The 72,089-nt window shown below is 44.2% G+C and overlaps 1 protein-coding gene across 3 annotated transcripts; it reads left to right on the forward strand.

Annotated features, from left to right (window-relative positions):
• The first annotated feature begins 25,197 nt into the window (after nt 1-25,197).
• On the forward strand, nt 25,198-41,388 carry chrna6 (cholinergic receptor, nicotinic, alpha 6). 3 transcript variants are annotated; one of them, XM_056279532.1, is made up of 7 exons: nt 25,198-25,332; nt 26,786-26,830; nt 35,818-35,927; nt 36,529-36,736; nt 36,982-37,593; nt 38,245-38,514; nt 41,263-41,388. In XM_056279532.1, exons 2-7 carry the CDS (start codon nt 26,804-26,806, stop codon nt 41,386-41,388), a joined length of 1,353 nt encoding a protein of 450 aa, XP_056135507.1. In that variant the 5' UTR covers nt 25,198-25,332; nt 26,786-26,803. The 3 variants fall into 3 exon arrangements, with proteins under 3 accessions (XP_056135507.1, XP_056135506.1, XP_056135508.1); XM_056279531.1 differs by having other exon boundaries at nt 25,201-25,332; nt 36,982-37,632; XM_056279533.1 differs by having other exon boundaries at nt 25,201-25,332; nt 36,982-37,600; nt 38,252-38,514.
• The last annotated feature ends 30,701 nt before the right edge of the window (nt 41,389-72,089 follow it).

Consider the following 72,089-nt stretch of genomic DNA (forward strand, 5'->3'; position numbering starts at 1 on the left):
GCAATCCCTGTTTTGGTAGCAACGGAATAGACAACCACACCACCTGGATGCCCTATGTACCCTACAATTTTAAGGAATGCATACATTAAGAATGGATGGCCTGAAGGCAACTGAACAGGCCAACTAACCCTATTTCTGTTCGTGAAATACTCTACTCTTCACTGAGCTATACAAGTCTGCATCTATCTACTGTGTTGTTTGAGTGAAGGTTAGATCCAATCAGGTCCTCCTCTCAGCTCACTAATCACCATTTAACCCTTGTGTTGTCCACACATTCTGTACACTGCCATAGTCTTAAGGGCTATTTATGACCCGTCTTCATTAAACCTCTAAATTAAAGCAACTTAATTCAATTTTAAACCCAAAATCTATTTTGCATGAAGAAACAAGCTGTCATTCATCACAAGCTTTGTGACTATCTGGGTTTTCCCGCTTGACAGTGCAGAAAGACTGCATTTAATGAGTGGAAACCACTCTTTTTTATAGGGTCAAACATGACCCTAAGACAATCTTAGTACCCTAGTGGTGTACAGCTTTCATGGAAATATGAACAAAATCAATGTTTCACTTTTTCTAATGTTGGAGTCACTCTAGGAAAAGTCATAAAATTTCAGATTGAAAAAAAATCATTTAGAGTATTTTCTCTGCTGTTAAAACACTGTTATGGGCCTTTTGACCCATAAGACAGCAGACGGGTTAACCAAGAGAGCCATTGTTGCTAGCTTTGATTCATTGATATTTTAGATTTTACAATTTCTAATCTTCTTATCAGAAGAATCTTTTCTCAGATATCCTCGCAGTGCTCTGTTTTCATGGCAACAGGCCTATAACATTATCTAAACAAGTAGATGCCTGAAACTAGGGAGGCAAAAAGAGAAGTTTCTCAGACACCAAGGAAATGACTCGTCTCCAAAGAGGCGGCAGGGAGGAAGTGTGCCGGAAGATTGTCCTGTCATCCAGGGTGAGAGTGGCAGACATAAGGTGAGGGGAGGGAGGTGAAGCAGAGGGGAATGAACATGCTGTTCCTTTATGTTTGAGGATGGAAATGCTTTTCCCCCCACTCCACAGCCCTGTCGACACTCATGAGACTCCCCATGACAGGATGCGTGTTTGTTACATGTGTTTTTGAGCATGCAGACATGCATATCATTCGGTGATAGGAGAAAGTGAAAGCGGGTCAGTGAGAGGTTATGACTGGAAGAAACCAGCGGAAATGCTGGTTGCTTAGGGAAGAAAGCGGGAGAAAAAGAACAGATGCAAGGGCGTAACTTTGAATTGAACATTGTAAACATTGAACATTGTGTGTGTGTGTGGGGGGGGGGTTGATGTCAGGGTCCTTCTAAAGAGGTTAGGGGTGTTGTTTTATTGCAAAAAAGACTATGACATGGCTGTTTTATACCGTAGGTTAAGGGGAATAGTGTCCAAAGATATGATGGTCCATGTCCGGACCTAAAAAGACTATTTAAATCTGCAATACTTAGTTCAAATGTAAAAAAAAGGGTTACTCTAACACAGGATTGGAACCTGCTATCTCTCCAAATTGATTTACAGGTCTCTTGATACAAGGATTAACATGAAACAACAACTAAATCCGCATTTTTAAAGTTTTCTGATGCTGTGAAAGGTTTGTTCACACCAGTCAGGTCTGTAAACATGAATAAAGCAAGCCTGTATTTTCAATTATGATCAGATGAAAAAAACAAAATGCTTCTTTTCTTTTCTTTTTTTTTCTTTCTTGTTTGTATCATTTTTTCGAATTTTTGTAGCAGACTCTATGGAAATAATTCACCACAATCGGTTCTGGTCGCTTTAAGAAAGTGTTTCCGGGTTGACAGGGTGAGCTACGACGATGATTGGTTGGGGCAGCGCCATGTGGCTCTGTAGAGGCTAGTTCCCATCGATGCAGAGAACGGAAATGGAGTAGAGAACGGTCAAATGAGCATGCGCGAAATACCTCTACCATGCCTTCACACGCCCCGCATAGCATCCAGGCACTAGGATTCTAGGAAGACCCACCCCTACTCTGCGTCTGATTAGCTAACTTTAACCCTAACCCCGCCCTAACCCTAACCTTAACCTACCCAAACAACGGAGGCAACGAGTACTTGCGCATGCGCAGTTGACCGTTCTCTGCATCGATGGGAACTAGCTTCTACCCATGTGGCTCGGGTTGTTGGTTTTGTTGGAGAATAAAAGACTCACGCATTCGTGTAGTCAGTGCGAGAAGTTGTCCGTCTCTACGTTCCTACATTGGTGACCCCGGCGTTTGTCTGCTGGGCGTTTCCAGAGACAACCCTTCGTGAACATGACGATTAATGCAGTTTCCCTCAAGCTGCTGGAGTCCTGGGGGTCGTCAGCCTCGGCTTGGTTCGCCCAGACAGAAGCGCAGTTCGCATTGCGGGAAATCACCGCGGACGCCACAAAATACCATTACAGGTGCATCTCAGAAAATTAGAATATTGTGGAAAAGTTCATTATTTTCCGTAATTTAATTCAAAAAGTGAAACTTGCATTTATTCTAGATTCATTACACATAAAGGGAAATATGCCAAGCCTTTTTTGTTTTAATCTCGATAATTACGGTTTACAGCTAATGAAAATCAAAAATCCAGCATCTCAAAATATTAGAATAGTACATAAGGCCAATCAAAAAAGGATTTATAATACAGAAATGTCGACCTTCAGAAAAGTATGTTCATTTATGCACTCAATACTTGGTCGGGGCTCCTTTTGCACAAATTACCGCATCAAAGCAGCATGGCATGGAGACAATCAGCCTGTGGCACTGCTGAGGTGTTATGGAAGCCCAGGCTGCTTTGATAGCAGCCTTCAGCTGTTGGGCGGATGTCTCTCATGTTCCTCTTGACAATACCCCATAGAGGGTTCAGGTCAGGTGAATTGGCTGGCCAATCAAGCACAGTAATACCATGGTAGTTTTGGCACTGTGGGCAGGTGCCAAGTCCTGCTGGAAAATGAAATCAGCATCTCCATAAAGCTTGTCAGCAGACGGAAGCATGAAGTGCTCTAAAATCTCCTGGTAGATGGCTGAATTGACTCTGGGCTTGAGGAAACACAGTGGACCAACACCAGCAGATGACATGGTACCCCAAATCATCACTGACTGTGGAAACTTCACACTGGACTTGAAGAAACTTGGATTCTGTGCCTCTCCACTCTTCCTCCAGACTCTGGGACCTTGATTTCCAAATGAAATGCAACATTTACTTTCATCTGAAAAGAGTACTTTGGACCACTGACCAACGGTCCAGTTCTTTTTCTCCTTAGCCCAGTTAAGAGGCTTCTGACATTGTCTCTGGTTCAGGAGTTGCTTGATGCTAGGAATGTGACACTTGTAGCCCAGTCCCTGGGCACATCTGTGCATGGTGGCTCTTGATGCACTGACTCCAGCCTCAGTCCACTCCTTGTGAAGCTCCCCCAAGTTCTTCAATCGGCCTTGCTTGACAATCCTCTCAAGGCTGCGGTCATCCCTGTTGCTTGTGCACCTTCTCCTACCACACTTTTCCCTTCCAGTCAACTTTCCATGGATATGCTTTGATACAGCACTCTGCGAACAGCCAGCCCTTTCAGAAATGACCTTCTGTGGCTTATGGGGTATTGTCAAGAGGAAGATGAGAGGCACCAGACCCAACAATGCAGATGAGCTGAAGGCCGCTATCAAAGCAGCCTTGGCTTCCATAACAGCTCAGCAGTGCCACAGGATGATTGCCTCCATGCCACGCCGCATTGATGCAGTAATTTGTGCAAAAGGAGCCCCGACCAAGTGTTGCGTGCATAAATTAACATTTAAGAAGGTCGACATTTCTGTATTATAAATCCGTTTTTGATTAGTCTTATGTAATATTCTAATATTTTGAGAAACTGGATTTTTGATTTTCATGAGCTGTGAGCCGTAATCATCAAGATTAAAACAAAAAAAGGCTTAACATATTTCACTTTATGTGCAATGAATCTGGAATATATGAAAGTTTCACTTTTGAATTAAATTACAGAAAATAAGGATATTTTCCACAATATTCCCATTTTTTGAGATGCACCTGTATGTGGTGTCGGCTCTTGGCAGTTCAACAGCAACCAGAGTGGTGAGCCTCCTCAAAAATCCTCTGCAACAGGATAAATACGAGACACTCAAGGCTCACCTGTTGAAAACCTTTGAACTTTCTGACGCTGAGTGGGCCAGCCGGCTTTTCTCTCTACAGGGCCTCGGTGACAGTAAGCCGTCTGAACTTATGGACAGGATGCTGGATCTCCTGGGAGAGCACAAGCCCGGCTTCCTCTTCATCCAGCTGTTTCTGCGACAGACACTGTAATGAATGAAAGGTCACGGGTTTAACTTGACCTAATCACGGGTGTACGTGCAGTGCGTGTGACGTATACAGGAAGTTAGAAGCGCATGTTATGAAGGTTGTATGTCGGATGAACGCTAGTAAAAGCTACACAGAGTTAAGAACCTACGAAGTCGGCTCTTTCTTGAATTATTCTTATGTCAGTAAGACAAGGCGTCTACGGACATTACATGGTGTCAGAATAGTCTGTGTATCTGAACACGAGTGGTCATGCCGAAGTTTAATCCGCCGAGTGAATTCAAGTTTGACTGCCCCGTTGAATGGCCGCAGTGGAAACAACGGTTCTCGCGATTCAGGCTCGCGACAATGCTGGATAAAGACGACGGGGAGATTCAAGTGAGTTCGCTGATTTATGCAATGGGCGGCGAGGCTGAAAAGACATTCAGCTCGTTTGACTTCGCGGCGGAGGGTGATAAAGTGGACTATGATATCGTACTGAAAAAGTTCGACGGCTACTTTATTCCCCGCCGTAACATCATACATGAGAGGGCGTGCTTCTATCAACGTAGCCAGCAGCCAGGAGAGACAGCGGAGATGTACATCCGGACATTGTATGAGCTGTCTGAACACTGAGTTTGGGGACAAGAGGGATGAACATATCAGAGATCGTCTGGTAGTGGGCATAAAAGATAAGGTGCTCTCCCGTCAGTTCCAGCTCACAGCGGACCTTACTCTGGTGAAAGTCATTGAACAAGTGCGCCAGGCGGAGGCAATAACAAAGCAGCTCAGCCTCCAAGCTAACCAACCAGAGGCCCTGCTGGCTAACGTCAATGTTGTCCGATGGCGGGACGAACGCCAAAACAAAAAGGGCGGACAGCGTCATGGTGGCGGCAGTCCGGCAACCAACAAAGTAGATGAATGCGGGAGGTGCGGCAAGACGCAGCACACCGATGAGCGGAAGTGTCCTGCAACGAACAGTAAGTGCAACAAGTGTCATAAAAAGGGACATTGGGAGCGTGTATGTCACTCTAAAGCGGTGAGAGAAGTCACTGAAGAGGTTAAACAGCTGTACTTTCTGGGAGAAGTTGGCAAAGAGAGCAGTCAGGAAGATTGGACTGTTAGTTTAACAATAAGTGATGTACCAATAACCTTTAAAATTGACACGGGGGCTGACGCTACTGTTATCAACCAAGGGACATTTAAAAAGCTGAAGCCAAACATAAAACTGGGACCTCCTGACACATGCTTCATAAGCCCAGGTGGAAACATCAGCTGCATAGGACAGTTTCAAGCCACAACCAACTACAAGGAGAAACAATACTCCTTTCCAGTGTATGTGATCAAGGGGAGAGGCAGCTGTCTGCTGAGTCGTCTAGAGGCAGTGGAGATGGGTCTAGTGAAGCGGATGAATGAGGTCAGTGGAGTTTTCGGTTCAAGTGGACTGCTGAAAACAGACCCAGTGAAAATAGCTCTGGTGGAGGGTGCCCAGCCATACGCGGTGCATACAGCCAGACGGATACCGCTGCCACTTGTACCACTGGTTAAGAAAGAACTGCAGCGCATGGAAAATGAGGGCATTATTGAAAAAGTGACTCAGCCCACAGAATGGTGCGCCGCTATGGTGCCGGTGCTGAAACCGAACAAGAAAGAGGTTCGCTGCTGCGCTGACCTCAGGAGGCTGAATCGAGCGGTGAAACGTGAGAAATACGTGCTGCCCACTATGGAGTAAATAATGCCAAGGCTCGCAGGGTCAAAGTTCTTCACAACGTTGGATGCAGCAAGTGGGTTTTACCAGATCCCCTTGCATGAAGACAGCAGGGGGCTCACCACTTTCATCACCCCATTTGGGAGGTATGCTTTCTGCCGCCTTCCATTTGGTATAACGAGTGCTCCAGAGATTTTCCAGAGAAAGATGGCGGAAACTCTGACCGGGCTAGAGGGCACAGAGGTGTACATGGATGACATCCTTATACATGGAGAGACTGAGGAAATCCATGACCGGCGCCTAGCAGAGGCGCTGGGGGTCATTGAAACAGCAGGTCTCAAACTGAACCAAGCGAAATGCAAGTTCAAACAGAAACAAGTCCGCTTCCTTGGTCATATCATCAACGAGGCAGGCATCAGACCTGACCCGGACAAAGTGGCCGGAATAGAGAACTTTCCTCAGCCCCAGAACGTGACGGAACTCAAGAGGTTCCTCGGGATGGTGAACTATTTGGCAAAATACGTCCCAGAGCTGTCCACTGTAGGTCAGCCGCTTTATGGACTGCTTAAAGCAACGACAGAGTGGCTGTGGGGACCTGCACAGAACACAGCATTCCAAGACCTTAAAGCAGCACTCGCCACCGCCCCGGTACTCACCTTTTATGACGTCACTAAGGCTACGGTGGTGTCAGCAGATGCCAGCAGCTACGGGCTGGGGGGCGTTCTGCTCCAGCAGCACGGGGAACACTGGAAGCCCGTGGCCTACTGCTCCCGACGGCTGAGTGACGCAGAGACAAGGTACGCACAGATCGAGAAAGAGTGCTTAGCCAGCGTCTGGGCATGTGAAAGGTTCGAGAAGTACCTGTTTGGGCTTGACAATTTCAGACTTGTCACCGATCATAAACCACTAGTGCCTCTCATGAACAGCAAAGACTTGGATAATGTGCCCATTAGGTGCCAGAGACTGTTAATGAGGCTGATGCGTTTCAATGCAGTGGCTGAATACGCACCAGGCAAAACTTTAGCTGTGGCTGATGCACTCTCCAGAGGCCCAGAGCAGTGCTACGGAGATGGTGCTTCTCATGATGATGTTGCAGCGCACATTGATGCCATCGTGTGCCAGGTGCCTGCCACACCTCAAAGGATGCAGGAGATAAAACAGAGCACGGATGGAGATCTGCAGCTCCAGACAGTGTTGGGCTTCATCAGACACGGCTGGCCTGAGTATGTCGATAAAGTGCCGGAGACAGTCAGAGACTTTTATCAGGTGAGAGGGGAGTTATCTGCGGTAGATGGTTTAGTCATCAGAGGCAGTCGTATCGTCATTCCCACAGAGATGAGGGAGGTGATCTTAGACAGAATACACGACGGGCACCAGGGGATAGTTAAGTGCAGAGAGAGAGCTAGCCAGTCAGTGTGGTGGCCCAAAATGACAGAGCACATTACAACAAAGATACAGCAATGTCAATTCTGCAGAGAACACAAGAACACACAGAGAAAAGAGCCTTTAATGTCAAGTGAGCTCCCATCCAGACCATGGCAGAAAGTTGGCATAGACCTGTGTGAGTACAAAAAGCAAAACTACTTGATAGTGTCTGACTATTATTCCAGGTTTTTGGAGATCCTAAATCTACCAACAACTACTAGCAGTCAGGTTGTAGCTAGGCTGAAGGCTACATTTGCACGTTTTGGTATCCCTGAAATTGTAGTTAGTGATAATGGGCCACAGCTAGTTTCAGAAGAGATGAGGAGGTTCAGTGAGGATTATGATTTCATCCATGTGACTTCAAGCCCACACTACCCCCAGAGTAATGGACAGGCAGAGAGGGCTGTTCAGATAGCCAAAAGCATATTAAGGCAGGAAGACCCTCTCCTCACCCTGTTGACATACAGAGCTACACCCTCTTCTTCCACTGGAGCCAGTCCAGCGGAATTGCTCATGGGTAGGAGACTCAGAACCACCTTACCCACATTGCAGCATAACCTGAAACTGGCCTGGCCTAAAGAGGAACTGATCAAAACCGCTGACGCCGCAGCCAAATCGAGGCAGGCTTTCTACTACAACCGCAGGAACGGCGTGCGGACACTGCGCCCACTGAACTCGGGTGACGCAGTACTCACCAAACTTGATGGACAGAAAACATGGACAATGCCAGCAGTTGTTCACAGTCAGAGCTCCACTCCCAGATCCTACATAGTGGAGACAGCTCAAGGTGAACATTACAGAAGGAACAGGCGCCACCTGTTGGCCACACCTAAAACACTCACCTTTGTCAGCAGGGATCCTGACCATGTCACTCCAGGGGAGAGTGGAAACACGGATGAGTCCCGAGCAGCAGAAATGCCAACTTCCACACCATATGTTACTCGCTCTGGCAGGGTGAGCAAGCCAGCAATCCGGCTGGATTTGTGAGGCGTATGGACTTGTGTACTGTGGGAGATTTTTTATTTTTTTGTGAAAAGGGGGGTGATATACAGGTTAAAATTGTTGGCAGTAAATGTTCAGAGAAATGTTTAGAAAATAATCTTAGAGGGGGAGATGTAATGAATGAAAGGTCACGGGTTTAACTTGACCTAATCACGGGTGTACGTGCAGTGCGTGTGACGTATACAGGAAGTTAGAAGCGCATGTTATGAAGGTTGTATGTCGGATGAACGCTAGTAAAAGCTACACAGAGTTAAGAACCTACGAAGTCGGCTCTTTCTTGAATTATTCTTATGTCAGTAAGACAAGGCGTCTACGGACATTACAGACACGTTCTCAGGTACGAGCTGCTTTAGTCAACATTGCCATCACTGACTGTCGTGCTCTGGCCGAGGAGGCTGATTTTTCCTGGCTTGTCAACAGCACTGCGCGGCCGCATTTTTTCCTGCCCAAACATTTTCACCACTGCCTGGAGACACAACAGTCGCCGCCACCGCAACAGCTCAATGGTGGCAGGACCACGGCTGGTGTTTTTACCATGCAAAGTTTGGAAACGCCGGCGCCAGCGCTCAGTAGTGGCCATGTGCATTGGCCAAACTGGCAGGCTGCTTTTTACCAAAGACTCCATTTCTGGACGGCGGTTCCTGTGCGACATGGGCGCGCAGAGGAGCGTCCTGCTCGCATTGAGAGTAGACATCCTATCCTGCCACCCCCATGGAAGCCGCTAACTAATGGCAGCCCCATCCATACCTATGGCACTAGGTACGTGGCGCTGTGTGTGTGTATATATTGTAGGGAATTCAGGGGGCAACCGCAGGAACTGCCGCAGCCGGGACGTGAACCCGTATCTCCCGTACCACGGGAGACATCACTAATCGCTCGACTAAAGGGTCCAACCCGTTAGCTAACGGCTAATGTGTCTACTTATCCATGCAAGTTACTATATATATATCTATATATATATATATACAGTGCATCCGGAAAGTATTCACACCCCTTCACTTTCCCCACATTTTGTTATGTTACAGCCTTATTCCAAATGGATTAAATTCCTTTTTTTCCCTCATCAATCTACACACAATACCCCATATTGACAAAGCAAAAAAGGTTTTGTAGAAATTTTTGCAAATTTATTAAAAATAAAAAACTGAAATATTGCATGTACATAAGTATTCACACCCTTTGCTATGACACTCAAAATTGAGCTCAGGTTCATCCTGTTTCCACTGATCATCCTTGAGATGTTTCTACATCTTAATTGGAGTCCACCCGTAGTAAATTCAATTGATTGGACATGATATGGAGAGGCACACACCTGTCTATATAAGGTCCCACTGTTGACAGTGCATGTCAGAGCAGAAACCAAGCCATGAAGTCAAAGGAATTGTCTCTGGATCTCCGAGACAGGATTGTATCGAGGCACAGATCTGGGGAAGGGTACAAAAAATTTCTACAGCTTTGAAGGTCCCGAAGAGCACAGTGGTCTCCATCATTCCTAAATGGAATAAGTTTGGATCCACCAGGACTCTTCCTAGAGCTGGCCACCCAGCCAAACTGAGCAATCAGGGGAGAAGGGCCTTGGTCAGGGAGATGACCAAGAACCCGATGGTCACTCTGACAGAGCTCCAGCATTCCTCTGTGGAGATGGGAGAACCTTCCAGAAGGACAACCATCTCTGCAGCACTCCACCAATCAGGCCTTTATAGTAGAGTGGCCAGAGGGAAGCCTCTGCTCAGTAAAAGGCAAATGACAGCCCGCTTGGAGTTTGCCAGAAAGCACCTAAAGTGCTCTCAGACCATGAGAAACAAGATTCTCTGGTCTGATGAAACCAAGATTGAACTCTTTGGCATGAATGCCAAACGTCACGTCTAGAGGAAACCATGCACCTCTCATCACCTTGCTAATACCATCCCTACAGTGAAGCATGGTGGTGGCAGCATCATGCTGTGGGGATGTTTTTCAGTGGCAGGAACTGGGAGACTAGTCAGGGTCGTGGGAAAGATGAATGGAGTAAAGTACAGAGAGATCCTTGATGAAAACCTGCTCCACAGCGCTCAGGACCTCAGACTGGGGCGAAGGTTTACCTTTCAACATGACAACGACCCTGGCTTCGGGACAAGTCAGTGAATGTCCTTGAGTGGCCCAGCCAGAGCCCAGACTTGAACCCCATTGAACATCTCTAGAAAGACCTGAAAATAGCTGTGCAGCGACGCTCCCCATCTAACCTTACAGAGCTCGAGAGGATCTGCAGAGAAGAATGGGAGAAATACCCCAAATATAGATGTGCCAAGCTTGTAGCTTCATACCCAAGAAGACTTGAGGCTGTAATCGCTGCCAAGGGTGCCTCAACCAAGTACTGAGTAAAGGGTGTGAACACTTATGTACATGCAATATTTCAGTTTTTTATTTTTAATACATTTGCAAAAATTTCTACAAAACCCTTTTTGCTTTGTCATTATGGGGTATTGTATGTAGATTGATGAGAAAAAAAAGGAATTTAATCCATTTTGGAATAAGGCTGTAACATAACAAAATGTGGGGAAAGTGAAGGTGTGTGAATACTTTCCGGATGCACTGTATATATAAATCCAGTGAGTCAAGTAAATTTTTTTATGAGATATTACAAGCCTGTTTCATGCCATAGCATCTCATAAAGAATTTACTTGACTCCCTGGATTATTTTGCTCCTTATTTGTTGAGCACTTTCCCTACCATTGATTGTTTCTTTTAACAAAGTTATATAATAGCGTTTTTTTCTGGAAACCATCAATGGTATAGACAAAAGTGCTCAAAAAGTGAGTAGCGGAATATTTAGATAGATGTAGGGGAGAAAAAAAAATCTTTAATGCATTTCTGTACAAGCTTGTTTCATGCATCGTGCACTCACCAGCTGCCAGTGTGATCCATCCATTATCCAAGCTGCATATCCTGCTCTCAGGGTCGCGGGGATGCTGGAGCCTATCCCAGCAGTCATTGGGTGGCAGGTGGGGAGACACCCTGCACAGGCCGCCAGGCCATCACAGGGCCATATATATATATATATATATATATAAAGATAGATGTAGGAAAAAAACTTTAATGCATTTCAGTACAAACTTGTTTCGTGCGTAGCACACGCATCAGCTGCCAATGTGATAAACAACAAGAAAAACACAGTAAATAAATATTACGTTGCCCTGTGTCACGCCCCTAATTTCGGTGGACAGCAACCAATGAGAGGTTAGAAAACAGTTGAACTATTACAACCAATGGGGTAGGTAGTTACGATGCACAGCAACCAATGGTGGGGTAGAAAACATTACAACCAATGGGGTAGGGGTTGGTGTTTTTTTTTTAAAAAAAAAGCAAGGATTTAAAGGGCCAGGGCACTGTTAAAATAGCATACATTTAGACTATAACAAGATAACGTCACATGGGGTAATTTATGTATATCATATATTGGGGTGGTGTTGGGGCACACTTGGAGGGGCAGACAGTTAAAATACAAAAATATAACATCTAATAAATGTCCATGTATCATCTAATAGGGGGGATAATAAAGATATTGTTTTGCTTGTAATTACAAAGCAGTATTTTTTCGGTGTCTGCAGCTGGTGACCAATTCATTTCTACTGTTCAAGGTGGGCATATCAGGCTTGTAAATAATGAAATATTTCTCTGCCAAGCATAGGTTCCATCTTTTGCTGTTAATTGAATATGCATTGCTCCAGCTCCAGCTGCATGCCAAATGTTCAACAGGTTATTTCACCTACAACACGAGGATTATAACCAAGGCACAGACCCCCTCAATGCAGCCAAACGCCTGCAACTGCCGTGCTAAGGCATCATGCCCTCTTGAAGGGAAATGCCAGACAGGGAGTCATCTACCAAGCATCATTGACAAGAGAAGACAACTGCAAAGTCAACACTTACATTGGACTACCAGAGGGCCCTTTTAAAATGAGGTTTAATGCCCATATGAGTAGCTTCAGGAATGAGCATGTAAGAAATGCAGCGGCCTTAAGCCGCCACATTTGATTATTGGAAGACAAGAATATTAGTTACTCTATTTCATGGAAAATCCTTATGAAGAACAATGCATACTCAATTAACAGCAAAAGATGTAACCTATGCTTGGCAGAAAAATATTTTATTATTTGCTAGCCTGATATGTCCACCTTGAACAGTAGAAATGAATTGGCCACCAGCTGTAGACACAAAAAAAAGAAATCTCTGCTTTGCAATTACAAGTAAAACAATGTCTTTATTATCTCCCCCATTAGATGATACACGTGATATTTATTAGATGTTATATTTTTATATTTTAACTGCCTGCCCTTCCAATTGTGCCCCAACACCACTCCACCATATGATATATATAAATTACCCCATTTGACCTTATCTTGTTATATTTTAAATGTATGCTATTTCAACAGTGCTCTGGCCCTTTAAATCCTTGCTTTTTTAAAACAAGCCCCAACCATTGGTTGTAATGTTTTCTGTCCCACCATTGGTTGCTCTGCATCATAACTACCTATCCCATTGGTTGTAATATTTCAGATGTTTTCTATCCTCTCAGTGGTTGCTGTCCACCGAAATTAGGGGTGTGACGTGGGGCAACGTAATATTTATTGACTGTGTTTTTCTTTGTTGTTTAATCACATTGGCAGCTGCTGAGTGTGCTACGCACGAAAAAAGTTTGTGCTGAAATGCATTAAAGTGTTTTTTCCTACATCTAAAATCCAGATCGGATTATTTTGCTCCTTATTATATTACATTACATTACAGTCATTTAGCCGATGCTTTTATCCAAAGTGACTTACAATAAGTGCATTTATTGTAGGAAATCAGGAGAACTACTAGTCATCAGAGGTCATTGGTGCATCTTCTCTCTAAACAAGCATCTAAGAGCAAAACCAGTACTAAAGTAAAAGCGCAAGAAATAGTTTTTTTTTAAATGAGTGAATACAGTAAGTGCTAAGAGCAAGTAACAGGGTAGTAGTTCTTAAAGAGGTGAGTTTTCAACCTGCACTGAAAGATGGGCTGCGACTCTGCTGTCCTGACATCAGTGGGGAGTTCATTCCACCACTGTGGGGCCAGGACAGAAAAGAGCCGTGACTGGGTCGATCGGCAGCAGGGGCCTCTGAGCGACGGGGCAACCAGGCATCCCGAGGCAGCACAGCTAAGTGATCAGGCGGGAGTGTAGGGCTTGACCATGGCCTGGAGATTGGAAGGAGCTGTTCCTTTCACTGCCCTGTAGGCTAGCACCAGAGTCTTAACCTTTGCAAGCAATGGAAAATATTAGACAACACTAAAAAATGAATGAAAAAGTGTTTGTAGATGGTCAACAGCTGTAAAGTGGAAAGCATATCTATTTCAGAGAATGTTTGAGGAGTCAGGCCTCATGATGTGTACGAGCTGGTAAATGAGTGGATGCGGTGTTTGAAGATGTATTATTTTGGATAGCGACCCTACAGGCCCTGCAGCTCTGCCTATCTCAACCCTTCAATTAACCCTATTTGTTGAGCACTTTCCCCACCGTTGAGTGTTTCTTTTAACGAAGTTTTGATGGCCTGACGGCCTGTCCAGGGTGTCTTCCTGCCTGCCGCCCAATGACTGCTGGGATAGGCTCCTGCAACCCTGAGAGCAGGATAAGCGGCTCAGATAATAGATGGATGGATATATATATATATTTTTTTTGGGGGGGGTCTAGTTATAATCATCGGGGAGGGGGTGTTATAACCCCTATATCCCCCTTGGAAATTCTGTGCATGATATATGTGTGACATGCCAGGACACTAAAAAAGCTACTCACTTTTCCACATGGTTGCTGGAAGGATAGGTAGGGCACGTAATGTTGAAAATTCATGCTTTGGTGAATTTATAATGTCCATTGCCTCGACTCCAGTTTTAATCTGCAGAGTTCCCTGAAGGAACAGGCTGAAAGCACTGGCGCCCTCCCACTCACATCACAGTCTTGTTTAAAGAAGACTTTCAGCAGAGTGTCAGTGCTCTAAAGTGTTGTTTTCCTTTGCTTCATTCTTACTGTCTAGAGGATACACTGGATATCCAACAAGAACTTTAGTTGTGAAGCACCTTCCGTGAATTAGTTTAAAATTCTACATTTCCAATGGGCTTCACAAAATCCCAGAAACCCAGAAACAAGGTTGCGCAAGAAAAGTTGCCTCCAAAGGAGTTAGTATTTAGCATGGGTGTTACGGCCCTAGTGCCGTGTGTCTGTAGTTTTCCCTCTCCAGGTGATGCCCCGCCTCCTGTGGAGCTGCTGATTGAGCCCAGGTGACCCCAATTCCTCATCAGCTGGGTATATAACTTGGAGAGAGACACCCAACAGTGCCAGTGGGCCATTGTTGGTAGCAGTGTGTGGAGAGAGACGGCCAGTGGGCCATTGTTGCCAACCAGAGAGCAAGCTCTTGTGTCTAGACTCCTTGAGAAGGAGGGTGAAACTTATTAGTGTTCTTGTTTCGGTTTGGTTAGTTCATTTTGTTAATAAATCTGTTTTTACACCTGGTTCCGCCTCCCACCTTTCTTATTCCCCCGGGATACTTTTATTTTCTTTGTTACTTCCCCTCATCCCCTGGACCTTTAACGGGGAATGTAACAATTGGGGGCTCATCCGGGATTCGAACCCGGGACCTCTCGCACCCGAAGCGAGAATCATTCCACTAGACTAATGTAGCGAATTCGGGGGGCAGTCTGGGAGAGCGTCGCCACAGCCGGGACGCAAACCCGTGTCTCCCACTCCGCAAGCGACAACGTTAACCAGTCGACTAAAGGGTCCGACCCGTTAGTCAAGGACCAACGTGTCTACTCCTGGTTCTAAGCTGGCTGCGCAGTTAAAAGTCCGTCTTGCTCGCCTCCAGTTGGAAAAGGATGAAAGGGAAAGGGAGAGAGAACTCCAGCTTCGCAGGGAGTTGGAGGCAGAGACGGCTATTAAAATGCGACAGCTAGAGGTGCAGTATGAGCATAAAGTGTCCACGCAGCAGGCTGCGGTGTTGGCGGACGAATTCGCGCTCCCACATAAAAACATCTTTGTACCGTGTAATATTTCCTTCCCCTGCAGCGACGACTCACGAAATGCTAACTTGCCAGTTACTCAAGCTTCATGTGTTGGTACCCCTCCAAAACCTAAAGTGGAGAAACTGTGTTTTTTCTGCCATATGCCTGGACATTTGGTTGCCCATTGTGAGGCCTTAAAATGTAAGCGGCAGAACCGCAGTCGGCGGGCGGCCGTGTCCCAGGTGAGAGGGAATGGGGAGGACCTAAACCAGCCCAGGAAACAGGAGGTGAGAATTGCACACCTCGAGTCTGCCGTCGCTGACCTCACACGCCAGTGCCATGCAATGTGGGTTGAGGCAGAGGAGCTTCGTTTGGAGCTGGCGAATCAGAAGAGGAAGGATATGGAGCTGCTGAGGTTTGTCCGTGTAGAACTCGAAGAAGCCCAGAAGTCTCAGCGGGAGATGAAGCTGCTCCTTGATATGTACCGCTCAGCACCCAAGGAGCAGAGGGACAAAGTCCAGCTCATTGTGGCTGAGAAGACCGAGGCAGAGGAGCTGAGGCTGGGGGACCTGGAAGAGAGGGAGCAAAGAGAAGGCAAGAAGATGGCTGACGAAGAGGCCCTGAGGAAGATTAGCTCTGTAAAGGAGCAGGTCGACATCCTCAACAAGAAGCTTTCAATAGCGAAACAGGAGGATGCCTTGCTCAGGGAGATGGATGTGACAGGCCAGGCATTTGAGGACATGCAGGAGAAAAACATCAGACTGATGCAGCAGCTCGGGGAGAAGAATGAAGCCAACTTCCAAGGGAGTGAAGAGGATTACCCTCTTGAATGCCAACCTAGGGTTTGTATTTATGGGAGGGGGTGTTACGGCCCCAGTACCGTGTGTTGCAGTTACCCTCTTGTAGACAAACCTAGGGTTTGTATTTATGAGAGGGTGTGTTACGGCCCCAATGCCGTGTGGTGTGTATGTGATTACCCTCTTATATATATACAAACCTAGGGTTTGTACTTTTGGGAGGGGGTGTTACGGCCCTAGTGCCGTGTGTCTGTAGTTTTCCCTCTCCAGGTGATGCCCCGCCTCCTTTGGAGCTGCTGATTGAGCCCAGGTGACCCCAATTCCTCATCAGCTGGGTATATAACTTGGAGAGGGACACCCAACAGTGCCAGTGGGCCATTGTTGGTAGCAGTGTGTGGAGAGAGACGGCCAGTGGGCCATTGTTGCCAACCAGAGAGCAAGCTCTTGTGTATAGACTCCTTGAGAAGGAGGATGAAACTTATTAGTGTTCTTGTTTCGGTTTGGTTTGATCTGAGTTTTTGTTAAAGCCTGGTTAGTTAAGAGCCAGCATCTTTAGTTGCCTGTTTATTCTGTAGTTTGACTAAAAGTTCATTTTGTTAATAAATCTGTTTTTACACCTGGTTCCGCCTCCCACCTTTCTTATTCCCCCGGGATACTTTTATTTTCTTTGTTACTTCCCCTCATCCCCTGGACCTTTAATGGGGAACGTAACAATGGGATACAGGTTTTAATTTGGGTCAAGATCTGGCGGGAATTGGTTTGATGGAACTATTATTTCTCTATCAATAGCTAAAGTGCAACGAAACATTAGTGAATAAAAATATGCAGGGGTTGGAGGCGTCCGGGTAGCATAGCGGTTTATTCCGTTGCCAACCAACACGGGGATCTCCGTTTGGCGTTACCGCCGGCTTGGTCGGGTGTCCCTACAGACACAATTGGCTGTGTCTGCGGGCGGGAAGCCGGATGTGGGTATGTGTCCTGGTTGCTGCACTAGCACCTGTTCTAGTCTGTTGGGGCGCCTGTTCAGGGGAGAGGGGGAGCTGGGGGGAATAGCGTGATCCTCCCACACGCTACGTCCCCCTGGTGAAACTCCTTACTGTCAGGTGAAAAGAAGCGGCTGGTGACTCCACATGTATTGGAGGAGGCATGCGGTAGTCTGCAGCCCTCCCCGGATCAGCAGAGGGGGTGGAGCAGTGACCGGGATGGCTCAGAAGACTGGGGTAATTGGCCAGATACAATTGGGGAGAAAAAGAGGGAAAATATATTTTTAAAAAAAAATAAAATATATATATATATATATATATATATATATATATATATATGGGCCATGAAAAAAGGCCTGTACTGCAATGTATTAAACTTTTTTTTCCTGTATCTGTTGATATTCCGCTCCTCATTAGTTGAGCTCTACACCATTGACGGTTTTGGAAAAAAAACCCTATATAGTATATAAAATATAGTTTTTTTTCAGGAACAGTCAATGGTGTAGATAAAAGTGCTCAACAAATGAGGAGCAGAATATTAAGATAGATGTAGCGGATAAAACCTTTAATTCATAGCAGTACAAGCTTGTTTTGTGCGTCGTGCACTCGTCAGCTGCCAATGTGATTCAACAAAGACGAACACATAGTCAATAAATACTACTTTGCCCCACGTCATGCCCCTAATTTCGGTGGACAGCAACCAATGAGAGGATAGAAAAGGTGAAATAATATTACAAACAATGTGGTAGGTAGTTACGATGCACAGCAACCAATGGTGGGGTAGAAAACATTACAACCAATGGGGTAGGGGTTGGGGCTTGTTTTGAAAAAGCATTTAAAAAAGCATGCTATTTCAACAGTACCCTGGCCCTTTAAATGCTTGCTTTTTCAAAACAAGCCCCAACCACTACCCCATTGGTTGTGATGTTTACTTTCCCATATATATAGACAGGGGTTGGGCTATAATTAATCATGGTCCATCACTGATGGATGGGGTTGTAAAATTTTAGTCAATTTATTTTTACCCACCATATTTATTTTCATATTTACTGATATTAAATTTTGATTTGCATTTGTTTATATATATGGATTAGGCTATGATGCTGAATGCCAATGCAACAATAGGCCTCACTAGGGCTGTATTTGATAAAAAATATTGTAGCGAATTCGGGGGATAACGCAACCACAGAAACTGCCGCGGCCAGGAAGCGAACCCGTATCACCCGCACCGCAGGAGACATCGCCAACTGCTCGACTAAAGGGTCAGACCCGCCAGCCAGCAGCCAACGTGTCTTCTTATCCATGCACGTTACAATATTAAGTTATGCATAGGTTTAAAAAAAGGCAATTCATTCATACTGACACCTCATGCGAGCATTATCAAAGTACTGATGAATGCCTGCTTTTCAGTCAACAAATAACCGTCTACCATGCAGGCTATATTTTGATAATGCTTAAGCAAAGATGGTTAATTGTGTATTCTTTTTCAAAGTAAATTTAGTCGTGTTGTGTTTGCGCAGCTCCGTTTCAGTGGGTCTTCAAAGCAATTGAAAGAAATGTTAGTTTTCTCAGAAAGCCAACAAAGCCAATTCTTTACATTGATTGGATTTGCAATAATTTGTCAGTGCTTTTAAAATTTGGTAAATGACAGAAAATTCTCAGTCAGCACAACCCATACTAAGAGTGGACCACAAGATGGATATTAGGCAGGTTTTGCCAGCCTCGTTTATCAAACTGTGCAGAGATTGTACACTAAAAAAGTGTGCTTAAAAAAAGAAAAGTACACTACCGTTCAAAAGTTTGGGATCACATTGAAATGTCCATATTTTTGAAGGAAAAGCACTGTACTTTTCAATGAAGATAACTTTAAACTAGTCTTAACTTTAAAGAAATACACTCTATACATTGCTAATGTGGTAAATGACTATTCTAGCTGCAAATGTCTGGTTTTTGGTGCAATAGCTACATAGGTGTATAGAGGCCCATTTCAAGCAACTATCACTCCAGTGTTCTAATGGTACAATGTGTTTGCTCATTGGCTCAGAAGGCTAATTGATGATTAGAAAACCCTTGTGCAATCATGTTCACACATCTGAAAACAGTTTAGCTCGTTACAGAAGCTACAAAACTGACCTTCCTTTGAGCAGATTGAGTTTCTGGAGCATCACATTTGTGGGGTCAATTAAACGCTCAAAATGGCCAGAAAAAGAGAACTTTCATCTGAAACTCGACAGTCTATTCTTGTTCTTAGAAATGAAGGCTATTCCATGCGAGAAATTGCTAAGAAATTGAAGATTTCCTACACCGGTGTGTACTACTCCCTTCAGAGGACAGCACAAACAGGCTCTAACCAGAGTAGAAAAAGAAGTGGGAGGCCGCGTTGCACAACTGAGCAAGAAGATAAGTACATTAGAGTCTCTAGTTTGAGAAACAGACGCCTCACAGGTCCCCAACTGGCATCTTCATTAAATAGTACCCGCAAAACACCAGTGTCAACATCTACAGTGAAGAGGCGGCTGCGGGATTCTGGGCTTCAGGGCAGAGTGGCAAAGAAAAAGCCATATCTGAGACTGACCAATAAAAGAAAAAGATTAAGATGGGCAAAAGAACACAGACACTGGACAGAGGAAGACTGGAAAAAAGTGTTGTGGACGGATGAATCCAAGTTTGAGGTGTTTGGATCACAAAGAAGAACGTTTGTGAGACGCAGAACAAATGAAAAGATGCTGGAAGAATGCCTGACGCCATCTGTTAAGCATGGTGGAGGTAATGTGATGGTCTGGGGTTGCTTTGGTGCTGGTAAGGTGGGAGATTTGTACAGGGTAAAAGGGATTCCGAATAAGGAAGGCTATCACTCCATTTTGCAACGCCATGCCATACCCAGTGGACAGCGCTTGATTGGAGCCAATTTCATCCTACAACAGGACAATGACCCTAAACACACCTCCAAATTGTGCAAGAACTATTTAGAGCAGAAGCAGGCAGCTGGTATTCTATCGGTAATGGAGTGGCCAGCGCAGTCACCAGATCTGAACCCCATTGAGCTGTTGTGGGAGCAGCTTGACCATATGGTACGCAAGAAGTGCCCATCCAACCAATCCAACTTGTGGGAGCTGCTTCTGGAAGCGTGGGGTGCAATTTCTCCAGATTACCTCAACAAATTAACAGCTAGAATGCCAAAGGTCTGCAATGCTGTAATTGCTGCAAATGGAGGATTCTTTGACGAAAGCAAAGTTTGATGTAAAAAAATCTTATTTCAAATACAAATCCTTATTTCTAACCTTGTCAATGTCTTGACTCTATTTTCTATTCATTTCACAACATATGGTGGTGAATAAGTGTGACTTTTCATGGAAAACACAAAATTGTTTGGGTGATCCCAAACTTTTGAACGGTAGTGTATGTGTAGTCACAACGCTCCCCTGTGCACAATAATCCTGAATCCACTTGAAATTATGGGTTTGTCTTTTGTGCACAAGCCTAATTAATACCTCCCATAATTAAACAAATGTGCCTGTCATTCAGTTTTCTGTGAAAGATGATGAAGAAGTCAGTGCAAAATTTCAGTTAGAAATTTTTTAGGGTGTGAAATTGAGGCACTTTGTTAAAGGAGGTTAAACCCATGCCAAACATATTGTTTGGTGGTGGTAGCCATAGTTCTGGTATAATAAACAAACAAAATTGTATTTGTGGCAACATGTCACAGCCGCATTTAATGGTTCCAGCTCCCAGATCTGGAGCATTTCAGAAAGGAAAAAGATGTGGCTGGACATAAACCCTAATGCCAAGAATCACATTACTGTGCATCAATGAAGCAAAAGTGCCATGAATGGGGTCTGATAGCCCCAGAGCTCAGTGCCTTCAACCAGCATCTGGCCTCGACTGAGGAAAGCCTAACAAGTGCCTAATGTGGCAGAAGAGGAGGGAGATAGAGTTATGACTGAGAATGAGACTGTTACAGAACAGCGGAAAACAATTTTTTCTAAAAGAGTGCACCAAACCACACACTCAAAGTTTAAATACCGATTTACACAGACATTGCTGTGATAGTGTTGTTTATATTCAGGAATCAGGAACCAGGAACACTTTGTTGTTTCATTTCATATACTTGTGTACATGAAATGAAACAAAATATGGTTTCCCCCATCACACAGCAGTGCAACACAAAGACAAAAACACATATCTAAAAACTACAAGAACACATGTATCAAATTACAAATAAATCACTGCCCGAGAGAACGAATGCCATGATGACTGTTGGACCTGCCGGTCTGCTTGGGTTAGCAGTTAGCTTAGCCTGCCCTGCTTCCGCGTCCTGTCAGACCGCCCTCTGTGTTTCCTCCTCGGGCGCAGCTCCAGGCAGGGCCGTGGTCCTTGGGGCCACTGGACGCAGCAGACCAGCCTCCCCCAGCCGATCCAACGCCAGCTCTCCCAGCCAAACACCTTCGACACACCGCCCCGCACTCCACGTGACGACACCATAAACACAGTCAATGCTAGGCGAGGCTACCGCCAGACCCCCGTCAGTGTTATTGGAACTGCTGGTCTGAATGGGCTAGCAGTTGGCTTAGCCTGCCCCGCTTCCGGGTCCTGTCAGACCACCCTCGGTTCTTCCTCTTCGGGCACAGCTCCGGGCAGGGCCGTGGTCCCTGGGCCCACAGGACACAGCAGACCAAGCTCTCCCGGCAATCCAGCACCAGTGCTACCAGCCATTAAATGAAGACGTGGACAGACGTGAACAGAGAAACTGCGTGGACGGTACTGGGTGAGGCCGTCGCAAACATAAGTTTGTGCCGCCATCTTCCCCCACCGGTACTGGGTAAGGCTGCCGCAAATGTGAATTCATGCCGCCATCTTCATTTATATTTGTTAATTGTTATCATGCACACATTGCATGTTACACAAAATAATGTAATTGTTTTTACAAAAGTGACATGCCTACAAATTGTGAACGAGAATCGTGATCTCAATTCTAAGCCAAAAAAAAAAGAAGCATGAATCCAATTGAATCTAGAATCGTGAAGCCCAAACTCAAAAAACATTGCAGAAATTACAGATTTAGTTTTTTCTTTAATTTGCTTTTTTCAGACTCAGGAATCAGACTGGTGCAACTATTGGTGAAATATATTGGAGAGGACTGTACACCAGGTCACAGCGTCTCCAATGTGTGATGTACCTTTAGTGCGACACATGTCCCACGTGCTTCCAGAAATCTGAGTCACCGTGTCCTTCATGTTGTGCTACACACAGATTGATAAATTAAGTCATTTGATAATGTTGCCATGGAATCAAAAATGAATTAGAACAGTTTTATATTAAATACGCGGACCCTTAAACCTTAACAGACCTTAAACCTTTACATACGATGCATCATATTTTTTTACATCTGCAACTGCAGCAACATTTGGTTTGTTGGTTTGGTGCATAATGATTTGGGTCAAAGTCTTCAGAAAAGGAGGCTATTACTTTGTACAATAGTGTGCGGTACAATGCATGACCTGAAAATACGACACACTTTCACCATGTGGTAGAGTAACTTTTGTTACAGTTACACAGATGTATTGAAAACTTGGTTCTGATTGGTCAATTAAAGCACTCTGTGGCAGGTTTATTTCTGAATAGCAGACCAATGACCAGACTGATGTCATGCTGCAGCCTCATCACCGTTCCTGTTCCATTCCAAATTAATGCCCTTTGTAAGCTCATGTCAGCAAGCTAGATATACAGAAAAAAGTCCAGAAGCTTGTGAGCCAATAAAATTATTTTATTTTCAATAATTATTTTCTGTCAGTTTATTGACTTGTTTTGTAAGGTAAAGCTGTGTCATAAGCAGGATCATTCACTCTAAGGTGGTCTTTTGTCAAAAAATAATGATCGACTTGGAGGCAAAGACATTCCCAACGCAGTGAATATGGTTTAGTTGGTGACAAGGCACTGAAGCACACAGTTCAGTCAGTGTACATGAGTTGAGCAGCATGTTTCTCGAATAGGGCTTTGGCCTTAATTTACCAACCATCAAACACAGCCTCAAGTCTGTTCCCTACACTGCTTTATCTAAGAATGAATGAACCAGGCTATTGAGTAACCACATTTGTTGGAATCATATTTGCATCAAAGATAATTTGGATGTTGATGAAATTAAAATGCTTTCTGTGAACAAATGCAAGGTGCCCTTATTGCAATATGAGTGCTGTCGATGTCACTAATTACATTTGGGAAATTGGATATTGCTGCAAGTTGCACTTTGGTGTTCACTGACAGAGTAAGAAAACCCAACGTCTTGCTGTGTCATGTTACTTATGCATCTAAAATAGCTATCATAGGATGGCTTTATAGGGGCCTTGGAAAGTGTCAGCTGCCACAAACCGAAGAGAGGTCCAAAGGGACCAGGATGGCACCATTTCTCAGAGTTAGTTTCTCTAAAGCCAGGCCCAATTCAGCATAGATTTCCTAGAAAATCGATCCTGGTAATTGAAATTGACTCGTAAGCCAGTCGTTTGTCATGGGCCAGAAAATATTCTTGTCTTCATACCAGCCATTCTCTCCAAAGTCAGCCATTTGTGTAATCTTCCAACAGTGCCAGAGCAGCCATTGTACTGTTACACACCATCATTATTATTTCTTATATAACCCTGTGCCAATCATTCCATTCACTTTACATCTATGAATTTGGTACAATTAACCAAACTATCAACCCATGATGAAAAGTCACTGCAAATAGATGCTTTTTGGATAATCATGGGCTTTCAGACTAAAGCAATAAAGACACTATTTAGACTTGCATTTTATACTGACAATGGATGTGATTATATGAGGGCTGTCTGATTTTATATGTATTCAAATTAAGTGAGAAGGCCATTAAAACATTTTGCTCCATCTCCCTGCATTGCCAAGAGAGTTACCATTACCCACTGTCGCTAAAATGTGCACATGCATTTCATTGGGGATATGTGCAACTATCTAGTCTTCTCCCAGTTTCTAGTAAAAGCTATTTGAACATACTATTTGACCAGGATTATTTACCTTATTCAACAAAGTCAGTGTACTGGTACGGATACTGTGGCGTTCTTAGCTGTTGCTGATGCTTATAATTGTTATTCAAGTTTTTGAGAGACCAAGTGCATCATAAATACTTTTAGATCCATTAGCGCGTGGGGGGGGGCTGCACCCCCTCCAGTAGTGGCAGGTGGCTGTACATCCCAACAGTATGCCTAACTTCCTAACGTACAAATGCAAAATAAATAAAATAAAATAAAACATACCTTGATTTTAAGTGGGCTAGGGCTGCGTGGAATGCACATTTTAAATAATAAAGAGAGTAAACACTCCAAATCTGCTACACACGCATCTTATAAACAAAACAATGATGTCATACTGTAGCAACCGGGGGAGGCGGTTCTGCGCTGGGGGAGCGCAATGGCTGATGGGACTGTTAATGTTGTGTTTTAATGATGTGGTGTTGTGGCTATTCTTTAGTTGTTGTTTTTGGGGTTCAACTCAGATTAACTAGGAGATTGTTTACTGACTAACTGACTGTAGGAACGTGACTGGGACTGATGTTGCCACTTGGGACATGGGTGGTGGGTGGGTGGGTGAGGGACTTGTTATGTTGTTGTCAGTTTTGGTCCATTCTGGTCGGTGTGAATAAAAGAGCACTCCCAGGGTGATGAGGTGTATGGGGCACGGGAGTTGCGATTAAAAAGGGATGTCTGCCTCTCGACTCATTCTTCCATGCCGGCTCGCCACAATACTTTTCGTTTTAGTTGGCAGCCCCCCTACTTAAATATCTTCCCGCACGCCTGGTTAGATTTGATGTCACTCAGAAGTTGCTGCATTTTTATTGTGTGTAATCCTTCATTTTCATATGTGTGGAGTTAGGTTTCAGTATCTCTTTTCCTGCAAACCTCCCATTCATTCACTAATCCCCTCCTCTCTCTCTCTCTCTCTCTCCCTCTCTCCCTGTCTTTCTGGGTGTCTTTCCAGACTGCTTTTCATCCAAGGCCGAGGACAGGCTGTTTCGGAAGCTGTTCAGAAGGTATAACCAGTTCATCAGACCAGTTGAGAACGTCTCTGACCCTGTCACGGTGGAGTTTGAGGTCTCCATCTCACAGCTGGTCAAAGTGGTGAGACCCCCTCACACCAACACACATACGCACAGGGGACCCACTACTGCCCAGATGCCCAGTTAAACTGTTCAGTGCCATACCTAAATTTGAAGTATTTTCCACACAAACCTTTATTTATTCATCCCTTTAACTTGTGTGACCCAGTATGTTTGTACATGCACTCCTAAACAAACGCAACACACACACATACATAGAAATATAGGTACGAAGCAATCTTATTGTGTGTGTGTGTGTGTGTGTGTGTGTGTGTGTGTGTGTGTGTGTGTGTGTGTGTGTGTGTGTGTGTGTGTGATAGGGATGGGTATTGTCTGTATTTTATTAAATACAATTAACTCCAATTGTTTTGATTGTTTATCAAATCCAGATCTTGGTTCAATCAGTCAATCAAGTTGCATTTTATATGGTGTTCTAATTGTTGTCATTTTTTGAGAAAGAAACCAAAATCTTTCAAAAAGGAAAAGCTATTATCTCAGTATGATGTTTACCATGTATTAACTTAGCTATTGCCGTTTGTGATTTATTATTGTCTTGTTGGGCAATGTTAAAATATGCTAGCTAGGGGTTGTGGGATAGCATAACTTGAAAAAAAATGTTATATCCCACAATGAAGACATAATCTGTTTTTTACATATTGTGTAGAGGCACAGCTCAGATTCAGTAAAAATTTGCCCTTAGAGGACTGACAGCTAGCTAGCTCAGCAAGGTGAGATTAATGTGAAGGTGAACGTGTGTATGAGTGAACTGGTGTCTCCATGTATCCGCACATTGTGTATGTGTGTGTGTGTGTGTGTGTGTGGGTGGGTTGTTGTGTGTGCATGCATGCATGTATGTGGGTGGTGGGTCGTTTGTGTGTGTGTGTGTGTGTGTGTGTGTGTGTGTGTGTGGGTGCACTGCATGAGTGATTGTGTGTCATTATGTGTACACGTGTGTGTACATGCTTGCTGAAATGTATTCGTGTGGGGAGCTAATGTGCTTCTGTGTATTTTGTCTGATTTGCTGAATTGTGAAGTCATTGGTCTGTGTATCAAAGTCGAGCTGAATAAGAGTCATAGAAGGAGATGGGGGGGAAATGAGGTCTGTGACCTCACCATCTATTATTAACCGACCGCGACAGCTCACCTGATCTCTCAATCAATTGCCTGGCTGTAGTAAAGGAGTAAAATAGAGAGGGATCAAACGTGTCTCTTATTGAGTTATTTTATTGAAATATATGTTTTGAAACGATCCCAGGTTAGTATTCATTCCCGTGTTGTTTTCAAACTTCACATGGCAGATATTTGGTTTGTGCAGAAAGGAGGAAGGGAAGAAACAAGGGAGTGGATTCTTTTATCTCTAAATAAAATTCAATAGTGCAGCTGCTCTTGGTACTGACTTAACCAGGTCTCTGATCAAAAGACACACACACACACAAACTTCACTGAAGGGTAAAAAATATTCTGCTTCTCTTTAGGATGAGGTGAATCAGATCATGGAGACAAATCTATGGCTCAGACATGTAAGTATGCCCCAATACACACACACACACACACACACACACACACACACACACACACACACACACACACACACAAAGTCAATCATCATCCAATCTGTGAGTGATCATATCGTCTCCTGGATCACCACCTTGCTGTGGTGGAGAAGCTTGCGTGTACCAATGACCCAAGAGCTATGCCATCCGGAGCTTGGCTCCTGGTAGGGTCACCTCAGGCAGATCGGTCAAGGGGGAGGTACCAGACGAAGCATGATCCAACACAGACCTCAACAGTGGAACTGGCAGAAGATGTCTCCAGGTCACAACAGCAGTGAAGGCGGATGAAGGCTACAACAGAGGGTGGACCCCAATCGCCTTGGTTCTCCATGCCATTGGACTCTGGCCACCTCCCTACCAAGGACCGTGTGGTGGCTGCAGGCGCATCAGCCACTCCTTGTAAAAAGCTGTCACGTGCAGGCATCCTCCCTCAAGGATCCTACCTGAAGACCCACAAGGACCTAGAAGGAGGACAGTCATACTCCACCCAGAGTGACTGGCAATGATGATGATGAATCTGTGAGAGGGAGCAGAATGTAAAAGAATACTGATCTTTGTACACTGGTTAATAAGGATCTTTTGTCATTGGTATGTGATCTGGGTCTTCGAGGCTCGCCCACCCCCATCTCCTGATTGTTGTTTCAGTTCACCTGCGCCCATGTGCCTGATTGACCCTGATTGCCCAGCTTCACGCACGTGTTCCCTTCTCCCATTGGCTGTGCAGTTCTTGCGCACCTGCGCCCAATCTCCCTCCCCTTTCTCTGATTGGCTCTCTGGTTCCTGCCCCATTCTGTGCATCTGTGCCCCTATCTCCCTCCCCTTTCTCCGATTGGTAGTACGGTTCCTGCACATTTGTGCCCAATCTCCCTGATTGCCCCCCCCCCCAGGTATATATATGCCCCCTGGTTTCCTGGGATACTTGTCGGATCCTCTCACACTCTGACAGACTCTTGGTCGCTGGAAGCACCACGTCATGTTGTGAGCTTTCCTCTCTGTCTGTACTTGCCATCTGTTCCTGTATTGTAAGTTCATTTGCCTCATTAAAGCTTTGTTCAAGCCCAGCCTGTCTTTGCTGTCTGCATTTGGGTCCTCTCCCTGCTCTTACCATAGATTGCATGCAAGCATGTAGCACTTTCTGGCTTCTTCTTAAACCAAACCCTTCTTTTGAGTCAGGGGGTTGACTAGAAAACAGCAGACAGGGTAGGAATTTCAGAGCTTGACTATGCCTTGTGAATGAAACATCACTATGGCCTGGCATGCTGCGTGTGCCTGGATGCCTGTGTTTATACCCATGCTATAGACAGGGTCCGCCAGAGTCCAACTTAATGGCAGATGTTCGAGGCAGTAGAATTCTACCTCTTGTCCCGATGACGCAATCAATATGTGTTGTGTGTGTGTGTTGTCATCATGCATCACTGAGGCAATGGAACGGAGTGGGAGGAGATTGAGATTCATTTCAAAGACCAAAAAACAACATTCAGATCGTCATATAGCCATCTAATCAATATCAGCAATATGATTAGTCATAGTTCCTTTGACTCCCATAACTTATCAGCAAACAACCGATATGCGTAGATCCTGAAGTTTTGATCTCATTAATAATAATCCAGCCAGTATTTATCAGAAATGACACTCTTTGTCTCTACTGCGTGGTTTCAGGTCAAGTCATGTTTAATTGGTTGCCAAGTAAGTTTGTGCATAGAAGGAATCTCTGGGGTGCTCACATTAGAAAACACACAGGGACTACATATTTAATGGCAGCTGTTTGTGGTGCCTTGCTGGATTATATTTGATTCATTGGGCATTCTTTTTTAAGCCTCTTTACGTCTGTTCAATTTGATCTTTTGTTGAAAAAAAATCTTATTAAATATATCATGACTGATACTGTCATGTTAAACATCGGTGATTAGTTTATTTCTACAAATCAACCATTGGAGTACTAAAGTTCAGGGCTGGAGGAAATGATGCTGAGATCTTTGAGTACCCTATTAAACTGCATTGGAAGGGTTGTATTACTACTTTTATTGATGTGTTTCCAGTTCACTGAACCATTATTCAACAAGGCGTATGTAGTAAGAAGATGTGTCAACAAGGCAGTTACAATGGTTTTACAGATGAAGCCATTTTACAAGCTATCCATCAAACAATTGTCCAGCTTCTCCTCTGCATCAACACTAAGTTGTTCTTTTTTTTTGTGGAAAAATGTCCCCCTTTTTTTCTTCAATTGTATCTGGCCAATTACCCCACTCTTCTGAGCTGTCCAGATCTCTGCCTCACCCCCTCTGCCGACCTGGGGAGGGCTGCAGACTACCACATGCCTCCTCCGTTACATGTGGAGTCACCAGCCGCTTCTTTTCACCTGACAGTGAGGAGTTTCACCAGGGGGACATAGCGCGTGGGTAGATCATGCTATTCCCTGCATCCCCCCCGAACGAGCGTCTTGACCAACCAGAGGAGGCACTAGTGCAGCGACCAGGACACATACCCATATCTGGCTTCCCACCCGCAGACATGGCCAATTGTGTCTGTAGGGACGCCCGACCAAGCCAGAGTTAACGCTGGGATTCGAACCGCCAGTCCCCATGTTGGGAGGCAGCGGAAGAGACCGCTACACTACCCAGACACCCCAACATTAAGTTCTTTCTGGAACAGTTTAGAGCAGAATCGGATTAGTATTTTTTTTTAACAAAACTCTAATATCACTATCTCTACTAGGTAGAGGTCTCCAAACAGATCTCTACTCCTCCCACACACAAAGCAGGAAGTACTTGATCTGATTTTGACTCGGAACTGCTCCACAGCAAATATGACTGTCACCCCCTTCATCTGTCTGACCAGTTCTTTATTCAATTCACGATCACCTGACCGGAACAGCATTATGGTCCTCCACAATTGGTCCCCTTCCACTGCAACATTCAGTCCCTCAGACTGACTCAACTTTCCAATGAATCTTGGCTACCAAGCCTCTTCATAATGACTTCTCCATACTCCCTGTCAATGAGGCTATAGATGCACTCTGTTCCTTGCTAGCCTCCTCTCTTAACCATGTCTGCCCTCTAACATCAAAACCTGCTCACAACACCCCCCCCTCCCCAGTCAGTAGCTCACTGGAGTCCTCAGAGAGCAAAGGGTGGAACTCAGTGCAGCAGAGAGAAAATGACATAAATCCAGAGAGCCCACTGACCTCAGTGACAGTCAGACTCCTAGCATAATTTTCTTCCAGTTTAAAAGCTGCTAAGACCACTTACTATCAGAACAAGATCCGTGGTGCCACACATGCTCCAAAAATGTTTTCAGCTTTTAAATCACTCCTCAAACAGCCTCCTCCTCTGCCCTCCACTCTGATCACTGCAGATGTGTTCACCTCGTTTTTTATTGATTGGAACTCTGACATCAGTAACCAGTTCTATGAGCCTGACCATCTCAGTTTGCAACTGCCAGCTAACAGGGCCACACTCTCCCCTCTGACCAAGGAGGAAGTCTCCAAGCTTCTGATGGACTCGCGATCCACTACCTGTCCACTGGACGCAATACCATCCAACCCTCTACAGACCATTTCTCCCACACTTAACCCCACAGTCACACACATAATCAACTCCTCACGTATAATGGGTGTGTTCCCCACCACATTTAAGCAAGCTCGAGTCAACCCGCTGCTCAAAAAACCTACACTCAACCCAGCCCAGGTTGAAAACTACAGACAGGTTTCACTTTTACCCTTCCTATCAAAAATACTTGAGTGCACAGTCTAACCAAGTTTGAATTCCTTTCTGAGAATACCTGTATGACCTGAAATAGCCTGGCTTTAAGCAGGGGCATTCTACGAAGACTGTGTGCTCTCCCTTCTACTCTTCTCCCACTACACAAATGACTGCACCTCAGGTGACCCGTCTTTTAAACTCCTGAAGTTTGCTGATGACACAACCATCACTGGCCTTATCGGGATGGTGACGAGTCTGCATATAGACGAGAGGTTCATTAGCTGGCCATCTGGTGCGGCCATAACAACCTAGAGCTGAACATGCTCAAAACTGGTGATGACAGTGGACTTCAGGAGTCCCCCATCACTGCCCCCCTCACCATACTCAACAGCATGGTGTCCTCAGTGAAAACCTACAGATATCTGGGTTCCACAATCTCCTAGGACCTAAGGTGGGCATCCAACATAGACACAATCATCAAAAAGGCAGAGCAGAGAAGATACTTTCTCCGCCAGTTTAAGAAATTCAACGTGCCTCAGGAACTATTGATTCAGTTCTATACTGCAATAATCTAGTCTGTTCTCTGCACATCTATCACTGTCTGGTGGAAAACAGGACAGGGACAGACTACAATGGACAGTTGGGTCTGCAGAGAAAATCATTGGTGCCAACCTGTAATCCATTCAGGACTTATACACCTCCAGACTCAGGAAACCGGCAGGCAACATTACTGTAGACCAATCACACCCTGGTCACAACCTGTTCCAATTCCTCCCCTCTGACAGGCACTACAGAGCACTGTACCCCAAAACAACCAGATATAAAAATGGTTTCTTTCTGCATTCTGTCATTGAAATGAACGCTTAATACTGTCAGATAAATCCAACTTTTTTGTATATACTGTACTGTACATTGTACATTATACTGGTGCACTCGGTCATGTCCATCTACCTCAGGCATGTATGTAAGTAAACTGCTAACATCTATTTCAGCATCTCTGATATATTCTCTGCACCATTACACTGTATAATCTCTTACCTCACTGGGTGCAATCATCTGCTCTCATGATTTCTCACACCATTACTATGCTGACGATACCCAGCTCTTTCTGTTATTCCCACTGGAAGACCACACAGTCTTGGCTTGGATCTTGTCATGCCTTGCTGATATATTGGCATGGATGAAAGAATGCCACATTCAACTTAAGACTGAGCTCCTTTTCATCCCAGCCAGTCCTTCTTTACAACAAGAGATCAGTATCCAGCTCGAATCAACCCAACTCATGCCCTCAAAGTCTGCCTGAAACTTGGGTGTCATGATTGATCACCAACTAACCTTTAAGGTTTATGTGGCCTCAATTGCTCGGTTGTGTCGATTTGCCCTATTCTACATCAGGAAGATCAGACCCTACCTGTCTGAGCATGCACACAACTCCTGGTACAGGCTCTTGTAATATTACGCATTGACTACTGCAACTCCTTACTGGCAGGCCTCCCCGCATATACATTCAAACTTTTGCAGATGGTCCAGAACATAGTGGCTCATCTGGTCTTCAACCAGCCCAAAAGAGAACATGTCACCCCACTGTTCACATCCCTCCACTGGCTCCCAGTAGCTGCCTGCATCAAATTCAAAACCCTGACATTTGCTAACAAAACAGCAACTAAAACAGCTTCCGCCTACCTGGACTCCCTCATTCAGGTCTACCCTCCCTCCTGCTCACTGCACTCTGCCAATGAAAGGTGCCTGGTACTACCACCACGACAGCGCCCGAAGTCACTAGTTAGACTCTTCTCTTCTGTCGTTCTGCGGCGGTGGGGCGAGTTACCAAACTCTGTTCGATCGGCAGATCCAGTTCTTTCGTGAACACCTCTGCACTTGGACTAATGGGGAAAAACAAATCTGCTACTATACATTCTATACATTGCCTCTCTGCATTGCCTGTTGGTACCTACTATGTCCTATCAGACTCGATCTTAGTTTTATGACATTTAATTATGTTGTTTTCTCCTGCCTAGATCCTTGCTGGTGTTGCATCAACTCAGATGTATGTCACTTTGGATAAAAATATCTGCTAAATGAAATTGTAAATAGGTACCATTCCATTGAACTGCATAAAGATGAAGAAAGAGAAGATTATTTTTTTCTCCCAAAACAATACTTGTGCATAAAAGCGAGAGTAATTGTGCATAAACATTAAGTCACAAGCAGGGTTTCTACAATTTATTCATCTTAAGTTTTATTATTTAAAGTGCCTCACAAGACTCTCACATATTAAAATGGCTAACATCGACATGTCAACTTTCTACTCACCTAACTACTTGCCATCTTGATGCATGCTTAATAATACAGGTAAGAAAATCAATGAACGCTGAATCGGTTCATCTGGATACAACGTTTATTGACAGATGCATTAACAGTATCTGTCAATAAACGTATCCAGATGAACTGATTCAACCCTCTCTGATTAACTACTTGCCATCAGTCTAATTTGCTGGCATCTTTGATGTCACCATATTATGTATACAAAACGGGAAGGTTGATCGTAATGTGTGCTTTATCCTGGAAGAGACAGCATAGTTTTCTCCCTCAAACCAGCCATGTGATGTGATCCCATTTTCTTTGTTGTATTTGTCACAGGGGCAATCAGTTTTACCCTCAGCCCTTGTGTTGTCCACACATTCTGTATACTGCCCTTGTCTTGAGGGTCATTTATGACCCACCCTCATTAAACCTCTAAATTAAAGCAGCTTAATTTAATTTTAAACCCCAAATCTATTTTGCACAAAGAAACAACCTGTCATTTATCACAAACTTTGACTATCTGGGTTTTCCCTCTTCACAGTACAGAAAGACTGCATTTAATCAGTGGACACCACTCGTTTTTATTACAACACACCTGTCATGCTTGTTTTCTTTACTAAAGTAGAGGAGCATTATTATTATTATTATTATTATTATTATTATTATTTAAGGTACTGCATGGGTGTAAAAATTAACTTTTTAGCAAGAAATAGCAGTTGTATAGCCTAAGAAAGTAGCAGAAATGTGCAGAAAGTTAGTACCCTAGTGATGTACAGCTTTCATGGAGATATGAACAAAAAAAATGTTTCACTTTTTCTAATGTTGCGGTCACTCTAGGAAAAGTAATCAAATTTCAGATTGAAAAAAAGATAGAGTCTTTTCTCTGCTGTTAAACACTGTTATGGGTCATTTTTGATCCGTAGACACCAGAAGGGCTAGATAAATAAATATGAACATGTTTCATGTTTTCAGCTCAAAAAATGCTAAATCTAAAATGAACTTCCTCTTTATTATGAACAAAGATTTGGTTACCCCTCATTTGTTTGTTCTTTCTTCCTTTGGATATGCTGGTAAAGGCTCTAGCAAATATGTATTTGGTTCTAACTATTTCTCTCACGATGGCCCTCATAAAGGGAAAAAAATACCGACTGAAGACATGTTTTGTGTCTTTCCTGACTTCAGTTTAAAGTTGAAATTGGGATTTCCTCAATATGTCCTCTGGCAGTGAGAACTATGAACAAAAAATAGCAGCCATTATGCCTCATGTTCCATCAGCTCAGTAGTAAATAGTCTGCACCCTTATAAAAATGGATCCTTCCGTGTTACCTCCGGCTTAGTCGGGCGTCCCTACAGACACAATTGGCCATGTCTGTGGGTGGGAAGCCGGATGTGGGTATGTGTCCTGGTTGCTGCACTAGCGCCTCCTCTGGTCGGTTGGGTCGCCTGTTCAGAGATAAGGGGAACTGAGGGGAATAGTGTGAGCCTCTCACGTGCTATGTCCCCCTGGTGAAACTCCTCACTGTCAGGTGAAAAGAAGCAGCTGGCAACTCCACATGTATTGGAGGAGGCATGTGGTAGTCTACAGCCCTCCCAAGATCAGCAGAGGGGGTAGAGCAATGACCGGGACGGCTTGGAAGAGCGGGGTAATTGGCCCAAGGATACAATTGGGGGGGGGGGATTACAAAAAAAATGGATCCTTGGGCCAAAGCTAACACATGCAACAACAAACTGTATGGTAAAACTATACTACAGTGTCATTTATTGTGGAATTAGTAAATTACTTGTCCAACAGAAGCATCACCACATTTGGAGATGTGAGGATGTATTGAGCATATTTTTAAATCGGCATACTTTTTGAAATATTCATCTTGTACTCTAATTCTTGCCATAGAAATAAATGGCGAAATGACACGTTCTGTAAGACAGTAAACTAGCTGCTTATGTCTCCAACCTTTTATCGTATCATACAAGTAACTATAGCACTAGATCTACTACTCGGATTCTTTTAAATGTCCCCATGGTGCACTCAGAGCTTGGTAAAACTGCTTTTTCCTTTAATGCACCTTGGGTATGGAATGAGCTGCGAAATATCATTGTCTTAGAAGCACTCCCTTCTTTGAATACTTTTAAAGGTCTTTTACAAATGGCCTTGAAGGAAACATGTTGCTGTTTTACATAATCCTTGACTTGAGGTGGACCGTGTTTTGGATATCGCTGGTATGGCTTGTATGCCTCTCTTCTTTTACTATTTTTCCTGTGTAGTTTTTTTTCTATGTATTTTATGTGTTCTCCATCCATCCATTACCCAAACCGCTTATCTTGCTCTCAGGGTCACGGGGATGCTGGAGCCTATCCCAGCAGTCATTGGGCGACAGGCAGGGAGACACCCTGGACAGGCCAATTTATTTATCTCAATGGGACCTTCCTGGCTAGATAAAGGGTGAATAAAAATGAAAATGCTTGTTGCATCATTGGGTGGTTTATTCTTCACAAGTTTCCATGGGGTATATCCTGGTTGTCATGGGATGTCCTATAGTTGCAAAACATCCTAAACCACCTAAACCACAAACTCATAGCAGCCAAATAAAAAGCACTTAACACTGAAACAACTAAGCAATCCCCCCAGCACCCACCCTGAGATGCTTTATTAACCGCCTTGCAGCTACCACTAATTACACCAAATGCCACTTACACTACATGCACATGACATACATTTATGCCCCATGATATTACAGTTTAGCGCTCCATGACACCTGTTGGCAACCTTCAAATTCAACTGCTAATTTCTAAATCTCTCATAAGTCACTTTGAATAAAAGTTTCTGCTAAGTAATAAAATGTAATTGTCAGTGTACTGTGTAATCTGTCTGCTAGCACTTTCAGCTAGCCCCCGCATTTCTTCCAGCAAATGTACTTTTCAGTTATTCTTCTCATCTGTGTGATGTTTCAGATATGGAATGACTACAAGCTGCGGTGGACACCAGTAGAGTTTGATGGGATTGAGTTCATCAGAGTTCCATCAAACAAGATCTGGAGACCTGACATAGTGCTCTACAACAAGTATAGTGCCACCATGTCACAGTATCTTTACCATTGTTACCAAGATGGTCTTCATCCAAACACATCTCTTGATATATTACTCAATTTTTAAAGTGAACAACAACCTCCGGTGCTGTCATCATATGGAAAAGTTGTCTTACATAATGTAATGTCAGTATGACATTATTGGTGCATTAAGAAGCAGTTCAGTGGGCAGTTTTGCCATTTTCAGCTCTTTTCCAATTCAGTAGATAATGGGCTCATATTTCCTTTGTTCACACTACAATAGTAACTCATAATGAAAGCAGAAAGCAATTATGTGACTTTTGTATGTATTCCACAGTGAAAAGAACATTTTGATTCATGGACCACCTTTTGTTGAATCCTAACAATCTTTCTTTTCTTTATGACCCTGCCCTTTCATTCTCTTCCCTCCCCGTCATCATTGTCTTCGTGTGCTCTATTTGCCTTCTTTTTGTCTGCTGTTCTTTTTCAATGTCACAAACCCTTGTCATCTCTCCTTCCCTCCATCCCACGTTTGGTCAAATATGTGGACACTTGCACATAACCATGCATGCACACACACGTGCGCGTGCACATACACATGAACACATACACACAGTGCGGTAGGTGATTTCCTGGTAGAGGATAAGACAAAGGCACTGTTGAAGTTTGACGGCACCATCACCTGGGTTCCTCCAGCCATCTTCAAATCTTCTTGCCCCATGGACATCACTTATTTCCCTTTTGACTACCAGAACTGCTCCATGAAGTTTGGCTCCTGGACCTATGACAAGGCCAAAATTGACCTGGTACTAATTGGGTCAAAGGTCCGTGTGTGAAATATATATTTGTCAATTTTCCCCTTTCACACTGTCTTTGACAGTTAATGAATATTCTGTTTATATGATCCAGTATTATAGAGTTATTATGTACTAGTATTCATGATGGATAATTGGTGGACAAAACAAACGATCCTGTCCTTTTTGTAGCTTGATAGACAGACCACAATGCCTTTTTTAGGGTTAAAGTTTTAAGAAACTTGCTTTCCACCATATTTGTTTCTCCCATGCAGGTGAACCTAAAAGACTTCTGGGAGAGTGGCGAGTGGGAGATCATCGATGCCCCAGGCTACAAGCACGACATCAAGTACAACTGCTGCGAGGAGATCTACCCGGACATCACTTACTCCTTCTACATCCGTCGTCTGCCCCTCTTCTACACCATCAACCTCATCATCCCCTGCCTCCTCATCTCCTTCCTCACAGTGCTGGTTTTCTACCTCCCGTCTGACTGTGGAGAGAAGGTCACGCTCTGTATCTCCGTCCTGCTCTCCCTCACTGTGTTCCTACTGGTCATCACCGAGACCATCCCCTCCACCTCACTGGTCATCCCACTCATCGGCGAGTACTTGCTCTTCACCATGATCTTCGTCACACTCAGCATAGTCATCACGGTCTTTGTGTTGAACGTCCACTACCGCACACCCATGACCCACACCATGCCGGGCTGGGTGCGCTCTGTATTCCTCAAGGTGCTGCCGCGGATCATGCTGATGAGAAGGCCGACGGACCAGGAGGTCAAGGCCGGAGGGTCAGACAGCAGTGGGGAGGCAGGCGGAGCTGGAGGGGGAGGAGGAGACGGGGGCGGGAAAGGAGGGAAGAAGAGGAAGAACAGCTTGACACAGGTGAGGAGTGGTGATAGTGGTGGTAGTAGTAATGTATATGTGTGTGTGGGGGTGGGGTCTGTTGAATGGCTAGACGGATGGATACTCACACACACATGATATACTAGCCACAATTTGTGAAACAACAAATAATTTACCAGGGGTGGTTTGAGAGCTGGGCTTGTGCCCATGTTGTTCCTCGTTTGGAGCCAATGACAAGTAAAATGTGAACGAGTATCACCACGCCCTCCTTTGATACATTGGAGCTGCTGCTTGGTGGACAACAGTAGAAGTCTCTGGTTTTACTGGAAATCTCCTAGTTCTAATTGTGTTACAAGCATGGCTAATTAAAAAAAAGAAGAAGCATGCATTCTCAGAAAACCATCAAAAAGTCAAATAAAACTTAAAGAATAACTAAGCCGTAGACCAATTTAGTGAGTTTGTTGACATCAACAGGTTAAAAGCTATGGAAAGGTTAAAAACATGTCAGGATGGTCTTGGTACTCTGTGGTGTTAGCATAGCAGAATAAACAGCTGCAGCTAATAATATTAACAACTAGGGATTATGCATAGGGACCAATGAAAGGCAGTTGGATGGCAGTTAAAGTATTCTGATTCAGATTAAAATACAAGATGAATCGGAATCAGATCTCTGGTTGTGTCTTCCATCAGGTTGGAGGTGGCTCACTCAACTGCCTGGAGTTTGGGGACAGTAAGCTGTCGTCTCTGGAAGGCTGTGCAGGGAAGAAATGCCCTTGCCCCTGCCAGCATGGGAAGGACACCCCAGAGACAGCGGACCCGGGAAAGCTGACTCGCCAAATGAGTCCTCAGAGCATTAACACGGTGGTGGCCTTCTCTGTGGTTTCGCCAGAGATCAAACAGGCTATTGAGAGTGTCAAGTACATCGCTGAGAACATGAGGAGCCGTAACAAGGCCAAAGAGGTGAGTAACTGTTATTTTCACTGTAGCTGACCACTATGAATGTCAGGGAATAATAGGAGTTAGGATTTAATCAAATGTAGACAATACTGTTTTAAAAAGAGTGATGGCAACTACAATAAGTGCATATCCTTGGACAGACACGTGTACACACATACACACGTATATATACAAACCCCAATTCCAGTGAAGTTGGGACGTTGTGTAAAACATAAATAAAAACAGAATACAATGATTTGCAAATCCTTTTCGGCCTATATTCCATTGAATACACTACAAAGACAAGATATTTAATGTTCAAACTGATAAACTTTATTGTTTTTTTGCAAATATTCACTCATTTTGAATTTGATGCCTGCAACACGTTCCAAAAAAGCTGGGACACGGGCATGTTCACCACTGTGTTACATCACCTTTCCTTTTAACAACACTCAATAAGCGTTTGGGAACTGAGGACACTAATTGCTGAAGCTTTGTAGGTGGAATCCTTTCCCATTCTTGCTTGATGTACGACTTCAGTTGCTCAACAGTCCGGGGTCTCCGTTGTCGTATTTTGCACTTCATAATACGCCACACATTTTCAATGGGAGACAGGTCTGGACTGCAGGCAGGCCAGTCAGGTACCCACACTCTTTTACTACGAAGCCACGCTGTTGTAAAACATGCAGAATGTGGCTTGGCATTGTCCTGCTGAAATAAGCAGGGACGTCCCTGAAAAAGACGTCGCTTGGATGGCAGCATATGTTGTTCCACAACCTGTATGTCTTTCAGCATTAATGGTGCCTTCACAGATGTGCAAGTTACCCATGCCATGGGCACTAACACACCCCCATACCATCACAGATGCTGGCTTTTGAACTTTGCGTTGATAACAATCTGGATGGTCCTTTTCCTCTTTAGCCCGGAGGACACGACGTCCATGATTTCCAAAAACAATTTGAAATGTGGACTTGTCAGACCACAGCACACTTTTCCACTTTGCGTCAGTCCATCTCAGATGAGCTCGGGCCCAGAGAAGCCGGCGGCGTTTCTGGGTGTTGTTGATATATGGCTTTCACTTTGCATGGTAGAGTTTTAACTTTCACTTGTAGATGCAGCGACGAACTGTGTTAACTGACGATGGTTTTCCGAAGTGTTCCTGAGCTCACGTGGTAATATCCTTTACAGAATGATGTCGGTTTTTAATGCAGTGCCACCTGAGGGATCGAAGGTCACGGGCATTCAATGTTGGTTTTCGGCCTTGCCGCTTATGTGCAGAGATTTCTCCGGATTCTCTGAATCTTGATGATATTGTGGACTGTAGATGATGAAATCCCTACATTCCTTACAATTGTACATTGAGAAACGTTGTTCTTAAACTATTGGACTATTTACTCACGCAGTTGTTCACAAAGTGGTGACCCTCGCCCCATCCTTGCTTGTGAACAACTGAGCCTTTCGGGGATGCTCCTTTTATACTCAATCATGACACTCACCTGTTTCCAATTAACCTGTTCACCTGTGGAATGTTCCAAACAGGTGTTTTTTGAGCATTCCTCAACTTTCCCAGTCTTTTGTTGCCCCTGTCCCAGCTTCTTTGGAATGTGTTTGCAGGCATCAAATTCAAAATGAGTGAATAGTTGCAAAAAACAATAACGTTTATCAGTTTGAAAATTAAATATCTTGTCTTTGTAGTGTATTCAATGGAATATATATATGTGTGTGTGTGTGTGTGTGTGTGTGTGTGTGTGTATATATATGTGTGTGTATATATATGTGTGTGTATATATATGTGTATATATATATATATATATATATATATATATATATATATATATATATTGTTACATGCATGGATTCGCTACAATATATATAGGAGAGAGAAAGAAAAGAGACAATCCATCCAGTCATACTGCAGACCCCAAAAACCTTTATGGTAATATAGCCGGTATACAAACTCTACTTAGGAATTTTAGTTCTGCTAAACTTTCATGTTAAAATCTACATGTTTTTGGGGATTTTTTGACACGGACACCTCTAATACAATTTGGTTTTATCTCACTTTACAATGTGCAAACAATTGACAGAAACTTAAGAATGAAGTCACATTGAGAATATATTCTAAATGGCAAATCCTAATGCATCTAAAGGAAAGCCTGCACACTGAACATATAATTCATTTATATAAAACCTTATGACAACAGATGGGCAGAGAGCTCCTCTTTGATTCTGTGAATCAGGGCTGCATATCCAAGCTTATTGCAGAAGTTAGCAGGGCCGTAAGTTGGGCCCAAACAGTTTTAAATGTGGATCAGAGCAGAGAAGTCTCTCTCCCCTCACTGGCAGTGATAAATATAGCGGGGGAAATCTCCCAAAGGACAGAAGCCGTCTTTGATATGCAAAAACCCCTGACTCAATCAGCTTTGTCAAAACGCATGTCACAGCTTTTGACACGGCAGTTAGAATATGCTTATTAGAGTTATTTGCCTCTGTGTACGTTTTGTGCCATTCATTAGCTAGTTTTCAAACAGATACCCATCTCTTTTCTCCTTCCCTCTTTGTTTCTTTCTTCTCTCTGTCCTTCCTGTGTAATCTACTGCCCACCCATTTTCGGTCTTAAAACACTCTTTTTTTTAATGTGTTCTGCATCCCATCCCCCACCCTCCATTTTCCTCTACGCCCTTCACCTCTCACTTTGACTCTATCACCGCTGTTGCTTTTCCTTCTCTCCTCTCCACCATGGTGTCAATTTGTTCCCTTCTTTGCTCACAGGTGGAGGACGACTGGAAATACGTTGCTATGGTGATTGATAGAATCTTCCTCTGGGTGTTTGTTACCGTGTGCGTCCTCGGGACCATCGGCCTCTTCCTCCAGCCTCTCATTGGCTTCGTCTCATAACCGCCAACACGTCAGGGCTCCCCAAATGCCTCTTGCGCTGACAGATCCAGAACAACTCATAAAAATCTCAGTCCTCTTTAAACTTAATCAGATATGGACTTTTAAAGCTCTAGTCCTACTTGTTGTTTAGGTTTTGGTTCCTGTATGTTTTGGTCCGCACCGAAACTGTTTTCATGATTCCTGCTTTCAGTCTTGTCTACTGTGTTTTGAATGAGATGGAGCGAAGCGGAACAAAAAAAAGAAAACACATCCACTTTTAGGACTGCAATGTGAGAATCAACATTCAACAGATACTTATGAAGCTAGAACATTTCCACTTCAAGTAGCAACGACGAGAGCTCTCTGTAAACACTTAACACAACCCCGTGACAGACTCTCAACCCTGTCTGTCACACCGAGTACACCGATCTGATTCATCATGCTGTTCACCATCAGAACCAGCCACCGCTTCTGCTTTTTGTGTCATTCCTGTTCAGAATTCAGACTTGTGCATGTCTCTGCTTGTTACCAGTCAGGGGGGAGTGCTGTTTCGTAATTACAATCCATGTGATTTCTAAACGCTCTCTTGATTAATGTTCCACTAGGTAATCGGTTGGCCCCGTAAATATTGGATTAGATGGGACTTTAAAATGGTGGCTCCTTAAATAGCTCTCCATTTATTAATTCATCGGGGGATTCTATCACCCAATTCCATAGCTGTTAATTTGTGCTCTTTTACTTGTCAGCTTTAATTAAGTTAATATTCAGCTCTGACATTCAAAACAGCACACACACACGCACACACACGCACACACACACACACACACACACACACACACACACACACACACACACACACACACACACACACATACAGCAGAATGTTTCAGTATTTGACTATGAAGCTTTGGTCCTGCACAGAGTATAGATTACAGAATTCCTCCAGGAGAAAATCCGCTTTATTTATTTATTTATTTATTTATTTTTCACTTATTTATTTATCTATGTATTTATGTTCTCATTCCTTTGGCATTATTTTGCATTGGTTTCCTGTTAGACATGCACACCTTACAGTGAAATGACAGCAAACAGATTTGTATAAAATGTGGCTTTCCTTTTGTCTGTCTGCCTTGGAATTTAAAATAAATGCAAAACTTCTTTTATTAAAAGGGACTTTTGTGTTGCTAAATTCTGTAAATGCGCTGAATGGACTGTGCACATCAATCACATGTGCATGTACGTGCCCAAATGCACTCACACACACACACACACACACACACACACACACACACAAGCATGCATGGACTCACTCCAACAAAAGAGAAGTTTTGAAGACCGCTTGGCTGTGTTTGATCTTGCTGTTACCCTCTGATGAAGAATAGGCATGGGTAAATCTGATTTATCCCCAAGCTTCCAACTAAAAGGTCTCATAAAATTATGAAATTCCGAGTGCTATTCCAGTTTACTTCTCATGGTTAGATAAAATGTTCTGCAATTAAAGGCCTGTTGTGGATTTGACTTTGCTAAATGACATAGTGTAACTAGACTGCCTCGTATTTAACTGTGACAGGCGAAATCTTACAGCTGCAGTTAACATAACTATGACATCTGGTCACGAGCTTTATGGAAAACACAATGTGAACAGAATTCAACATTTAAGGACCCTTTTCATTAGCAATATGAAAGGTCCCTTGAGTGTATTAACAATGACAAAGCTCACTGAATGTGGTCACACCTTATCATTAATTGGTGCTTCATGGTGATTCAGTGCAAAGATTTAATGTAAGATTTAAAGCTGTGTGATTTTCAGTAGTCAGCTATTTAGATGTAGCTATAGCCATAAGAGCTTGTAGGAAGCTGCAGGTTGACATGACACTGACTCGCCCCTTCACTCATCATTGTCACCTTCACACACTTAAAAGCAGCATATATATCTCAATATTATTGATATTGAATTCCGCTCCTCATTTCTGAAGGAAAAAAACCGTGCATATATATATATATATATATATATATATATACATACACTCACCGGCCACTTTATTAGGCACACCTGTCCAACTGCTCGTTAACACAAATTTCTAATCAGCCAATCACATGGCAGCAACTCAATGCATTTAGGCATGTAGACATGGTCAAGACGATCTGCTGCAGTTCAAACCGAGCATCAGAATGGGGAAGAAAGGTGATTTAAGTGACTTTGAACGTGGCATGGTTGTTGGTGCCAGACGGGCTGGTCTGAGTATTTCACAAACTGCTGATCTACTGGGATATTCACGCACAACCATCTCTAGGGTTTACAGAGAATGGTCCGAAAAAGAGAAAATATCCAGTGAGCGACAGTTCTGTGGGCTAAAATGCCTTGTTGATGCCAGAGGTCAGAGGAGAATGGCCAGACTGGTTCGAGCTGATGGAAAGGCAACAGTAACTCAAATAACCACTCATTACAACCGACGTATGCAGAAGAGCATCTCTGAACGCACAACACATCGAACCTTGAGGCAGATGGGCTACAGCAGCAGAAGACCACACCGGGTGCCACTCCTGTCAGCTAAGAACTGGAAACTGAGGCTACAATTCGCACAGGCTCACCAAAATTGGACAATAGAAGATTGGAAAAACGTTGCCTGGTCTGATGAGTCTCGATTTCTGCTGCGACATTCGGATGGTAGGGTCAGAATTTGGCCTCAACAACATGAAAGCATGGATCCATCCTGCCTTGTATCAATGGTTCAGGCTGGTGGTGGTGGTGTAATGGTGTGGGGGATATTTTCTTGGCACACTTTGGGCCCCTTAGTACCAATTGAGCATCGTGTCAACGCCACAGCCTACCTGAGTATTGTTGCTGACCATGTCCATCCCTTTATGACCACAGTGTTCCCATCTTCTGATGGCTACTTACAGCAGGATAACGCGCCATGTCATAAAGCTCGAATCATCTCAGACTGGTTTCTTGAACATGACAATGAGTTCACTGTACTCAAATGGCCTCCACAGTCACCAGATCTCAATCCAATAGAGCACCTCTGGGATGTGGTGGACCGGGAGATTCGCATCATGGATGTGCAGCCGACAAATCTGCAGCAACTGCGTGATGCTATCATGTCAATATGGACCAAACTCTCTGAGGAATGTTTCCAGTACCTTGTTGAATCTATGCCACGAAGGATTAAGGCAGTTCTGAAGGCAAAAGGGGGTCCAACCCGGTACTAGCAAGGTGTACCTAATAAAGTGGCCAGTGAGTGTATATGTATATGTATAAATATATAACTTTGTTAAAAGAAACACTCAATGATAGGGAAAGTGCTCAACAAATAAGGAGCAAAATAAACTCTGGGTTTTATATATAAAATCCAGAGTTTATTTTGCTCCTTACACTGAGGATGCAGAAGCCAGTACATTCTTAGTGCCGGTCCCAAGCCTGGATAAATGGGGAGAGTTGCATCAGGAAGGGCATCTGGCATAAAATCTTTGCCAAATCCTAAGCATCGGCTTGGAGTCGATGCAGTTGCCCAGTGGGGACTGGGGTTCGCGCCCCGGTCTCGTCAGATCCGACTATGGCCGGACTCGATGAAGCAGCAATCATTGGCAACGCTGTCTTCGGGAGGGGGGCGGAGTCGGCTTGTGTTCGTCATGTGAATGCGTCTCTGTGTGTGCCGGAAAAACAGTGGTTCGGCTTGGATTCGCCTTGTCACGAAAGTGGGGAGGCGCTTTCCTTCGAGACTGCCGGCCGGAGAGATGCAGTTGGCGAACGCATGCAATACGAGGGTGGGTGTTTGAATTAAAATAGGGATCAATTGGCCACTAAATTGGGAGAAAAAAGGAAAAAATCAGAAATAAATTTATAAAAAAAATAAAATCTTGGCCAAATCAAATATGCAGATCATAAATAAGATTTCCATAGTGGATCGGTCGAGGCCCGGGTTACCAACGACCGCCACCGGTACTGTTAACCAGCAGGGTGCCGGTGGTAACTATGCTACTGTTGGGTGAAGGAGAAGGAGAGGGGGAAGGCATGTCCAGAGGCAGCGAGAGAGGAGGAAGGGTAGGAGTGTGTAGATGAGAGTTGGAACTTTGAATGTTGGAACTATGATTGGTAAAGGGAGAGAGCTGGCTGATATGATGGAAGAAGAAAAGTAGGCATACTGTGTGTGCAAAAGACCAGGTGGTAGGGGAATAAGGCCAGGAGCATTGAAGGTGGGTTCAAACTCTTCTGCCATGGTGCGAATGGGAGGAGAAATGGAGTAGGGGTAATTCTGAAGGAAGAGTATGTCAAGAGTGTGCTGGAGGTGAAGAGAGTGTCAGACAGAGTGATGAGTATGAAGCTGGAAACTGAAGGTATATTGATGAATGTTATCAGCGCATAGGCCCCGCAAGTTGGGTGTGAGGTGGAAAAGAAAGAAGAATTCTGGAGTGAGTTGGATGACATGGTGGAGAGGGTACCCAAGGAGGAGAAAGTGGTGATTGGAGCAGACTTCAATGGACATGTTGGTGAAGGGAACAGAGGTGATGAGGAGGTGATGGTAGGTATGGTGTCAAAGAGAGGAATGTGGAAGGACAGATGGTGGTGGATTTTGCGAAAAGGATGGAAATGGCTGTAGTGAATACATAAGCGGGAGGGACACAGGGTGACGTACAAGAGTGGAGGAAAGTGCACACAGGTGGACTATATCTTATGTAGAAGGCGCGATCTAAAAGAGGTTGGAGACTGCAAGGTGGTGACGAGGGAGAACATAGCTAGGCAGCATCGGATGGTGGTCTGTAGGATGACTTTGGAGACCAAGAAGAGGAAGTGAGTGAAGGTAGAGCAGAAGATCAAATGCTGGAAGTTGAAGAAGGAAGACTGTTGTGTTGAGTTCAGGCAGGAGTTAAGACAGGCACTGGGTGGTCGTGAAGAGTTGCTGGATGGCTGGGCAAACACTGCAGAAATAGTGAGGGTGACAGCTAGGAAGGTACTTGGTGTGTCATCAGGACAGAGGAAGGAAGACAAGGAGACTTGGTGGTGGAATGAGGAAGTACAGCAAATTATACAAAGGAAGAGGCTGGCAAAGAAGAAGTGGATTGTCAGAGAGATGAAGAAAGTAGACAGGAGTACAAGGAGACACAGTGTAAAGCGAAGAGAGAGGTGGCAAAGGAAAAGTCGTATAGTGAGTTGTATGACAGGTTAGACACTAAGGAAGGAGAAAAGGACTTGTACTGATTGGCTAGACAGAGGGACCGAGCTGTGAAGGATGTGCAGCAAGTTAGGGCGATCAAGGATAGAGATGGATATGTGCTGACAAGTGAGGAGAGTGTGCCGAGAAGATGGAAGGAGTACTTTGAGAGGCTGATGAATGAAGAAAATGAGAGATAGAGAAGGTTGGATGATGTAGGGATAGTGAATCAGGAAGTGCAGTGGATTAGCAAGGAGGAAGTGAGGACAGCTATGAAGAGGATGAGGAGTGGAAAGGCAGTTGGTCCTGATGACATACCTGTGGAGGCATGGAGATGTTTAGGAGAGATGGCAGTGAAGTTTTTAACTAGATTGTTTTAACACAATCTTGAAAAGTGAGAGGATTCCTGAGGAGTAGAGAAGAAGCATACTGGTACCGATTTTCAAGAACAAGGGCGATGTGCAGAACTGTAGCAACTACAGAGGTATAAAGTTGGTCAGCCACAGCATGAAGATTTGGGAAATAGTAATAGTAGTCAGGTTAAGAGGAGAGGTGATGATTAGCGAACAGCAGTATGGTTTCATGCCAGGAAAGAGCACCGCAGATGCGATGTTTGCTTGGAGAATGTTGATCGAGAAGTATAGAGAAGGCCAGAAAGAGTTGCATTGTGTCTTTGTAGATTAAGAGAACACATACGACAGGGTGCCGAGAGAGGAGGTGTGGTATTGTATGAGGAAGTGGGGAGTTGCAGAAAAGTATGTAGGAGTGGTACAGGATATGTACGAGGGAAGTGTGACAACGGTGAGGTGTGCGGTTGGAATGACAGATGGGTTCAAGGTGGAGGTCGGATTACATCAAGGATCGGCTCTGAGCCCTTTCTTGTTTGCAACGGTGATGGACAGGTTGTCGGACAAGATCAGGCAGGAGTCTCCATGGACGATGATGTTCGCGGATGACATTGTGATCTATAGCAAGAGTAGGGTGCAGGTTGAGGAGAGCCTGGAGAGGTGGAGGTATGCACTGGACAGAAGAGGAATGAAAGTCAGTAGGAGCAAGACGGAATACCTATGAGTGAATGAGAGAGAGGACAGTGGAATGGTCAGGATGCAAGGAGTGGAAGTGACGAAGGCATATGATTTTAAATACTTAGGGTCAACTGTCCAAAGTAACGGGGAGTGCAAGAGTGAGGTGAAGAAGAGTGTGCAGGCAGGGTGGAGTGGGTGGAGAAGAGTGTCATGAGTGATTTGCGACAGAAGGGTACCTGCAAGAGTTAAAGGGAAGGTTTACAAGATGGTTGTGAGACCAACTATGTTATATGTTTTGGAGACAGTGGCACTGATGAAAAGACAGGAGGCGGAGCTGGAGGTGGCAGAGTTGAAGATCCTAAGATTAGGAATGATTATATTAGAGGGACCGTTCAAGTTGGATGGTTTGGAGACAAAGCAAGAGAGGCAAGATTGAGATGGCTTGGGCATGCTTGGAGGAGAGATGCTGGGTATATTGGGAGAAGGATGCTGAATATGGAGCTGCCAGGGAAGAGGAAAAGAGGAAGGCCAAAGAAGAGGTTTATGGATGTGGTGAGGGAAGACATGCAGGTGGCTGGTGTGACAGAGGAAGATGCAGAAGACAGGAAGAAATGGAAACGGATGATCCGCTGTGGCGACCCCTAACGGGAGCAGCCGAAAGTAGTGTGTGTGTGTGTGTGTGTGTGTGTGTGTGTGTGTGTGTGTGTGTGTGTGTGTGTGTGTGTATATATATATATAGATATATATATATAGATGCAGGAAATATTCCGCTCCTTATTAGTTGAGCACTTCTATCAACACCATTGACGATTTTGGGAAAGAAAAAAAACAAAAACGCATATATATACAAAATCCAATGAGTCAAGTAAATTCTTTATGAGACAGTACAAGCCTGTTTCATGCCATGATTGCTTATGGCATGAAACAGGCTTGTACTGTCTCATAAAGAATTTACTTGACTCACTGGATTTGTTGAGCACTTTCCCTGCCGTTGCGTGTTTCTTTTAACAAAGGTGTATATCTATCTATCTATCTATCTATCTATCTATCTATCTATCTATCTATCTATCTATCTATCTATCTATCTATCTATCTATCTATCTATCTATCTATCTATCTATCTATCTATCTATCTATCTATCTATCTATATATATATACACACACACACACACACACACACACCTTCACATATGCATGCATGAACATATACACATTCACACATCTATACAAGTATAGAGTTCAGAGAGAAGTCTTACTGACAGGAGGAAGTCTTATATACTTTATGGTAAATTTGCTCTCAGTGCACAATGAAAAGCCGAAAGAGAGATACCAGAGAAGGTCTGGCAAGGCAATGCGAGTGCCAAAGAGCATTTACAGCACAAAAAAAAGACACACGTAGGGTCTAGTCTTAGACTACTTTATTTGCATTACCTCATATGCATGTCTCATACATACAAGGTAATGAGATTATGTTTCACATGGACCACAGTGCCACATAAAAACAAATAACATGCAATAGATATTAAAAACAAAAAGTGCAGTAGAATCAAAAATTACTACACAGACCTAAACATCACAAGCACACTTGACATGGATAGTAAGTAAGAGGGTCAAAAAATCATTTTGTGGAAGGTCTAAGTAGCGGAGCAGATATGTAATATTTTTTACTCGAATCGTGCACAGCTGGATAAAAGCAGGAAAATGGGTACATGGGGTTTTTAGAGTATGCTGATTTCAAAAATAACGGGAATCATGACGTCACTCCAACGGTTCCCGCCGAAAATTAAAAATTCAAGATGGCCACCATAAAACACATTTTTGCCAATAAATCAGCCATAAATACTGCGATTGCTATGATTAAAAACCATATACCCAGGGTTTTTTGGGTCAGCAAATGCAATAAAACATATCTCAACTCTGTTAAAGTACACCTTTATGCAAAAAAATACATAAAAATAAATTCAAAATGGCCACCATAAAGTATATTTTCAACTAAAAATAAGCCGTAAGAGACATAAGTACAATTTTCAAACTGACTGCACATGTTTAAGGGTCAACAGCTCCAGTTCATCACATATCAAAACTCAAATGCTACATATTCACACAGGAAAACATAACAGAATTTCAAAATGACCACCACCATAGCAATTTTGTACGCAAAATGTACCTTCACCGACATGACCACCACCATAACATTTTTTTTTGCAAAAGGTACCTTAACCGACATGATACTAATTTCTGGCCCTTTCCACCCTGGATGCATTGCAAAGAACATAGCAAGCTTTATTCCACTTAGCTTTACGCACAGTAAGAGTTTCTTCTATGCTATCACCGTCATTGAGTCTTGATATATTAATGTTCAGCGGTACACTATTTAACTAAAGAGATTATCTCTTCACCAGTTTTTCGTCTGTCAGCAAGGTCCTCTGTGATGTGAACTCCCAGGAACTTAGCACTGCTGACTCTCTCCATGTCCATACCATCGATGGTCAGAGGGCTATGGTGGGCGGTGGTCTTTCTAAAGTCAATAATAACCTCCATAGAAGTTGTTGTTTTTGAACCTCGCCGCCAGTTGATCCGCTTCTACACTGTATGATGATTCATCATTGTTGCTGATGAGACCTACCATTGTAGTATCATCAGCAAACTTTATGATGAGGTTGGAAGTGGATGATGCTATGCAGTCACGAGTAAGCAGGGTAAACAAGAGCAGACTGAGTGCACAGCCCTATGGAGTGCCAGTGTTCAGTGTGATGGTCCTGGAGGTGATCTTGCCAATTTGTACTGACTGTGGCCTCCCTGTGAGGAAGTCCAGCACCTAGTTGCAGAGGGAGGTGTTAAGGCCCAGCTGGCTCAACATTCCGATCAGGTGTTGTGGTATGATTATGCTAAAAGCTGAGCTGAAGTCAATGAAAAACATCCTTACATAGCTGTTCTTTCTCTCCGGGTGGGACAGGGCTGGATGAAAGGCAGAGATTATGGCATCTTCTGTGGAGCAATTAGCACAGTATGCAAACTGGAAAGGGTCCAGAGTGGAGGAGAAGCTGGACCTGATGTGCTTCATAACCAATCTCTCAAAGCCCTTCATGATGATGAGAGTCAGTGCAATGGGGCAGTAGTCGTTGTGGCAGGACACAGGGGACATCATTGGCACTGGTATGATGGTGGCAGTCTTGAAACACATGGGAATGACCACCTGGGACAGCAAAATGTTGAAGATGTCAGCAAGGACATCTGCCAGCTGCTCAGCACAGTCCGTGATGGCTCAGCCTGGGATTCTGAACCCACAGCTTTTTGTGGGTTGACTCTGGAGAGGGTCTTTCAGTGCATCTGGGAAGGTGGGGGCATCGCCTCTGGTATGAGGAGGAGGCTTGTAGCCAGTGAGGGCCTGGATGCCCTACCACAAGAGCTGTGTGTCTCTGCTACAATATATCCTCCTCTAGAGGACTAGAAGAGGATATACCATACATGTTCGCCTGGCTTTACCATTAAACATCACTGATAATATGCACCCTAGAAATAAGCCTCAGCATTGCAGATAGAATAGCAGATAACACTGATAGGTAGATGTGTAAATAGACTCATTCTGTTCTAGTGATGTTGCAGATTAGTGTTAAAGTCTAGTCTGGATTATCTCTATGCTATATAGATCACATTCAGCCTTAGATAGAATTTGAATAAGTGGTTGGTTGTTGGAAAAATGTGTTCCTACTACCAAAAAAATGTGTGATTAGACTCGCATCAGTAACACTTTGTGAGATGGACGTAAATTCCCAGCGGTAAGAACCATTATTTAGTGAAAGGTGTTGAGTAGAGCTCCAGTGCCACAAAGATGTGGGGATTGACCAACAGAGTTTAGAAAGATAAATAATATTGATGTTAGAGGGATGTGAGAATAGGCTGACTGAAGCTAGATAAGGTCTGGATATTTTTAATGTAATGGAGCAAGGCTAATGGGAACAGCTTTATATATGCAATACAATAACAGAGCTGTAGAGGAGAAGGTTGTTAAAACTAAATCAGAGGCTCGAGAAATTAACAGGGTTTAGCCAGCGGCAGATACTATTTCTAATGTGGGATGAGAGGAGCAAGCTGTGTGTGTGTGTCCCTGTGTGTGTGTGTGCGCGTGCGTGCACATGTGTTTTCCTCGTTGCAACAACTGGGCCTCACACTATTAATTCTCCTTTTCCTGCCTCCTTAGTGCCTGCTGCTTGCTATAGTGTTGGTATGTGTGTGTATATTTATATGTGTGAGACTAATCCAATGTGGTCTTAACTGCCAGGGTGGTCTCCTCTGTCTGTAAATTTGTCTGCTGTCTATAAAGTTACCAAATGGCATACAAACACAAATATGCTATCACAGATCATAGATCTCCTGTTGTCTACAAAATAATATGGCAAGAGCCTTAAAATAGCGCAAACCTCCTGCAAGGCTGAAGTTCCCCCTACTATCACTCCACACCCGTCAAGAACTACCCCTTATCCTGTAGTTATTGGTATCTGATTCTTTGATCTGACAGGATGCGGAAGTGGGGCAGGCTAAGCTAGCTGCTGGCGCACGCAGGTCAGTGTTTCCAATGGCACTAGGGGTGGCCTGGTGGCAGCCTCGCCTAGCCTTGGCTGTGTTTTTGGTGTCATTGTGTGGAGTGCGGGAGGTGTGTCGGGGGTGTCTGGCTGGGAGAGCTGGCATTGGATCAGCTGAGGGAGCCTGGTCTGCTGCATCCGGTGGACCCAGAGATGATGGCCCTGGTCGGGGGGGTCTGGCAGGGCGCAGAGGTGGGGCAGGCTGGGTTGGCTGCTGGCCCGTGCAAACCAGCAGTTCCAACAGTCATCCTGGCTGGCGTTTGTTCTCCTAGACAGTGACTTTTTTGTTTAGTATGGATATATTTGTTAGTTTGGATATATGTGTTCTTGTAGTTCTTGTAGCTTGGATGTGTTTTTGTCTTTGTGTTGCACTGCTGGGGGAAATAATGTTTTGTTTCATTCTGTGTGTGAAAGTGCATGAAATGAAATGACAAAATGTTTCGGATTCTGATTCTGTTTTTGAAAATATTTGCCTGAAAACTGCATTCAAGACATCATTATCACAAGAAAATTTGATATGACAGAAATCTGCATCTGCTGTTATGAATCAGCTCTATATTGACAATTAAATCTGGTGTTTAGCCACATCATTCAACTTTAGGAGTGACTTTTAGATGTTGCATTTTTAATCAAGACAGCCCCTGTATGACTAGTCGTATGGGTAAAAATGAATTTGATCACCACCTCCAGTACATTATCTTCTTTTACTTGTCAAATATTGAACCTCTCCAGAAAAAAAAAAGTCAAAATTGACTCATAACTTTATGGAGACATCTTGCTGACAGAAGAAAAACTGGTGAAGAGATAATCTCTTTATAATAATGACTAGAAAGCATATTTTGTGCACGGGTTAGCTGAAAGAGGTGACGAAATGGATATTGGTGGTTTAAACTGTAAGTGAGAATTGAAAAGTGGCATCATTAATCCTCTCCTCTCAAGGAGACACCAAATCTTCTACTGGTCATCATTTCTATGGAGGAATTATTCACACACACAAAAAAAATGAATATCTCAAAAAGTGATCAGAATTTCACAACCAGGATCTGATAAATTGTTCCTCTTCCCAATGTCCATTTGTTCCTAAGATTTCATAAGAATCCAACTGTTTTTGAAGCTATCTTGCTGACAGATAAGGAAACAGACGCGAGGAAAATTATTACTATTTGGGTAAGATGTATGGGTTGGTTTGAGATGATAAAGACCGAAATACGATGCTCAGAACTGCCCCAATGGTGCGTAATTAGACAATTCTAACCTTAACCAACATTAAACAGAAAAATGTGTGTAGAGAGAGAGAGAAAGAGAGAGAGAGAGAGAGAGAGAGAGAGAGAGAGAGAGAGAGAGAGAGAGAGAGAGAGAGAGAGAGAGAGAGAGAGAGAGAGAGAGAGAGAGAGAGAAGAGAGAGAGATATGGAGGGAGCAAAAGACCAGTCAGAGAGACAATTGTTCAAGGATAACGGGAAAATGAGTTTGAGATGAAAGCAAAATGGAGGGGTGATGACAAGGGCAAGGGCGGTTTTGGGAGCAAGTACAGAAACAAGAGCGGGATTTATAATCTGGACTATAGGCTTTTATCTCTCTCGTCTCACTCACACAAATTAACACACATTCAAACGTCACTTGTTAAAACCTTCATCACATGAATTGAATTTCTTGTAAGGATCAATATTACAGGTGGGCCGTCCATACATACACACATACAAATGCATATTCCAACACTCACACAAAAACATGCGCACACACACACACACACACACACACACACGCACGCACGCACGCACGCACGCACGCACGCACGCACGCACACACACACACACACACACACACACACACACACACACACGCACGCACGCACACACACACACACACACACACACACACACCTACATGAATTGCCCTGATCTTGGAGGGTTCACTAAATAATTTACTTGTAAAGAGGCTTGTAAATGTCCAGGACCACTAAGCCAGGGTCAACTGTGAACTGAAACAAGTCAGACGTCCAACTGAAATATTCTACCCACAAAACATCAATAACCTTGCGTTTACGGTGGATGTGTAATTCCTCCACTGCTGTCCATAGTTGTTATATATGCTCCATCTCAATGTAGCCGCACTCATAAAGTGGTCAATTAAATGTTGCATGCGTGCATAACAGCTTTAGTTCCATGCTTGAGGCCAGATGAAATATGAAGGAACCCACATGACTAAAAAGCCACCAAGCATGCCACTATGGAGTGCAGTCTACAACAGGGGACTTTGCTTGATGGAGGTCAAATGAAATTGGAATGTCAAGTAGAGCTGGTGCCACATTCTGTAACTCCATTCTGGTTCTATTATCCTGAAGGATTTGCAAAAAAGAAAAAAAAAAGAAAAAAGGAGCTGAGCTCAATCCTAATAGGAGAATGTTGTGCTATGTATTATAATTTATATCCAAGTCCTGCTGGAAAATGCTGTCTGCTTGTGCTGCGCTGGTGTATTTGATCATCTCTTATGACTGAAGAAAAGCCGCGTTGTGATGGTGTAAAGTAAGAGAAGTAATATTTTTTAATTTTCAAAGTAAGTGAGGCAATAATGTGTTTGGTTCGATGTAACTACTGTAATATTTATATGCATAATTACTCCTTCCCCAGGCTGGGTCGCTTAGGATTTGTGATTTATCTGGAGGATTCTACTTAGTGAAATGTTTACAGTAGATGAACTAGAGAGTGAAATAAATAGAGAAAATGAGAAGGATGGCGGGATGACTGAAAACTGTTTGGTGTGTTTTGAGACCTAATTTTAACTTGTGGAAATGCTATGCAAATGCAAAAGTCTAGCCTCAACGCAGAGGGGGATAGAGAGACAGAGAGAAGAGATTTTAAAGTTCTCAGAGTGATCGCAGAAATTCTTGACTGATGGTGGTAAACAGTCAAACAGAACCTTTAAATGAATTTGAAAACTGAAGTTCTTTGTCTCATGTCCTATAACCTTTTGTAAACACTGACCAAAAAAGGTATGTTGTATGATAATAGGACTCAAAATGCATAAAGGTTAATTTAATGTTGTACCACCTCAAGATGGTACACAGGGCAAGGCAAGGCAAATTTATCTGTAGAGCACATTTCAACATCAAGGCATTTCAAAGTGCTTTACATAAAACATAAAAGACATTAAGAGTAGCAACATAAGGCAATAAAGAGAAAATTAAAGAGAAATAAAAATAGAGGAAAAGTTACAGTGCAGTGTAAGATGATAACAAAAAGCTTAGAATGTTATTTGATTGTAGGCAGTGGCAAACATGGAAGTCTTCAGCCTAGATTTAAAGGAACTGAGACTTGTAGCAGACCTGCAGTTTTCTGGGAGTTTGTTCTAGATATGTGGTGCATAAAAACTGAAAGCTCCCAGTGGATCTGAGCAGTCTGGATGGTTCATAATATAGCAGTAGATCAGAAATGTATTGTGGCCCTAAACCATCCAGTGCTTTATAAACCAAGAGCAGAGTTTTAAAATCAATTCTTTAATGGACAGGAAGCCACTCTAACAACCTCAGAACTGGAGTGACGTGATCCACTTTTATGGTCTTAGTAAGGACTCGAGCAGCAGCATTCTGAATCAGCTGCAGGTGTTTGATCGATTTCTTTTAGAGAAACCTGCAGACACTGTTACAGTAGTCATATCGACTGGCGATAAATGCATGGACAAGTTTTTTCCAAATCCTGCTGAGACATATGTTTTGGGGTCTTTCTTTCCCCTTCCGTTCTATCTTTTGTGCAGAGCTGATTTTAAAATTAGATGCCACAGCTATGTTGTATTGTGTTGTATGCTGTGTGACGCCTGGGAGGTTTTAAAAGGAAAAAAACTACAAATCCCAGTGCAGTAGGTTTCCTGGGTGTGACGTCACGTCCTGCCCATTCGTTTGGCGGGAATGGCTGATTGATAACTTGTCACCGCCAGCCAGCACGCTAGGTTAGGGGAATTTATGGCACACACTCAGAGGAAGGAACAGTGTTTCTACACACCTCTCTCCACTACAAACAAAACTTGAACGCCATCTACAACGAACAGGACTGGCTGCCCATGGGAGCTGGGATTGCATTCTTCGGCCCACTGAGTGGAGGCGTCCCCGAACTGGCTCACGGCTGCAGTGACGGTAAGCATAGTTATCAGTTTACTCGCCTCTGTTTTCATATCAGCTCAGTGTTTGGTTTTCTCTTTTCATTTCATGTTGCGCTACTGCAGTGGCAAGTTCCGGTTGTGTGTGTTACGGGTGTTAAATGGCACGGTACTGCCATCGGTTGGAATTTAGCTGGCGCTGCTTTGCCGGATGTGTATCGCTGTAGGGGCGTTGTGCCCCGGATGTGGTTGTGCTCCGAGCCAAATAAAGAGTATGTCAGCACTCATGGCGGCTCTTGTCATTTACCACCGAAACATGGTGGCAGAAGTGAGTGAACGATAGCAACGCTTACCCTTTTCTCCCAAGGGGATGTGACTATTACCTTACTAGTTGGTGTGGTAAAGTTAAGTTAGCGAGTAACCAGAACTAAGTCATGGTACCACTGAACGCGAATCCTCCTCCCGCTCTAAATGAAGCTTAAAGGAGACTGGAGTGCTAACTGGGACATCTTCAGGGCAGATTTTGAAGATTACAGTTTAGCAACGGGACTGCATGAGAAACCGCCGGAGGTCCAAGCGGTTACTCTGAGGAGTGTAATGGGCCCTGAATGCAGGCATGTATACAAACACAATCTGGAATTAGCTGAGGAGGAGCAGAAGGATGTGAAGAAAATTCTGGACGCGCTGGAGGCATACTTCAAACTCACCAAGAATATGATTTATGAACGATGCATCTTTGCTGTTGCGAACAGGAGGATGGTGAGTCCATTGACAGTTTTGTTACTCACCTTAGGGAGAAGGCTGCTACATGTGGTTATGGAGCGCTGAGAAATGAACTGATTAAGGACAAAGTTGTACTTGGAATTACAAATGAGGGCGCACGCAGACGTTGGTCCGGGGAGAAAGATTTAACGTTGACTTCTGCGATGGAGACATGCCGTGTTGCGGAGCTGACGGCTGCATTTGTGACAGGCCGTGTTGCGGAGCTGACAGATATGAGGCTGAGGTCTATTGACCAAGAAAGGCCATGCATACACCGCGTCAATGTAACATTGAGGAAGCCATTCAAGGAAAATTCCCCGGTCGTAGACAAGCAACAGAGACAATATGATATGGCTACATATAGCCGTTCCACATGTAGATGTGGTGCTTCGCATGGGCAGGGAAAAGAGAAATGCCCAGCGTATGGCAAGGTGTGCAGAGCCTGTGGCACAGCTAACCATTTTGCAAGAATGTGCATCAAAACCAAGAGAGCGGGAGCACGAGTTCATTCCGTGAACAATTCAATTCCAGGCCAGGACAGCGGCAGCGCCGACAATTACATTTATTCAAATGACTGTATTGGGGCTGTGAGAGGAAAAGGATACAAAGTGGTTTGTCAATCTTCAACTGAACAACAAGAAGCAGCAATGTCAACTCGATTCAGGAGCCACGTGCAATGTCATGAGTTTCAAGGACAAAATGTGGATTGCACCCAGAGACAATCTCGTGCCAAGTAGCACCAAACTCAAGACTCTACTCAGGCCAGTTGATGCCCTCCATGGACCTGCATGTGATGGTGTGTTGTGCGCTGCCGCAGATGCGCTCTAGATTTTGAGGTAGTTGAGGCTAGTACGCAGCCATTGCTCTCAGGGTCCACCTGTGAGCGCCTTGGGCTCATGCATTTTACCATTCCAGCAGACCTTAATGCTGTGGACAGTGTTCAAGCCAGACCCCTGACTAAGGACACATTGGTTAGCAAATACCAATATGTTTTCTCTGCCCCAGTCAACTCCATGCCAGGTGAGGTGCATTTTGAGTTAAGATGCGATGATTTGGCCAGTCCAGAGTGCACCTCACAATGTTCCAGTCGCTATGTAGAAAGCAGTGAGGGCACGGCTCGACCAGTATGAAGCGGAGGGCCATATTTATCCAGTTACAGAGCCAACAGACTGAATTGTTAAGTGACCTGACAAGCTGTGTATATGTATTGATCCAAAGCACCTCAACCAAGCGCTGAGGGGATCACATTACATCATGCCCACGCTAGAGGATGTACTCTACAAACTCCCTAAGGCAAGGGTTTTCACTCTCGTGGGTGCCAGGGATGCCTTCCTACAATGCAAGCTTGATGAGCCCAGCAACTACTTGACCACTTTTTGGATGCCCTGTGGTTGAAAACGCTGGTTGAAGCTTCCCTTTGGTGTGTCTGTGGCCCCAGAAGTGTACCAACGGAAACAGCACGAGCTGCTGGTTGGGCTCAATGAGGTGGAGTCTGTTTCCAGAGGCACATTCTGTCTTCCATGGGCTTGAAGGCAGATCAGAGAAGGTGAAAGCGGCTGTGGAAATGCCACCCCCATCAGATGTGAAGGCTGTGCAGTGGTTTGTTGGATTTGTCACTTACCTGGCCAAATTCCTGCCACGGCGTTCGGAGGTGTGCGAGCCATTGAGAAGACTATGGACAAGGACGCAGTCTGGCACTGGCTCCCAAAACATGATGCTGCGGTGAAAGCGATAATTCAGCTGGTGACAACAACATCTGTGTTGTGCTACTATGACAATGGCAAAGGCTGTCACTATTCAGTGATTCAAGCCAGCATGGGCTGGGCGGCCTGATGCAGGAGAGTCACCCTGTTGCATTTGCTTCGAGGGCCCTCACACCAACAGAGCAGAATTATGCTCAAATTGAAAAGGAGTGTCTCAGCATTGTGTTTGCATGCCAGCATTTTCACCATTATCTGTATGGACATGACAGTATTACAGTAGAGATTGATCACAAGCCCCTCATCACCATATTTAGCAATCCCCTTCTGAGTGCCCCGAAGCATCTGCAGAGCATGATGTTGGCTCTGCAGAATTACAACCTCAGGGTGGTGTATAAGCCGTGGCCAGAGATGCACATGAGTGATACTCTCAGCAGGGCCACTGTGTCAAACACACATGCAGGGTCCATTCACAATGAGCACTGTCTGTATTTTGGAGACAGCAGCTAGATGTGGAGCTCATCAACCAGGCTGACTACCTCAGTGTCACAGACCAGCGACTTGTACAGATCAGGCAGCACACTGATAATGACAAGCAACTCCAGGCTGTGAAATCTGTGACTCTGCACGGCAGGCTTGAACACCGAGATGAAACTCCACTGGCAGCAAGAGAATTTTGGGCATTTAAGGAGGAGCTCAGTATTCAAAATGGGGTACAATTCAAAGGTGAAAGAGTCATCATTCCTAGATCACTCTGCCCCGAAATGTTGGCATGAGTGCACTCTAGTCACATATGGGCTGAGGCCTGTTACAGGCAAGAACGCGACACACTGTATTGGCCGGAAATGCCGAGTGAAATCAAGGACTTTGTAGGCAAATGGACTGTCTGCAACGAATACACCATTGAGCAGAAGAGGGAGACAATGATGTCACATGAGCTGCATACACGCCCCTGGCAGATGGTAAGCCTAGACCTCTTCCAGCATGGCGGCAAAGATTTCATGCTGCTAGTCGACCGTTATTCTGATTTCTGGGAAATTGACCTTCTTCCAGACCTCTCAGCTGAGACGACAATAAAACGCTGCAGGGCTCAGTTTGCTCACTACGGTCAGCCTGACCGAGTCATCTCTGATAATGGACCCCAGTTCTCATGCCACCAATTCCAGCGGTTTGCTGCAGACTAAGAGTTTGAGCACATCACCTCCTCACCATGCCATCCCAAAGCTAATGGTAAGGCTCAGGCTGCTGTGAGGATAGCCAAGAAGTTATGCAAGAAAGCTCTCCGTGAGGGCAATGATGCCTGGAAGGCAGTCCTGCAGTGGTGTAACACACCAACAGAGGGTATGGACAGCAGTTCGGCCCAGCACGTGATGTCGAGGTGTTTGAAGACCATGCTGCCTGTGGCCTACAGGCTACTGGGGCCATGTGTGGTGACCAGGGTACTGGACCAGCTGCGTCACAGAAGACAGGTTTCAAAAGTGATCTATGACAAATCAGCAAGGGACCTACCTCAACTCATGGTGGGCGAAGCAGTCCGGATGAAGCCTATACCAGGAGACCAAACAGGCATTTGGAGACATGGATTCTGTGTACAGAAGGTTGCTCCATGGTCCTACCTGGTAGAAGTGGAGTTGACCTGCGGGTGGCAGAGCCAGCACTGTCGCAGAACCCAGGAACTAATCTGGAAAGCATGCCAATGGCCCACGCCCCTGAAGAGACTGGAGGAAAAAAAGAAAAGAAATGAAGAGACTGCCCCCCCCCTCCATCCCCACGTGCCATGCCAGCCCAGAGGCACTGGGCGAAGAGCTGAGTGGTCACAGAGTATGCGCTGCTCTGCCCCCTGATACCCCACTCAGGCGTTCTGACATTCAGCCTGCCCCTTCTCCTGCAAATACCCCAGCAAGGCCCTTTACGCAGTTGCGCTCTGGACAGCTGTCCTGGGCACCTGTTAGGCTTAATTTGTAGTTGGGTCAGACTGTTACACCAATATTGTTATTAAAAAAAAAAGGCGCAAGTTTGTTGAATACTGACAGTATAATAGTAATTTTTGAAGTAATTTTGTCAGTATAATAATAATTTTTGAGATTGATTGGTAATATTTATGTCATGTTCAGTAATGGAGGGCTAAGTAAGTAGTACACAAATAGTACAGTTTAGTTCTGGAACTTAATGAGATGTTTCTTATTTCAGAAAAGGAAGCTGTTACAGGTCTTAGATGGCACTTTACTGCCATCTGTTGGAATTTAGGTGGTGCTAATTTGCCGTGTGTGTCGCTGTAGGAGTGTTGTGCTCCGAGCCAAATAAAAAGAGTATGTCAGCACTCATGATGGCTGTCATCATTTACCACCAAAACACTGTGCTTGTCGCGGCTGTACCATAACACTTGATATATTCTTCAGGTCATATTAGGCTGACTTTGCAATTGTCTTAATGTGGCTATAAATTCAGGTCCGAGTCCATGACTACACTAAGATTTCTGGCTTGGTTTTGGTTTTTAAGATTCACCTGCACCTACCAGCAAATGGGTGAAAAGTTTCAAGGTGTACGTATCAAGTTACATCCACAATTATGAGGATGAGGACACTCATCCTCATAACTACTTTTCACCCGTTTGCTGGTAGATGCAGGTGAAAGTTTGTCGACAATTCTTTGCATTTTGTTGACATTTATCCGTGGTAAATCTTGCAGGCATCGTGAAAAATATGCCATTGTCAATAGCACATGCCAACAAATGGGAAACTGGTTAGTAGAACAAGGAGGGGTAGGAAGCGCTGCATGGGTCCAGTGGCTTAATGGTGACAGGTGCTCTTCAGTATGGTGGGTAGAGAAATATTTCCAAAAGAAATGGAATTTATTCACCCAAGGCCTTGCCCTTGGGTGAATAAATTCCATTTCTTTTGGTTTACGGAGTGCCTCAGTTTTCAGTCATTTTTCCAAATGGGAAACTGGTATTGCTGCTGCAGTAGAAACCGGAAGTCATTTGACTACAGTTGTGCACAGAGCCGATTGTTTTCAGTTTTATCTTTGTTTAATTGAAGAAAATTCCAAGACATCCGATCATTGATTTGTTCAATGCACTTGCTCAGTGCTTGTATGGGATTGTAATCCCCTGGTGATATGGTTATGTAAATCTGCATGTCATCTGCATAATTATGGTAACATATTTTGTTGTTTTCCATAATCTGAAATAGTGGGAGCATATAGATGTTAAACAAGTGGCCCCAGAATGGAACCTTGGGGAACTCCACACATCATTTTTGTCCGCTCATATTTGTAATTACCTACATACATGAAGTAGTCCTTTAAGTAGGATTCAAACCAGTTAAGTGCTGTGCAAGAAAGTCCCACCCAGTTTTCCAATTAGTCTAGTAATATGTTGTTGTCGACTGTGTCAAATGCAGCACTGAGATTCAATAATACCAGAACTGAGATTCTGTCACTGTCTGTTTAAGCAGGTGTCATTAAATACCTTAACAAGAGCAGTCTCAGTGCTGTGATGTGGTCAAAATCCTAACTGGAAGACATCAAAACTGTTGTTTAGTGCCAAAAAGTTGTTCAGCTGCTGGAAAACAGCTTTTCAGTGATTTTACTTAGACACAGGAGGTTTAATATGGGCCTGTAATTATTCATTAGTGAAGTGTCTAGATTATTCTTTTTTAATATTGGCTTAATGGCTGCAGTTTTCAGGACCTGTGGGAAGAGATCTGAGAGAAGAGACATTTTGACAATTTGTAGTAAGTCTGCTGTCATGCAATTACAAACATTTTTTGAAAAAGCTTGTTGGCAGAATATCAAGGCAGCAGGACTCGGAGGATTTCAGATGTTATATAATGTCCATCTTAACCGCTTATCCTACTCTCAGGGTCGTGGGGATGCTTGAGCCTATTCCAGCAGTCATCGGGCGGCAGACAGGGAGACACCCTGGACAGGCCGCCAGGCCAACAGGGCGGACACACACACATACACACCCATTCATTCCTAAGGACAACTTGGTACTGCCAATTCACCTGACTTACATGGCTTTGGACTGTGGGAGGAAACCGGAGCCCCCGGAGGAAACCCATGCAGATACGGGGAGAACATGCAAACTCTACACAGAGGACGACCCGGGATGACCCACCAAGGTTGGACTATCCCGGAGCTCGAACCCAGGACCTTCTTGCTGTGAGGCAACTGCGCTAACCACCTTGCCGCCTGTTGTATAATGTCCTCCATGTTTTTTATGGTTGATGGGATCAAATTGCGCCATGCTATTTGAATTGATGTTAGGTGGACAAAGGGACAACATATACCCTGTACCTAGTGTGAAGGCACTGACTGCCAGTCTTATTTTTGTCATTCTAGAAGTAGGCAGATTTATCGCAGGTCCTGGTAGATAAAAATTCAGAGGCTGATGCCACAGGAGGGTTTGTTAGCCTGTCGACAGTTGCAAACAAGGCACATACTCTTTTTCTTGTTTTTGACAATGATGTCAGAGAAGTGAGACCGCATTTCTCAGTTCCAAATTATAAATGTGCAGTCACTCTTTATAGGTGTCTTAATGAACAGTAAGATTTGTTTTTCATCACCTGCGTTCAGCTTTACGATACATTTTTTTAATTCTGACTAGCGTGGCACAGCTCCATGGAGATCTTTTCTTACCAAAGACCACCTTCACCTTAGTGAGTACAATGACATCGATAACATCTGAAATTTTAGAATAAAAAAATTCTGCAAGCTCATTGATTGAGACCCGTGGGAGAGCGAGTGTGGAAGAGAAAGCCTGAATAAACATTTCACTGGTGCTTGCATTGATATGCGGTATTGTGATCACCTCTGTTTGAGCATTTTTGTGCACAGAGATAGTACTCTCAATGAAAACAGTGGTAACCACAACCTTAGAATGTTCAGACCGTTGGAGGTAATTCAGTCCAGAGTGTGCCCCTTGTTTTGAGTGGGCTCCGTCACATGCTGAGTCACTCCATAGTTAACAAGAACATAACAGAGTTCTTTAGTTCCACTGTCCTGGAGGCTGTCAGTATGGATGTTTAAATCACCAGCAATAACTACACTGGAAGTCGATACAGATTATAGCCATCAGTTAAGTCATCAAAAAAGTTTGCATTGTATTTAGGTGGCCTATAGATATATAGAAATATAACTCAAGAAGAGGAATTCAACTGAAGAGCCAAAATTTCCATAAGATATCTTCTTGCATCGGAGCGAATCATAGAAACAAAATGGCAACTCCACCTCCTTTCTTATGGTGTTGGGTTTTGTTAGCAAAATTGAAGTTGGTAGGGGTTGACTTAATAAGAACAGTTGCGCTATCTTGGTCTAACCAAGTTTGAGTTGAAAACACAAAACTGAGATTGGGCTTGATGATAAAATCATTGATTAAAAATGTTTTTCCTGCCAAAGATCTGATGTTAAGTAACACTAAATTTAGTGTGTTAGGAGTATTATCGGCCCATTTTTTGGCAACAGGCTGTGGCTGTTGGCGTACAACTGGAATCAAATTAGATAAAGTAGCTGAGTGCTTTACACAGTGTAATTTAACCATAGCAATACTCTGGGCTGGTACTTCTGTAACTATTAGTCTTTTTAGCACACACACACGCGCACACACACACACACACACACACACACACACACACACACACACACACACACACACACACACACACACACACACACACACACACACACACACACACACACACACACGTGGAGTCGCCAGCTGCTTCTTTTCACCTGACAGTGAGGAGTTTCGCCAGGGGGATGAATAGGCGCCCTGACTGACCAGAGGAGGCGCTAGTGCAGCGACCAGGACACATACCACATCTGGCTTTCCACCCGCAGACACAGTCAATATAGGGACGCCCGACCAAGCTGGAGGTAACACGGAGATTCGAACCAGCGATCCCCATGTTGGTAGGCAACGGAATAGACCGCCATGCTACCCAGATGCCCCCCTCAAAATGTACTTGATTTAATGCTAGCGGATTTTATTTGTCTCAAGACACACAGGATCCCAAAACATCACGATTTTGCAGATTGACACCATATCACAAATCTCTTATACTTCTTTTGTGATTGCTCTTTTAATCCCAGTTAAAGTCTTTTTTTTGGTGATTTCCCCCCCCCATTTTTCTCCCCAACTGCATCCGGCCAATTACCCCACTTTTCTGAGCAGTCCCGGTCACTGCTCCACCCCTTCTGCTGATCTGGGGGGGGGGCTGCAGACTACCACATGTCTCCTCTGATACATGTGGAGTCGCCAACCGCTTCTTTTAACCTGACAGTGAGGAGTTACACCAGGGGGATATAGCGCGTGGGAGGATCATGCTATTCCCCCCAGTTCCTCCCCAACCAACCAGAGGAGGCACTAGTACAGCGACCATGACGTATACCCACATCCGGCGTCCCACCCGCCGACACGACTAATTGTGTCTGTAGGGATGCCTGACCAGGCCGGAGGCAGCACGGGGATTCGAACTGATGATCACAAAGCGGATTATTTGTCTCAAGACACACGGTCCATAAGATAAACAGCAACATCCCAAAACATCATGGTTTTGCAGATTGACAGCACCATATCACAAATTTCTTATATTTTTGTGATCACTCTTTTAATCCCAGATAACGTCTTTACTTGAGCTACAGTTTTGCTGTTGTTGCTTCTTAGCGATGTGTTTCAGGAGACGGTTCAGAATTCAAAGCTCCTGAAATAATAAATAATGTAAGAGGAAGAAAAGATGTGTCACACACCACGTGGTTTTCAAACCAGAAATGTCTGTAGAAGCTTCAGAATGTGACCTCTTCTCTCTCTTTTCACTTTTCTCATCACTTAAAGTGTATTATCTTCATTTAATGCACATGCAGGACCCACAGCCACAATGGTCCATTTATTAACCAGCACCATGCGGACTGCTCTGTATGAGATAACAAGGCACTTGTGAGATAGAAAGCAAGAGAGGGGGTGGAGGAGGAAAAAAAACGAAGCAATACAGGGTGGATCATCAAAGAGACGTTTCTATGGTGGCTGACAAGGGCAGGCAGAAACTTACCTTATTTAACGCACATTGCTAAGCTGGGCAGACCTGTTCCAGGGCGAACTTCAGACAGCAAAGTGGGAGAGAGATGTGGGATTTTACAAACACCTTACATGTCCACTGTGGTTAGGATTTAGAAGTCACATGTTACATAAGGCTCTGTTTTCTAATGCAGCAAAAACGGAACACAGCAGGGGATATCTAAAGTGTGTTACTGATCCGGTCTCACTTCTATATATGATGATTGAGAGAACCACATACCCGACCTCTTCAGTAAAACAACGCCAACTCATTGCGCAAAAGAAGTAACATGTTGCCCTATAACCCAAGGCTCATTTTAAAACCGGTGTCATCACTAAACTTAATACTTACTGGAAAAGAAATTCAGTTTCCGTATTGTTTATGATTGCACACCAAATATCGTGATTACCTGTGGCGTAGGCAGAAATCACAGTGTGGGTGGGCACAGAGAAGATCAAGTGGGTCTAGCCCGTCCAAGACTCAATACTTTTCTTTTCTTTTTTTTTTGATTCTTCTCCCCCTTTTCTCCAAAATTATATCCGGCCAATTACCCACTCTTCCGAGCCATCCCGGTCACTGCTCCACCTCATCTGCCGATCCGGGGAGGACTACAGACTACCACATGCTTCCTCCAATACATGTGGCGTTGCCAGCCGCTTCTTTTCACCTGACAGTGAGCGAGTTTCCCCAGGGGGGCGTAGCGGTGGGAGGATCACGCTATTCCTCCCAGTTTCTCGCCCCCCCCCCCCCCCGAACAGGCACCCTGACTGACCAGAGGAGGTGCTACTGCAGTGACCAGGACACACATCCACATCCGGCGTCCCGCAGACATGACCAGTTGTGTCTGTTGGAACGACCGGCCAAGCCGGAGGTAACTTGGAGCCTCGAACTGCTGATCCCTGTGTTGGTAGGCAACAGATTAGACCGCCACGCTACGCAGATGCCCCCACAACTCAGTACTTAACAGGTTCTGAAACACATACGTATGCTAACGAAAACAGGCAATTACAACTATACTTGCCTTGTACAGCATCAGAGCTAATATTACAAGCACCCAGACGAACATTAACAACATCTCATAGCCTGACACAGCAGACACACACACACACACACACACACACACACACACACACACACACACACACACACACACACACACACACACCAGCATACAATGCAATTATACACAACAAAAACTATACCCAATAAACAATGACATTGAAATAGACAATAGGCTACTACAGAAATTGTAAGTTAGCTTACTTTTGATTATTACAGCAGGAAATGATGGGGTTTGGTGTTGAACACTGAAATAATTTCATTATTGTCCATCGAGTCAGTTGGTTCTCTTTCAAAGCAGAGCAGGGACGAAGAGTTCAGCCTGCATGTCATCATTGATGCCCTGATGCCAGGTTTTATCTGACCTACAGTTGAAAAGAGTCTTTCAACAGTACAGCTTGTTATGGGTAGGGTGACGAGGGGCCGTAGGAGATGATTCATTTTGGGAAACATGTCACTGGGGCATGCGTCGGGCACTTCATCAAGTGAAGGAAAGGCCCTGTCCGCTGTGACCTTCCTCTTCAGCTGCTGTACAAACATTTCATGTTCTGCATCTTCCACAGCGATGGAAAAGAGTGTGCTGGTGGGCTGTATTACGTTCTGGTTCACTGGACTCACTGGTGCCACTTTTGACTTGAACAGACCCGCGAAAATGGCAACTAAATGCCCTCCCTGTTTGCACACAAGAACAGACTCTGTTTGCATTTACTTCAAATATAGAAAAGCATGTCCTCAGAGAGGATGTTTATGCACAGCAATAACCAGCTGGGTGAACATTTGTACTGCACATTTTCACAATACAGACTTGAGCAACTTCAACCGGCAGAAATAAAGCATTGTTAAAAAGCTGGAGGTGGACTAATCGATTACAGAAGACATTTTCAAGCTCTATGGGGATTGACCAACACTTGCCTCATGAGCACTTTAGTGGCAACACATACAAGTCACTGAAGTGCATAGAGAAATTGAGAGATAAACTAGGGCATAAAATAATACACATTATGTCAGTCATTTCGGGGGAAATGCCAGCTAATGTTCAGTACTGTAGGTTCACATGCAGATTTGCTAGACTGCGGCTCTACTGCGTAGTACTGCATCAGTGTTCTTCAACAACAAAAGGTAGTTCCCAGATGTAGAGTGGTCTGAGAGGAGAATCAAGCATCAGACATATGCAAAAGATGTTGTATTGTAGGGCATCCGGATGGCGTGGTGGTCTATTCCATTACCTACCAACTAACACAGGGATCGCCGGTTCGCATTCCCGTGTTACCTCCGGCTTGGTCGGGTGTTCCAACAGACTGCAGGTGGGGAGCCGGATGTGGGTATGTGTCCTGGTTGTTTGGTCGGGGCGCCTGTGCGGGAAGGGGAGGGGGAACTGGGGGGAATAGCATGATCCTCCCACGTGCTATGTCCCCCTGGTAAAACTCCTCACTGTCAGGTGAAAAGAAGTGGCTGGAGACTCCACATACATCAGAGGAGGCATGTGGTAGTCTGCATTCCTTCCCGGATCGGCAAAGTGGGTGGAGCAGTGACCAGGATGGCTCGGAAGAGTGGGGTAATTGGGCAAGTATAATTGTGGAGAAAAAGGGGCAACAAAAAAAAGATGTATTGTTTGTAGATGGTTGACATGTTGTTTTTGCATGTTTAAACATGTTTTTAACAGCTGTCCCCATATGCTGCTGTTCATTAATTTTGTCCAGTTGCTGAGACTAGTGGCCAGATCTCTGACCACAGGACTCACCAACCAAGTTAACGTCCACCCATCGATCACACTACAAGTGAGTAACTTATACCACCTTATGTCAATAAATCCAGACTATCCCTATACAAACATTCATTCATTGTCACTTCTGGGTATTATAACCACTATTTGAATCCCGTTTCCTAGACCTTTAAAATATGCATACGTTTTAAGGATGACATTATCTCTGTTTTTAATTATTGATTGATTCTAGGAAGAAAACCTGTCCAGAGAATGTTTTGGGATGAAGCTATTCACTCGTAAATAAGTGTTTCCAGTCATGTCTTTTAGTTTTGTATAAAATGATGTGCACTATGAATCTGTGTCTGTCTGTGAGGGCTTTCACTTTTAACAAAGGCTGAAGTCCATATTTCATATGCCACTAGACAATATCACAAACTGCTGAACAGCCAGAGAGGTCTCTAAAACGCTAAAGCTAAAATGCAATTGGATTCCACTTCCAGTGTGGGAAGATAGTGGCACAAATTCACATTTTCAGTGGCCTTACCCAGTACCGTCCATGCAGTGTCTTTTTCCACGTCTGCGTCTGTCTTTTGTCTTCGTTTGATGGCTGGGAGAGTTGGTGCTGGATCAGCTGGGAGAACTTGGTCTGCTGTGGCCTGTGGGCCCAGAGACCACGACCCTGTCTGGAGCTGTGCCCGAAGAGGAAACACTAAGGGTGGTCTGACAGGATGCGGAAGCGGGACAAGCTATAGCCTGCCCCGCTTCCACGTAAGCTAACTGCTAGCCCATGCAAACCGGCAGTTCTGACAGTCATCCTGGCTGGCGTTCTTTCCCTTGGACAGTAATTTTTTGATTAGTTTGGATATATGCGTTAGTTTGGATATATGTGTTCTTGTAGTTTTTGAATATGTGTTTGTGTCTTTGTGTTGCACTGCTGTGGGCTGGGGGAAACGAATGAAATTACAACGTTTTCCTGATTCCCATCACAGAGCCAGGTATAATTCAGACATTGGAGCCCTTCACTGAGCCCCCATCCCCTTCTGCTAGCTGTTGGTCTCTCTGTTAAGTGTGTGTATGTGTGTGTGTGTGTGTGTGTGTGTGTAACCACAGCTGGCCTTATTGCAGCTACTAATACGACCTTAGATCTAGGTGATAAGGGAATGCGATGCATGATGAGAGCTTGTCTCATTTGCCATGCATTATTTGGTCTGGTTCCAGGTTTACTCAGGCAGCAGCCCTAAAACCCTCTCACATGTGCTAGCTCACCTTGTTTTCACCGTCTTTCTCTTCTGCTCTTTTCTTTGATACTATCAGGCAGTTAAACCCGAGTGTGTTCGTACTGCAGAATGGATCAGTTGAGTCGGAGATTGAACTAAGAGGTCGGATTATTGTGTGTGCTAGTGGACATTTATCTGTGTGCGCTGTATTTGTGGGTAAATGTGTTGGAACGCTTACTGTATGTGTGTGTGCGTTAAAGTGCGAGTGTGTGTAAACGCCTGTAATGCAACATTACCGTTATTATGCCACAGAAACCAGCTGAAACTAACTGGGAGGGCATCGTTTCTTAATAATTCATGTTGTCTGAGATCCTCTTGTCCCAATTAAAAAGTCCTCTCTTCCATCCCAACACACCATCGGTTTTCTGTAAATTGGTCAAGATGGACGGCCTGCTTATTCTATCTCCCATGTCATTTGGTGACAGTCATAAAAACATGAGATAAACTGGAGCAATTTCATATTTGTGTAGCTTCTGCATATAAAAGGTCAAGTGATTTCACTTTGTTGTATAAAAATATATAAATAAACACTGTATAAAGTCTCTGTGGAAAATCATCTCAGTCAGCCAGATAGTAAGATGTCAAGAGTAAAGTGGAAAAAAAAAGCACAACTGAACTAGTTAGGATTAGAGTTTATCCAAATGGCTTCGTAAATTGTGGTGTGAACTGCGGGGAAACGCCCCGGCGTTTATAGCTGCAGAGACTCTACTCCCCCTGATGGATGAGGAAGTAATTGAGAAAAACTGTTCCAAGATGGGACTCCTTATTTGGATCAGAATCAGATTTTATTGGCCATGTAAGTTTTTACACACATGGAATTTGATTCTGGTTTCATGGCTCTCACTTTTTGGCTTCTCACATTTGTATGCCACATAACCAACCCAGTACATTTTTTGTAACACTATAATAACGACACAAATTAAGCATTAGAAGTATTAGTAACTACTGAATTCACCATTTGTAAAGCATTTGTAAAGCAAGACATGCACCAATGGTTTGAGTGTGTTAATAGATGTTTTATAAATACTTATTAATACTACAATTCATGGTTAATTCATGCACAAATGTACATCTAATAGTTTATTAATCATGTACTTACACTTTCTAAAGGATCTTATGATCCCTTAGACTTTTGTGAGTCTCAAGGTACTGCTCGTTTGTTAATGCTTTGTAAGGCATAGATAGTTCTCACTTTAGATGAGGTCACACAAAATACTTGACCAACAACTAGTAACTACCTGAATCAATCATGAATTGCAGTATTGATAAGTATTTATAAAACATCTATTAACACACTCACTAACCATTGGTGCATGTCTCGCTTTACAAATGCTTTACAATTGTACCTGGCCAATCACCCTACTCTCTGAGCCATCCTGGTTGCTGCTCCACCCCCTCTGCAGATTACCACATGCCTCCTCCGATACATGTGGAGTCGCCAGCCTCTTCTTTTCACCTGACAGTGAGGAGTTTCGCCTGGGGGACGTAGCGCATGGGAGGATCACGCTATTCCCCCCAGTTCCCCCTCCCCCCTGAACAGGCATCCCGACCGACCAGAGGAGGCGCTAGTGCAGCGACCAGTACACACATACCCACATCCGGCTTCCCACCTGCAGACACGGCCAATTGTGTCTGTAGGGATGCCCGACCAAGCTGGAGGTAACACGGGGATTCGAACCGGCGTTCTCCGTGTTGGTAGGCAATGGAATAGACCACTGTGCTACCTGTAATGCCCCAACCCTACAATCCCCCCCCCGTTTTTCTCCCAATTGTACCCGGCCAATTACCCCACTCTTCCAAGCCTTCCCAGTCACTGCTCCACCCCCTCTGCTGATCCGGGGAGGGCTGCAGACTACCAAATGCTTCCTTCAATACATGTGGAGTCGCCAGCCACTTCTTTACACCTCACAGTGAGGAGTTTCACCAGGAGGACGTAGCACATGAGAGGATCACGCTATTCTCCCCAGTCCCCCCCCCCGAATAGGTGCCTTGACCGACCAGAGGAGGCGCTAGTGCAGCGACCAGGACCCATACCCACATCCAGCTTCCCACCCACAGACATGGCCAAATTGTGGCTGTAGGGACACCTGACCAAGCCGGAGGTAACACGGGGATTCAAACCAGAGACGCCCGTATTGGTAGACAACAGAATAGACCACTATGCTACCCGGACGCTCCAACCCTATAATTTTTAACCTTAACCCTGATCCTACCCCAACCCTGGCTCTAACCTTAACTTTTTAACCTTAATGTTAACCCTAATCTTAACCTAACCTTAACCCTTATCTTAACTTAATGATAACCCCTGAAT

Source organism: Lampris incognitus, chromosome 5 (genome assembly GCF_029633865.1).
Source record: "Lampris incognitus isolate fLamInc1 chromosome 5, fLamInc1.hap2, whole genome shotgun sequence".
In the NCBI taxonomy this organism is placed as follows: Eukaryota; Metazoa; Chordata; class Actinopteri; order Lampriformes; family Lampridae; genus Lampris; species Lampris incognitus.

Coding starts and splice junctions, on each gene's coding strand:
- chrna6 (XM_056279531.1), top strand. CDS start 26,804: ATGGAGACAAATCTATGGCTCAGACAT. Junction 37,633..38,244: donor GTGGTAGTAGTAATGTATAT/GTGTGTGTGGGG, acceptor GTCTTCCATCAG/GTTGGAGGTGGCTCACTCAA. Junction 38,515..41,262: donor GCCGTAACAAGGCCAAAGAG/GTGAGTAACTGT, acceptor CTTTGCTCACAG/GTGGAGGACGACTGGAAATA.